At 48.4% G+C, this 72,089-nt stretch overlaps 2 protein-coding genes across 6 annotated transcripts; both read left to right on the top strand.

Annotated features, from left to right (window-relative positions):
- Nucleotides 1-203: 203 nt before the first annotated feature.
- Nucleotides 204-8,380, top strand: GJA9 (gap junction protein alpha 9). Of its 5 annotated transcripts, none has more exons than XR_012802105.1 (4): nt 204-348; nt 2,422-2,476; nt 2,894-5,119; nt 7,958-8,380. XR_012802105.1 is itself a non-coding variant. In XM_075603681.1 (4 exons), the coding sequence occupies exon 3, from the start codon at nt 2,914-2,916 to the stop codon at nt 4,495-4,497; it is 1,584 nt and encodes a 527-aa protein (XP_075459796.1). In that variant the 5' UTR covers nt 204-348; nt 2,422-2,476; nt 2,894-2,913; the 3' UTR covers nt 4,498-4,499; nt 7,958-8,380. The 5 variants fall into 5 exon arrangements, 4 of the variants coding, with proteins under 4 accessions (XP_075459796.1, XP_075459798.1, XP_075459799.1 ...); XM_075603681.1 differs by having other exon boundaries at nt 2,894-4,499; XM_075603683.1 differs by having other exon boundaries at nt 2,422-2,482; nt 2,894-4,499.
- Nucleotides 8,381-52,594: 44,214 nt separating this feature from the next.
- MYCBP (MYC binding protein) lies at nt 52,595-62,130 on the top strand. Its single transcript, XM_075603680.1, has 5 exons — nt 52,595-52,745; nt 54,650-54,722; nt 60,388-60,436; nt 60,957-61,086; nt 61,918-62,130. The coding sequence occupies exons 1-5, from the start codon at nt 52,731-52,733 to the stop codon at nt 61,960-61,962; spliced, it is 312 nt and encodes a 103-aa protein (XP_075459795.1). The 5' UTR covers nt 52,595-52,730; the 3' UTR covers nt 61,963-62,130.
- The last annotated feature ends 9,959 nt before the right edge of the window (nt 62,131-72,089 follow it).

Below are 72,089 nucleotides of genomic sequence, written 5' to 3'. Positions count from 1 at the left end.
AGGGTTTTTGTCACTTTTTTTACTCACCATAACTTAACTCAGTATTATGGTATATATATATATATATATATATATATATATATATATATATATATATATATATATATATAACATGGTTCTAACAAGTTTCTGGCAGTAGGTCTTTGGAAGCGAGGGGGTTATTTAAACCAGTTATATTTTGCTGGAAGCAACGGCAGGCACAGATTGATTTTTCTTTGCTGACTATAAGTTGAACGCACAGCACTGTGTTTCTTTCGTGTGATTACTGCGATGACGCCTTCATGGGTAGACCACAAAGTGAGACGTTAACCTGATGGATTCTCATCTGATGCACTGCAACCTAAAAAGGTATTTTTTTTATTTTAAATATCCCTATTAATCTTTTTGATGCACGGTAAAATCCTACATGATCTTATGCTTTCTTTTGGCACTGGGATATCATTTGAATATTATCATTTTGTTTCCATACTACTTTCTGTTAGCGTTTCAGATACTTTCATTGTATAAAAAGCATAATATTACCAAACAAATATGAAATAAGCTTAACAAATAAAAAATAAAAAAATCTAAACACAAGGAAATTAAAGTAAATTCAGACGAAAATATATCATGGAAAAAACAATAATAATGTTGTAAATAATGTAATATTGTAACATGCTGTAACATAATTGAATATATAGGATCCATGCATTAGACAGAGTACATGTATATCAGGTCACTTTGTGTACAATATATCATTACTTTTGCTCGTAAAGAAAAACCTGTCACGTCAAAGTCTTATACAGACTATTAATGTCATTATCTATACTTTGCAACCTTCATCTTGACTGCTAAATCCCTTCAATTTAGGTAGGACAGGGTTATATTAAGGATGTACAGGACTGCAGACATTTCAGCCTTTCCATCTCTCCTGTATATAACAGGGATCGGGCAGACTATAGGAACAGTCATTTTGAAAAAGAGCAAATGGGACAAATAGGACAGTGACTGAAAACTATACTGCAGGTACATAGAATTTGATGACAGAAAAGACCCACTTGCCTCACCTAGTTTGCCCATTTTCCCTTCTGTTGGAAAATCTCCAACCCTGTCCGATGCTGGGATTTCTGTAATATGAGGATAGCCTTGTGTCTATCCCAATCATGTTTGAATTCCCTTACTGCATACACCTCTACCCCCTCTGCTAGGGTCTATTCCACAAACCCGCCCCCCTTGCGTGAAGAAGCACTTCCTCACACTTCCCTGAAGTCTCCCGACCTCCAGCTTAAGCGCGTGGCTTCTTGTCCGGGCACTTCTCTTTCTCTGAAATATACCACCCTTCTACACCTTGTTGAAACCCTTTTTATACTTGAAAGTTTCTGTTATATCCCCTGGTCCTTTAGTCTTTCCTGAAAGAAAACCATGCACCATTTTAAGTAGCCCTTTTGGGGGGGGGGGGAGGGGTAATCTAATGTATTTACATCCTTTTAGAGATATGGTCTCCAGAATTGAAGGTGAAGTCTGGCCAATGTCCTATAAAGTGGCAGCACTACCTCTTCCTATACATGCTTGCATTAGCTTTCCATAATGCTTTGTTACATTGTTCGCCTCCTTTAAATATAGCAGAAATAATGACTCCCAAGTTCTTTTCCGTTATAGTAGTTGACTTATAGTGCCAATAATCCGGTATTCAGCCTGTAGATGTTCATGACCCAAGTGCATTATTTAGCACATTTTGGCATTAAATTGTAGTTGCCAGCACTCTTGACCATTTCTCTTAATCTGCCTAACAAAAGGGACAGTGACTAATGGGACAAATTAGGGTGGAGACAGTAACTGTGAGGAGGCATATACAGGACAGACAGAATGACAGAGACAAGTGACTGCCATAGAAAACAGACCGTCTCGTGGAGATTGTGTGTACGGGACACAGATAGAAGGCTCCAGGTACATATGCCTCAGAGATAATTAGGATATTTCAGGTAACTCATTCATTAGCAGATTTGCTGCAAAGCTTTACTGGCACTGAACGGGTTAAACCAAAGCTCGTGGTAATGCTACTGCCTTTGAAGTGGTGAACCAGGTTTGAAGACCAGCTCCTTGTGACCTTGAGCAAGTTATTAAATGATAGGATCTTGAAGGCAATGACTCTTGATGACTCACATTGCCATGTGCTGCGTTGCGCACGTTGTGCTGTATAAGAAACAAATACTATTATTATTTATATAGGTTTCAGTCAAATATTTTGTATTTTGTCCAAAGCTGGATTGTCGTTGTAATGCACCTATCCAAACCTGCTCCTTCTGTATCACCCTTCACTCCCTAAAGTAAATTGTATAAGAAATAGGCAGCGGGGACACTAATAGCCTGTCCATTATTGTGCAATGTGCACTTCTTAAACAAGTACAAAGTTAAGAATAATTGGTATGTTTTATGTTACAGGTATGTTGGGAAAATGCAAGACATCTTCAGGAGTGGTGGCTGGTGACATGTTAAGGTACAGGTAAACAGAAAAAGAATGTAACTTAAAGACCCAGACACAAAATAAATATGCATATACTCCATTTACAAACAACCTTTACTCTTCAACCTTGAGCACATACATCACAGAGAGATTATCCAGTGCTGCATTCATTTGGAGTATGGGTGCTCAACTCCAGTCCTCAAGGCCCACCAACAGGTCAAGTTTTCAGGATATCCCCGCTTCACACAGGTGGCTCAATCAGTGTGCTGAAGCAGGGATATCCTTAAGACCTGACATTTTGGTGCCCTGGAGGACTGGAGTTGCCCGCCCCTGTAATAGTGTGTACTGAACATTTTTGTTCACATATAGTGATTTGAGCTTTTCGTTTCTTAGCATTGGCATGTATGAACAACACCTGCAATGACATGTATTTTTCCCTATGCTTTGCAGTGTTGAGATGGTGGACTAAGATGGGAGACTGGAATTTCCTTGGGGTCATACTGGAGGAGGTCCACATGCACTCAACCATTGTTGGGAAGATCTGGCTTACCATCCTATTCATATTCCGCATGCTTGTCCTTGGGGTGGCAGCCGAAGAAGTCTGGAATGATGAGCAGTCACAGTTCATATGCAACACAGACCAGCCCGGCTGCAGAAATGTCTGCTATGACCAGGCATTCCCTATATCTCTGATCAGATACTGGGTGCTGCAGGTCATCTTTGTGTCCTCCCCTTCTCTGGTTTATATGGGCCATGCTATCTACCGGTTGAGAGCCCTGGAGAAAGAAAGGCAGAAGAAGAAAGCTCAGCTAAAAGGAGAGCTTGAGGGGGTGGAGTATGAGATGATCGAGGACCGCAGGAGGTTGGAGCGTGAACTCAGACATCTGGAGCAAAGAAAGCTCAACAAGGCACCTCTTCGAGGCTCTCTACTCTGCACGTATGTGATACATATATTCACCAGATCTGCCGTTGAAGTTGGTTTTATGGTTGGGCAGCATCTCCTTTATGGAGTTCAGCTGGATCCTCTTTACAAGTGCCAACGAGACCCTTGTCCTAACGTAGTTGACTGTTTTATATCCAGACCTACTGAGAAGACCGTGTTTATGCTATTCATGCAATGCATAGCAGCTGTCTCCCTGTTTCTTAACATACTGGAAATTGGACATCTAGGGGTGAAAAAGGTTAAAAAAGGATATTTGGTGCGATATAAAATAAAGGATGAATTTGATGATTTTTATGTAATCGAACCCAAGAAAAACTCTGTAGTTGCCCATACGTGTATGGGTACATCTTCTAGTCCGCAAAAGACCCTCCCTTCAGCACCAAGTAACTACACATTGTTGATGGAAAAGCAAAGCGGTGATACAGCTGTGTATCCCATTTTAAATCCTCCGTGTGCTTTCCACCCTATTGAAGATGAGCACGCAGAGAACAGTAATACTTGCGTTCACGAACAAGAATCCGAATCTGCCAATGAGGTTAACTCCGCAAACACAACAGAAAGCCACCTCCATAACACCAGCTCCAACAACAACGAGCGGATAAGCAAAATATTCATCCCTGACTTTAAGACTGCACAGAACCAGAGAGAAAGGAAAATCCGCTGCATTAGAAGTACCCGTTCAGGTATACAAAGTGTCCCTGGTCTGCAGATGGGAACTAAGGCTGACATGCAGTATGGCGACACTGTGGATGGTTCCTTACAAAATATTGCTTGCACGATGTACAATAATGCAGTCCGTAAACCCCGGAGAATCAGCACACCCTGGAATTGCTCCAAAGTAGTAGAGAGCTGTGAATTTGCTCAGGATTCTGGGTTCATGAGCAGCAACAGAGGGCGCTACAGCTTCAGTGCTAATAGATCATGGGCGCTTTCCAAGACTGACGAGAAACGAGTCAGCAGGCCAGCTACCCCGGACTCTATAGGAGAGTTAAGCTCAGGATCCAAGCAGAACAAGACATGTGACGGCTCTGTGACCTTCTCTCCGTCTCGACGGATGTCATTGGCAAGCAACGCCAGCACCCGACGTGTCCCCCCGGATCTTCAGATCTAAGCGTTAGTTGCCTTACTTGTACATTACATTGATAAGACCTCTGGGCTAAGATAATGATAAGCATCATCTCTCATGCATTGCAAGGCTTCCAAATAAACCCTTCTCCTTATGATGCTGGCATCCAAGGGGTTCATCTAAGGCAATCTGTTCAACCTTCTCCACCCAAAGGCATTTGTTTCATCCTTTGTATCCCTTATTCTATATTCAGTAAACAAAGAAAGATGATCAATGTTTGGGGGTTGGATGCCCAAAAGTCCTATTTAAAAGAATACGGATTCTACATAGTGTGAAATATTATTTGAATGATTGATGCCACGAAAACTGCCATTCTTCCGTCTGTCACTCTGTCTTTGTCCCTTCTTGTAAGTCTTCTTGGCCCGTCTCACTAACAATAGAGAGCCTTTTAGAAATTTGACTTCTAGTGCTTGGTTATATGAAAAATTAGATCTGGGAATTGCATGGCTGTTTTGTGGGTGAAACTCACAGGGGCACAGACACTGGTAATGTCACTGGTAACGTCACTGGTAAGTATCTCTGTGTCACCGGAGCTTAAAATACAGTTCAGCAGCTGCAGCCCTTGTCGATCCACTGCTGGATGAAATCCTTCCCAATGATATACCAGGTGCTGCGGTTACACGCTGTTTTTTTCTCTGTCGCTCTCTGCCAGACCTGTGTTATTTGTTTCCTTCGACAATCTCTTGTAGAAGTCTTTAACTCGCGCTATGATAAGTGCTCTGTCATTTATTGTTGATCCATCATCTTGTTTGAGTGTAATGATTTTCCAATCGTAAATTGTTCTTTTGTCTTATTTAAATTTTTGTTGTCTTCAATAATCTTCGGCCCCATATGGCACTTGAATGTTCGGATATACACTCGGTTATACACTTGTCTATCATCTTTTACAGCGCTGTAAATTCCATTGTTGTTCTTGCATCTTGGGATTGCTTTAATTCTCACTGTTTCCTCAGTAACTGCTTCCTCGTCTGCTATTTTCTTATCCTGTTGTTTATTAGCGATTCTTTGTATTTTTCCCTGTGCTTTCAGCTATAATGTATGTATGTATGTATATCTCTATTTATATAGCGCCCAGTGTACTCACCGCTTTACAATAGAGATAACACAACACAGGGAATTATTATACAATAAGTGCAACAAACAAAATATAGGTACGGTGACCATATTTTTCCCGGGACAAACCAGGGCATTCACGCATGCGCAGTCGGCACGGGGCCGTTCGCACGTGCGCAGTCATTGTGGGGCCATTTGAGCCTGCGTTGTCAGCGCGGTCCATTCATATATGAGCGGCCGGCGATTTTTTATAAAATGGGGCGTTTACTCCAATTTCAGGCCACGGGCACAAAACAAAAAATATTCCCGGCTAAACCGGGACATCTGGTCACCCCATCCTAACCTGTCCTGGAGAGCTTACAATCAGAGAACTTGTCAGAATTGTTTACCAAAGAATCCCAACACTTCTCACAGAAACAGAAAGTGTTTTTTTCAGCACTGGTTGCTACTATTCTTAAGGTTCCTGAAGTTGACTATTTTATTTTTTAAATAGCTTTTTTCTTTCTATTTTCGCATTACCATGTTATTTGCAGTGAACCAAAATCGTTGATCACTTGTGTCAAAATGGTTAAGGATGTTGCATATACGTACATCTATGTGTGTATATATAAAACTATATGTAAACCATGGTTACTATTATTACTGCCGACAGTATACATGTTTAGGAGACTGAGAAGCCCTTTATCATGAGTCTGTGATAATTATGAGTAAGTAAATCTGCAAAACGGTATTAAATTACATTTTCAGTTGATTTCACTTTTTAACAGATTTTTGGGTGCACACAAACAGACTATAAACCAAAAAAAAAAAGGGGGGTTTATACTTAACAGAGATCGAGGTGCACGCAGACGGACAGGGAACACCAACCAGTCCAGTAGATACACAGCCAGCAAAAAAGGGGTTCCACAGCACACTCAAATGAAGAATAGTAATTTAATACAACATCAGGCAACCAACATGCTCCAGAGCAACGTATGTTTTGGACAAACACGGTCCTTTCTCAAGCTCCCTTGAGTCCTTGAGAAAGGACCTGGTTGGTCCGAAACTTACATTGCTCTGGAGCATGTTGGTTGCCTGATGTTTTATTAAATTACTATTCTTTATGAGTGTGCTGCGGACCCCCTTTTTTGTTTTTATATATATATATATATATATACCATCACATTTTAAGTTATGGTGGATGAAAAAGGCAACAAGAAACCTCCACCGTGTTGCATACAGCAAATAAAAAGATCACTTGTGAGCACATTCACATGTCTTAGACAGGTCTGCAACCCTGCCTTTCACCATTTTATTTTTGGAGATTTGAAGAGACAAGGAGCTGCTGGCGGGCTTCTCAAAGGTGCTCCTGGGTGACAGAGCTATAAATACCCCCATAGAAGCATGGAGAGGCCCAGCCAGCAGGCTGGAACCAACTGCAGCGGACAGGGTAATAACACCTTTTGCTGAAGTAGGCGCCCTGCAACTAGGAAAGGGCTAGACTTCAACTCCTAGGCCCCAGTAAGTGTGTATATTCTCTGTATTTTGTGTTCTTGTGTGTTTCCGAGGTCTTATCCAAATACGCCTCATTTTATTTAACTGCCTTGTTTTGCCTTGTGACTGATCCCTTAAATATAAATGTGTTAAAAGACCTGGGATACCGTGACAGGTTTTTTTTTTAAATATCACACATTATATATATATATATATTTAATATAAAATATTAATTATTATATTTATATATATATATTAATATAATAATTAATATTTTCAAGGCTGGGTAGGTTTACCATATACATTTTAAGTTATGGTGGGTGAAAAAGGCAACAAAAAAACTTTATTCTTTATTGGCTATATGCTAACGGTAGAGGTTTTTTGTTGCCTTTTTCCCCCACCATAACTTAAAATGTATATGGCAAACCTACCCCGCCTTGAAATTACAAAGCCAGTATGACAAACCTCACACTGATGAGACCCATCAAGGTTGAAACATGTCTGTGAGTGGTTTGACTTGCTTTGCATCTAATCCCATGCTGTGCTTAAAAGCTGTGTGAACAGCATTGCATTTGCTTATATGGGTTCCCTGTAAATGGTTTTTCAGGCAAAACGTGACACATTGTGTGCTCATTTTCATGTCGTTTCCCAGAATCCCTTGCTGCAGTGTAAGCACTGTATGCTAGGTGATGATGGTTGAAAGGCAGGGGTGCAGACCTGTCTAAGACATGTGAATGCGCTCACAAGTGGAGGAGGTTTTTTGTTGCCTTTTTCACCCACCATAACTTAAAATGTATATATATATACACACACACACACACACACACACACACAAAATTTGTTGCCTGGCTATGTAGAACTGATGCTCTGAATGATGCAAATGAAAAGTCTTTCAGTTTGCGCTTCTTCTTTTTTACAGATCTCTGATGAAGAAGCACTGAGCAAAAGACAGACAGAGAGTTACTGTACCCTATGAGATTCTGCATTCAAAATCACATTGGCCTATCACAACCAGCGACAGCCTCTGAAACATTCCACAAAGGCCTGCAGAGTTGCTTCAAAAGGGCATTCGGTGATAACTTTTGACCTCTTCAGAGTTAATGGGTTTTTCAACGCATTGCAAAGCCCTTCGCTGCTTCAACAATTTAGGGGTTAACGCACAATTTAACTTTTTCCGCACTGATCATTTCCCCTTCTTTTTTTATAATAAAGTACTCGGGGGGGGATATTTGCTTGCATTTTCGGTGGAGGTAAAAAAAATAATTGCGGCTCTCATAGAAATCAATGGTTTGGATGCCTATGGATGCATAGTGTAGGATTGTAATGGAGAATACATTAAAAAAAAAAAGCTGAATATTTTGGCATTAATGTGTATTTTTCTCTTTTTTTTCTAACACGTTATTTGAAATAATACAATGTTCCTATCCTCCTACAAAACGTCTCATAAGACACACTGGCTCCTATTTACTATGTGCTGTGCAGAGAAGCTGTGAGTTTGCGAGAGGTGTGTGGGGGGGAGAGGTGTGGGGGGGGGGGGGAGAGGGAGGGGGACAGGGGGGGAGAGGGGGGATTAGCTGGGGAGGATCTGCAGTCTGGGCCGGGATGTCAGCTGTCTCTGCGAGGCCAGGAACCAGCTCCCTTCTCTCCTCTCCCCAGCGGAAGTACAGGGACGGAGGGAGAGGTATGTGTATGTGCGTGTGCGTGTGCGTGTGCGTGTGCGTGTGTGTGATGAATGTGGAAGTGATTGATGTCAGTGAATGGCAGCTTTTTTTCTTGTGCAAGATGACTTCCAATATTGAGCTCCTTACATTGACTCCCTGGGGCCTGTCATTCTTGTAATTGATGATGTTTTCAAGGCAAGGTGTAGGTTTGGGGCACATTAGGTCTCAATAAAAACTGAAGTGAGTGATTTGACTCAGCTATGCCTTTTATCCACGACTTCCAATAAGCTTAAACTCATTACTGCCTAATGCTGCTCAAAATTACACAGACAGTGAAGAATTCCCGACTAGAATGTGCTGCTAAATGAATCCATGTTATTGTAAACTTTAAATGATGTCTGATGAGACAATGTTAATTTAACTCATCTTAGCCCCCACATTAAAATGTGTTTAGAAAGTTGCACATATGACAGCACAGATCCCCACTTGCACTTAAAACCCCGCAAAAATCACTGTACACTTGCCGTCAGATTTTCCACGGTTGCCAGCTATTTTTCTTAACGCATGTGAAAATGCATTTATGTGTACATATTTACATTGTCATTCTGAGAGCAGTTGCTCCATTAGTTATCAATGCAAACTGGAAGTAAAGAAAGGCTATATAGCTATATATATATATCTATCTATCTCTATCTCTCTATATATATATATATATATATATGTATATATGTATGTACGTACGTACGTACGTACGTACGTACGTACGTACGTACGTGTGTGTGTGTAGCCGGACAGTCCTCTCGGCAAATCCTTGAAGTTTGCCCCCCCAAAAAATAAATTAAATTTAAAAAAAAGTTAACATTTTTTTAAAACGAGAGCCACGCTCACACCGCTTTATATGCGGATCCACGTTGTAGCGGATCACGCTATAACGGAGTTGAGCTGTGTATATATATATATATATATATATATATATATATATATATAATATGTACAATAGAGGACTGCGCTATTCTGTGAATTGCCAGAAACTAATGGTATAACTAAATGTTAAATGAATATAAATTAATGAAAATATGTAATAGATAAATTATAATATTAAAAAATGGATATATACCAAAAATGCATATAAATCAATGTCTAATAAGCAAACAACTCAAAAATGAAAATAAAATACGTAGTGCTGTGAACCTTCCTTTGTCTGCTCAATGCAGATAGTCCTATAGAGTCCAAACAATTGTGTCCAATATTTGGGGAGTAAATGTAGCACTAACAGGAAAAACAGGCAGCTTCTTTAAAAGGGAACAACGACCTCCCTCTCCACCTGCATAGAAAAATAGAAGAAAAAGAAGCGCCAGATCCTAGTGCATTACTGTGCAAAATCGATATATTTAATTCCCAAAAATCTCAATAAAAATGAACTCACAAACATAGAACAAATAAAAGCATGTTATGAGATATACTCATGCTCCTAGGACCAGGAAACACTGCTTCGCTGCTGTGATGAGTCCGTGACACCACTGGACGTAATATAATACACGGGTTAAAAACACATAGTCTGTCCAGACAATACGAATTGAAGCACAATAAAGATCCGTCTTCTTTAGTAGCCATGGGTATTGAGGCAATCAGTTCGACACTTTTGAGTGGAGATAAGCACAAACTCCTTAATCTTAGAGAGACATACTGGATCTACGAATTGAATACACTTAGTCCAGAAGGCCTGAATGATTGTATCGATGTCAGCACAGTCATTTGAATCTCAATCTGCCTATATTGTGATTCTTCCTCCTTTTTTCCTTTTCCTTTCTATTATTTGAACCTCACCCCTCACAGGTTGGGCGATCGCGGAGGTCTGGGTTGAACATGCTTGACTTGTTCCCTATTCACATATATATTTGAGCACAGTGCCCTTTGGGCTCATTTATAAATGATTGATATCACACTTTAGTCTCAATCAATATTCACATATACTGTATATATACATATATATTCACACACATAATCATTCCCAACACTACACCATCCTTCCCTCCCCCCCCCCCCCCCAATTAGTATTGGGGAGTGTCGAGAGATTGGCTGAACCATGCAATCTTGCTAGGCTGGTTATACATGTGACCTAGGATACATGTCCGGTCTAAACTTCCAAATTTATTTCTAAACTCCGTACTAAATTTAGTTTGGACTATCATGTTGCTCTCTTCCACGCTGTTTCTACTATATAGGGAGATCCATATATCTAGAAGATTTCCCTTGTTGGAGGAATTCATGCAAATTAGCAAACACATAAACCTCTAATCTATGGGGTATTAGATAAGCATGCCTAGTTATTATACTCATTACCCAATATTGCTATATAAATTTAATTGGTAACATAAGAATAATTTGTAATGGACTATTGCTTAATTCAATGATGGATTTTTTGATCCACAAACAGCCCAATTAAGATATATTCAGTTTATTTATTTATTATACCAATATAAGTTAACCAATTGTTCAGAAACTATTCAACTCTTCATCATTAATGTTTGTTATTAGATCTACCCTCCTCAAGCCATACCTATTAAGTGTTAACTAGTATTAATATCATCTCTGTATAATCAGTTCGATTGGGGTATTTTGATATCCCTAGATACACCCTGTGGTCCGTATAATCAAGTAAGGACATCAATTGTAAGTTTGTTTTAATATTTTAATATACAAATACAAATATGAATGTCATTAATTTTATATTATGTCATTGTGTGTTGGCAAATATCTATTTGTGGAGATATATTATTAGGTGTTCACATATGTACACAATTTGATTATTTAGTTATGCAGATTGCCTACACACTGTTTGCCTGTTAATCAATCCTGCTAATTGGACTCGTGGGTGTATATATATGCCATACTACACACCCAGAGCCCATCCCCTGAAGAAGTCAGTCCATCTGATGAAACGCGTAGGGAAGGTGTGCAGTGTATCTTCCTAGACACTTGCTTCAGAACTGCTCAGACATTATACCGATCCGGTATCATCTACCATCTATGTGACGTCATCCGCTGGTGTGCCGCATCTACCATCCCCGGTGGGAACCAAAAGATCATCGTTGGTGTTGTACCCTGGGAGAGATCATTTGCGGAGTGCCTATGACGTTAGTTCCTGCAGGCGGTGAGCAACAAAGGCAGCATTGGATCCAGTGGTGTCACGGACTCATCACAGCAGCGAAGCAGTGTTTCCTGGTCCTAGGAGCATGAGTATATCTCATAACATGCTTTTATTTGTTCTATGTTTGTGAGTTCATTTTTATTGAGATTTTTGGGAATTAAATATATCGATTTTGCACAGTAATGCACTAGGATACGGCGCTTCTTTTTCTTCTATTTTTCTATTTTTCTTCTATTTTTATATATATATATATATATATTTATATATATTTATTACACACACAGACAGCATCCCTACAGCACAAGTGACATCACCTGTCCTTAGAGGCAAGTAGTTTTCATTCAGCACACCACCCTCCTGCACGGTGATTGACTGCTTCTCGTTTCCTGGGACATGGTTGCCTGGAGATTTGAAGTGTTCTTAACAACCCAGACCGGGGGAGGCGGGATGTACATGGACTGAGCATGCCCAATAGCAGCTACTGAGGCCACATTCCCTTATGTTGCTCTCACTAGCTGTGATTGTTCACTACCACTTTAAATAATATTGTTCCCATGAGGTATTTATTTCAGGTTATAAGAAGCAGGTGGTGTTGTGCAATGGGGTACACTACATTTATATCCAGCTAAAACACGGGAGGAGGAGGAGTATACTTGTTAATAAGGAAAACAGTAGGGGACTTATTCTAGTAGCTCCGAAGTTGTCATTGCCAAACCACACATTTTGCCATGTTCACAAGAAGCAAAATTAAATGTGTGAAAAAAAAATGTTCTAATTTTTGGTGTGCTTAACTACATTTTTTCATGATCTCTACTTCCTGACCGGAGTTTTTTTGTCTAAGCACCCACTTTTGATACTTTTTAATTCATGGATGCCCATGTAGGGGCATCCCAAGTGGCTGGACCTGATTCTTTTATTTTTCATATCACTGATACATTTGAAGCCATTAGTCCAATTGCAAATTAAAACCAATATGGACTGCTGCTCGACTGGTGATTGTCTACTGTTTCCATTAGTCAACGGAATTGATTTGATAATGGAGGGCTGGTCTAAGAGAAGAAGGTGAGGTGAGACTGGGGTTTAATGCAATAGGTGGAAGTGAGCAGGAGCCTCATTCAAACTGCCACCAGAGTATAGGATTGGCATTAGGCGATTCATGCCTGAATGGCTAGTTCTTTGTATATAGGATACATGTTCACATAACCCTTTTCTGAGCAATGGTCCAGGTTGTTGCCACCTGGACAACTTCTTCCAGGCCCAGTGCTCCTGTTCTATGCACACAAGCACACAATTTACACCTTTGTTCAATGTCTACAAATACCTATTTCTGTCTTCAGTACCGATATATGTTCCTGTAAGAGATCTGTGCAGAGGTACATTTAATGGAGACCGATTAGGGTGAAATTATATCTTGGCTTTATTGCGCCTGCTCCTTTAACAAGGAAAAACAAACAAAATAAAGGCCTACTACACTTTGGAGAATAACTAAACCTTTACTCCAGCCCTTTCTAACTGGGTGGGTAGCTTTCCTTACTCCGTGTAGGGACTCCTTTTTTTACTGTTACTTTTATGTCTGAAGCGCTTATTCCCATTACTGTATGCGTTATTTGTATTTGTTATTTATATTATGTCGCGTATTTACGGCTGTGAAGCGCTATGTACATCAATGGCGCTATATAAATAAAGATATATATACATACTTACTTAAAAGCACATAAACGTCCCTAATGTATACATGTCAACAAGAGTGTAATGTCCCAAAGTCTACCTACAAATAGGGTTTGACTGTAATTGCTTGTGTTTATCATAAATGTATGGTTGCATCTCCAATCATTTTGGTGCTTTAATACAGGTGTGCCCAATCTTTCTTCCCTGCGCCCCCTTGCCATGGCAACGCAGCGTCACGTGACCCAACGTGGCATCATTTGACACCACGTTGCCCCGTCTCCAGAAGCCGTCTGAGCCAAGGTAAGCAAAGTTTACAGAGGCCTTTGCCCCTCCCCCGGCATTTAATTTAAATGTCTTCGGGAGGCGCGCTGGGCCTCTGTAACCCCCCCCACCCCCCGCAGAGAGTCTCGCGCCCCCACCTTAATACATGAGGTGTTAACGGAGTCTCCTGGGCGCACAACGAGTGCAAAAAGCAGCAACAGATTTATCAAAGGAAAGGAATCCCATAGAAAGCAATGGAAGCTTTTACTTTCATAAATCTGGTGCTCTGTTTTTTGTCGCTAGGAGACTTTAGTAAATAACCCCCTCAATCTTACAGATACGTTGCTTTGCATGTGAGAGATGGATGCACAGAAGTTGTTAGCGACACACACAAAAAAAACCTTTATAGGAAGGAGGAGTTACATGACCTTGCATAGGACTGTGTAACATGTGGGTGACTGATGTGCGTGCAGACTCAGATACTGCCTCAGTGAACCCTTCTGCTGGCTAATCGGCAGCAACCAATGCGTGCTTCTGCTGTTCAAGAAGGGAACAGTGATCGTGCAGTGGCAATGCAATGAATGTTGATCATAAACTTAATAAAACATGAATAAGTTAATAAAATATTTAACCCTGTTGTTGTTGTTGTTCCTGTTAGGTGTTCCTCATGTTTACCTGTGGGTAAAGGATTCAGGTAGATGTGATTGAAGGCTTTCAGAGGGATGAGCCACAGAAGATAAGCTAGGCTCTGTAGCAGGGACGCACAGGATAATCTTTAAAATTATAAACTCTTCAGGGCAGGGTTTATAATGTTCCCTTGTTTGTATATTGCAGGAATGCTCAACTCCAGTCCTCAAGTCCCCCCAACAGGTCCGGTTTTCAGATTATCCCTGGATCAGTACAGGTGGCTCAATCAGAGGCTCAGTCGAAGTCTTTAACTGAGCCACTGATTGAGCCACCTGTGCTGAAGCTGGGATATCCTGAAAACCTGACCTGTTGGGGGCTTGAGGACTGGAGTTGAGTGCCCCTGGTATGTTGTATTAGAACATATTCTAAAATGGTTAAAGTGTCCAATAAATATATACGCACATTTATCCTACAAACCAAACACAGACCCGTGTGAGTGATTTCTGAGAATACTGAATGCGCCAGCAACATGATGCTCTGCATATAAATATATACGTATTGTTCTGCAATATGTAGCTAGCAAAAAATTACTGTAAAAACTGACTTAAAAGAGAAGGAGTGCATTAAAGTCTATGGCACCTGTTTAATATGCTGTAAGGTCAATCTGGAAAAGATTTTAGTTTAATTCATTTGAATGAAGCAGGTCTGTTTTCAAACACTGGGAGGGGCTTTACAGCATGATGAATAGGGGGGGAGGGGGTCTGCGAGTCCGCAGGTGCTGAAAATTAGCAGATCAGGGTTGCTGAAGATAAACTCTGTGTGAGAGAAGAGGTGATATGTCTCTATATTAGGAGGTGTGGCAGGAGGGCCTCGCGGCAGGGTCAGTAAGACGCAAACAGTGGGTTAAGCGGTAACTGCAGTGGTTTATTCTGTACTATAACAACCAAACATTAGGCACACTGTCCTTTTAAAAAAACAAAACCATAAAATAAAACCCTACTCTTACTAAACACCTCAGGCCATATCTACCTGGCTGGCCAGCTAAGCCAGTTACAAGCCCCAACACACACAACAACAACAACAGTGAACAAAATCAAAGTCCTTATCTGTTAGATGCAACAATAGTGAACAATATCAAAGTCGTTATCTGTTAGATGCAACATAAGTGAACAATATCAAAGTTCTTATCTGTTAGATGGGGAACTATGTCCCATGTGAGTCCAGCCAATCACTCTAGTCAAATCAGAGCTCCGCTTCCTCCCTAGGTCTGGAACACTGGTTCTTTGGAGCAGGGCTGTGTTCAGCAGTTTTTTTCACGCCCGTAGCAAATCAGTTTCCTGGGTGTGATTCCCAGGTGGTCCAAAGAGCCTGCTCCCTGCAGCACTGGGCCAGACCAACCAGTATCCTCCTGGTTGGGGAAAAGTCTCTCTCTCTGGGAAAAACAAGCTATCTATGTAAGCTCACTGACTGCCTTTTAAAACTCCTGTTCATTCAGCAGTTCAGGTTGCACATGTAGCAAGCCTCTCCAGAAGGAATTTAACTGCCTGTATGCTGGAAAGCACATGCTGCACTACACTCCAGCATACAGAGACAGTGACTCTGTCACAGAGGGGATAAGAGTGATGTATCCCTGATATCTCTGTATTGGTAGGAGATATGTGTCCTTGATGTCTATGTTTTAGGAGGCGGTAAGAGGTACAGTATGTGTCCCTGATGTCTCTGTATAACAAGGAGGTGAGGTATGTGTCCCTGAGATCTCTTACATCCCTTACCCTAACAGACATCATCTTTCTCTTCTCAGGTAATAAACATCTTTGAATCCTGTCTCTCAAAATCACCCTTCGAGCACCTGGGTAGGACAACTGTGTAATTAGAAATACCGTTTGTTTTAATGTGCCTCACATGTGTGCTAATTGAGCCGCCTGGGTTGAACTTAATTCAGTCAGGTGACTTGTTAGACCTATACAACTAGAGGCACACTGGGGGAGCTGCCTCTGCTGGGGACCAGCCTACATGCAAAGCAGCCCATTTTAAGTGGAGTTTAACAGGGAGTTCAACAGGAGTAAACAAGTGGACAACACAACAACTACTGGCCCTGAATCCTGGATTTGAACTACGCTGGAAAGGAGGACATTATCTATCCCAGACTGCACATTTAAGCACTAAACTATTGCTGCCATGCCGCTGCTACTATTTATATTTGCTCTGACCTCGCTTCTTTTCAAAATACGTGTTTCTTTCTACCTGCCTCGTTATGTCTCGAACTTCATTCACATATCTCCATCTCTCCTTCCTTCGCCACTTCTCAGTTCACATGAACTCCTTTCTTACCTGCGCCCTCTGACACTACACAGCTATACCCTCTGCACCCAAACACACCCCTACAAATCCTCACACATTCTCTTTCTATCCATACTTCTCCTCCCTGCTTCTTGGGATATCTCTCCGAATCCTGGTCCCTGCCTTATTTCTACTTGTTTTAGTCCTCTCCTCCCACATACTTCTACTACGTCTGGTGTCAACGCTTCTAACCTCATACTTATCCCGTGTCACCCTCCCTCCTCTCCCTTTCTCCTGTGCCCTTTGGAATGCTCGCTCCCTTTCTAACAAGTTCCACTCTGTGCATGACTTCTTTCTCTCTCACTCTCTGCTCCTCTTTGCTATAACTGAGACCTGGCTCACTCAGTCTGACTCTGCACTGGAAGCTGCCCTCTTATGGTGGCCTTTCTTTCTCCCACACTCCGCGTCCTGATGGCAGGGGTGGAGGTGTGGGGCCCCTGCGCTCCTCTATCTGCCGTTACCGAACCCTTCCTATTCCTCCCTCTCTTGCTTTCCCCTCCTTTGAGGCTCACACTGTACATATTTTCTCTCCCCTCCATGTCTATGTGGCAGTCATCTATTGCACACCTACCCCTACTCACCCCCCTTCTGTCTTTCTCTCACTTTGAATACTGGCTCTTTTTCCTTTCTCTCCTCCGACTACCCTGTTCTTCTCCTTGTGGACTTCAAATTACCATATAGATGACCCCTCTCTCCCTTGGGCTTCCTGCTTTCTCTCTCTAACCTCTTCTTTTGGCCTTCAACAGTGAACTGCAGCCAGCACCCACAAGGATGGCCACTACCTAGACCTAGTTTTCACTAAACTTCTCTCTCTCTGATGTCTTCATTTCCCCCCTTCCTCTCTCTCTGACCATCACCTCATCTCATTTTCTTTCTTTCTATCACTTCTCCTCTTCTTACACCTGCTGTACAGACCAAAGTTTATGAATGTCTGTCTGCTATAACACCATGGATGGCCCTCCGCCGACTTAAACTTAACATGACGAAAACGGAGCTCCTCATACTTCCTCCCAAACCTGGCCCTATTTCCTCCTTCCACCTTACTGTTGTAAGTACTATCATACACCCAGTAGCACAAGCACGCTGCGTTCGCAATATAACAAAGATACGCCCTTTCCTCTGTTGCTCAACTGCTAAAACTCTGGCTCAGGCCCTCATTCTCTCCCGTCTCGATTACTGTAACCTCCTGCTGTCCGGTCTTCCGGCCTCTCATCTGCCTCCCCTACAATGTATCCCAAAAGCTGCTGCCAGAATCACTCTACTCTTTCCTAAATCTGTCTCAGCATCTCCCCTCCTGAAATCCCTCTACTGGCTTCCTATCAAATCCCATATCACACACTCAATTATCCTCCTCACTTTTAAAGCTTTACACTCTTCTGCTCCTCCTTAAATCTCAGCCCTAATTTCTCGCTATCCACCATCCCGACACTTGCGTTCTGCTCAAGGATGTCTTCTGTATCTAAAGCCCTCTCCCGCCTTAAACCTTTCTCGCTGACTGCCCCACACCTCTGGAATTACCTTCCCCTCAGTACCCGACTAGCACCCTCTCTATCCACCTTTAAGACCCACCTAAAGGCACACTTGCTTAAAGAAGCATATGAGTAGCTCCGTGGCTGATACTTCACTCCTCATACATAAACCTTGGCCCCTTGCAGACGCACTTACCAGAACACCCTCCTACTGTCTCTGTACGTTCATCCTACTTACCAATTAGATTGTAAGCTCTTCGGAGCAGAGACTCCTTTTCCTAAATGTTACTTTTATGTCTGAAGCACTTCTCCCATTATGTGTTATTTGTATTATTTGTTATTTATATGAATGTCATGTGTATTACTGCTGTGAAGTGCTATGTACATTAATGGCGCTATATAAATAAAAACATACATACATATTTGTGGAATAGGAAGTGAGGTTTGTGTCCCTGTTGTCTGTGGAATAGGAGCAGATGAGAGGTATGTGTCCCTGATGTCTGTGGAATAGGAGGAGGTGAAAGTTATGTGTCCCTGTTGTCTGTGGAATAGGTGCAGATGAGAGGTGTGTCCCTGATGTCTGTGGAATAGGAGCAGATGAGAGGTATGTGTCCCTGATGTCTGTGGAATAGGAGCAGATGAGAGGTATGTGTCTCTGATGTCTGTGGAATAGGAGCAGATGAGAGGTATGTGTCTCTGATGTCTGTGGAATAGGAGCAGATGAGAGGTATGTGTCTCTGATGTCTGTGGAATAGGAGCAGATGAGAGGTTTGTGTCCCTGATGTCTATGGAATAGGAGCAGATGAGAGGTATGTGTCGCTGATGTCTGTGGAATAAGAGGAGATGAGAGGTTTGTGTCCCTGATGTCTGTGGAATAGGAGCAGATGAGAGGTATGTATCTCTGATGTCTGTGGAATAGGAGCAGGTGAGAGGTATGTGTCCCTGATGTCTGTGGAATCTTAGCAGATGAGAGGTATGTGTCCCTGATGTCTGTGGAATAGGAGCAGATGAGAGGTATGTGTCCCTGATGTCTGTGGAATAGGAGCAGATGAGAGGTATGTATCTCTGATGTCTGTGGAATAGGAGGAGATGAGAGGTATGTGTCCCTGATGTCTGTGGAATAGGAGCAGATGAGAGGTATGTGTCCCTGATGTCTGTGGAATAGGAGGAGATGAGAGGTATGTGTCCCTGATGTCTGTGGAATAGGAGCAGATGAGAGGTATGTGTCCCTGATGTCTGTGGAATAGGAGCAGATGAGAGGTATGTGTCCCTGATGTCTGTGGAATAGGAGGAGATGAGAGGTATGTGTCCCTGATGTCTGTGGAATAGGAGGAGATGAGAGGTATGTATCTCTGATGTCTGTGGAATAGGAGCAGATGAGAGGTATGTGTCCCTGATGTCTGTGGAATAGGAGGAGGTGAAAGGTATGTGTCCCTGATGTCTGTGGAATAGGAGCAGATAAAAGGTATGTGTCCCTGATGTCTGTGGAATAGGAGGAGGTGAAAGGTATGTGTCCCTGATGTCTGTGGAATGGGAGCAGATGAGAGGTATGTGTCCCTGATGTCTGTGGAATAGAAGGAGGTGAAATGTATGTGTCCCTGTTGTCTGTGGATTAGGAGCAGATGAGAGGTATGTGTCCCTGATGTCTGTGGAATAGGAGGAGGTGATAGGTACGGTATGTGTCCCTGTTGTCTGTGGAATAGGAGTAGATGATAGGTACGGTATGTGTCCCTGTTGTCTGTGGAATAGGAGTAAATGATAGGTACGGTATGTGTCCCTGTTGTCTGTGGAATAGGAGGAGGTGATAGGTACGGTATGTGTCCCTGTTGTCTGTCGAATAGGAGTAGATGATAGGTACGGTATGTGTCCCTGTTGTCTGTCGAATAGGAGTAGATGATAGGTACGGTATGTGTCCCTGTTGTCTGTGGAATAGGAGTAGATGATAGGTACGGTATTTGTCCCTGTTGTCTGTGGAATAGGAGTAGATGATAGGTACGGTATGTGTCCCTGTTGTCTGTGGAATAGGAGTAGATGATAGGTACGGTATGTGTCCCTGTTGTCTGTGGATTAGGAGCAGATGAGAGGTATGTGTCCCTGATGTCTGTGGAATAGGAGGAGGTGATAGGTACGGTATGTGTCCCTGTTGTCTGTGGAATAGGAGTAGATGATAGGTACGGTATGTGTCCCTGTTGTCTGTGGAATAGGAGTAGATGATAGGTACGGTATGTGTCCCTGTTGTCTGTGGAATAGGAGTAGATGATAGGTACGGTATTTGTCCCTGATGTCTGTGGAATAGGAGTAGATGATAGGTATGGTATTTGTCCCTGATGTCTGTGGAATAGGAGTAGATGATAGGTACGGTATGTGTCCCTGTTGTCTGTGGAATAGGAGTAGATGATAGGTACGGTATTTGTCCCTGATGTCTGTGGAATAGGAGTAGATGATAGGTACGGTATTTGTCCCTGATGTCTGTGGAATAGGAGTAGATGATAGGTACGGTATTTGTCCCTGATGTCTGTGGAATAGGAGTAGATGATAGGTACGGTATGTGTCCCTGTTGTCTGTAGAATAGGAGTAGATGATAGGTACGGTATGTGTCCCTGTTGTCTGTGGAATAGGAGTAGATGATAGGTACGGTATGTGTCCCTGTTGTCTGTGGAATAGGGGTAGATGATAGGTATGGTATGTGTCCCTGTTGTCTGTGGAATAGGAGTAGATGATAGGTACGGTATTTGTCCCTGATGTCTGTGGAATAGGGGTAGATGATAGGTACGGTATGTGTCCCTGTCTGTGGAATAGGAGTAGATGATAGGTATGTGTCCCTGTCTGTCAAATAGGAGTAGATGATAGGTACGGTATGTGTCCCTGTCTGTGGAATAGGAGTAGATGATAGGTATGTGTCCCTGTCTGTGGAATAGGAGTAGATGATAGGTACGGTATGTGTCCCTGTCTGTGGAATAGGAGTAGATGATAGGTACGGTATGTGTCCCTGATGTCTGGAATATGAGGAGGTGAGCGTCACGGGAGACAATTTCCATCAGGATCACATATACCAGACAGACAGAACCAAGGAGTTAAATAATCAGCGCCAGAGTGTTCGCAAGCATTGTAACATTGATTATAACTTGGACACGTCTAAAATCTTCCATTTCAGTTCTTGTAGCCACGTCACGTCTCTGGGACACTCGATTTATGAAGCAGATATCTGAAATAGAAAGGACATACTTTGAAAATGTTTTACTACAATGATTCTGTAATCATGAGTGAGCTGTAATATTCTGCAAATGAGTGTAGATGTTTACATATAAGGAACACATATGCTTCAAGTAAAAGGTCTGTAATTTTTAACAAAATGCGTTTTGCCTTTATCTTGCTGTGAGAGTTTCTTTGTATGCGTACATAATAGTGTCCGCACGCAAGATAGTTTGCACGCGCACACCTGATGGTGACGCCTTCATGTAGCTTATCATAGTTGTGAGTCCACGTCACATGATCTGTCATGGTCACAGATTGACGCAACGTTCATATTTGTCGATGGTGAATAGTAAACAATTAATTGTAGATGAGAGAGTGTGTGTGTGTGTGTGTATATATGTAACGGGTATTCCCCCACCCAACCGCATATAGAGTATGTGTGAGGGGGAACCTATGTGTTACCAGGTGTGGTGCGTATACCTGCAGGTTCACCAGGGGCCTGAGCCTCCGCTTGCTGGGAACCTGGGGTGCTCTCTGGAACGTCTCTTGATCAGCGCCTCCACATGTGCAGGATTCTAGGAGTATAGAATGTCCCCTACACAGGACCCGCATACAGTAATCACATACACTGGAGTATAGGTATAACCATTTACTATATGCAGCATCAATAACACAACACATTAACTATATATCAACCGGTGTCCCTCTCTAGAGAAGACACTTCTACAGCGTCTCGCAGGACGAGACCCGCTTCCAGCTCTCTCTCTGCAGGATGTCCCTGCACACCCTCACTGCCTCACAGTGCCAGCTCCATGCAGCTCTCTCTGCAGGATGTCCCTGCACAACCTCACTGCCTCACAGTGCCAGCTCCATGCAGCTCTCTCTCTGCAGGATGTCCCCGCACACCCTCACAGCCTCACAGTGCCAGCTCCATGCAGCTCTCTCTCTGCAGGATGTCCCTGCACAACCTCACTGCCTCACAGTCCCAGCTCCATGCAGCTCTCTCTCTGCAGGATGTCCCTGCACACCCTCACTGCCTCACAGTGCCAGCTCCATGCAGCTCTCTCTCTGCAGGATGTCCCTGCACAACCTCACTGCCTCACAGTCCCAGCTCCATGCAGCTCTCTCTCTGCAGGATGTCCCTGCACACCCTCACTGCCTCACAGTGCCAGCTCCATGCAGCTCTCTCTCTGCAGGATGTCCCTGCACACCCTCACTGCCTCACAGTGCCAGCTCCATGCAGCTCTCTCTCTGCAGGATGTCCCTGCACACCCTCACTGCCTCACAGTCCCAGCTCCATGCAGCTCTCTCTCTGCAGGATGTCCCCGCACACCCTCACTGCCTCACAGTGCCAGCTCCATGCAGCTCTCTCTCTGCAGGATGTCCCCGCACACCCTCACTGCCTCACAGTCCCAGCTCCATGCAGCTCTCTCTCTGCAGGATGTCCCCGCACACCCTCACTGCCTCACAGTGCCAGCTCCATGCAGCTCTCTCTCTACAGGATGTCCCTGCACACCCTCACTGCCTCACAGTCCCAGCTCCATGCAGCTCTCTCTCTGCAGGATGTCCCTGCACACCCTCACACCCTCACAGTGCCAGCTCCATGCAGTTCTCTCTCTGCAGGATGTCCCTGCACACCCTCACTGCCTCACAGTGCCAGCTCCATGCAGCTCTCTCTCTGCAGGATGTCCCTGCACACCCTCACACCCTCACAGTCCCAGCTCCATGCAGCTCTCTCTCTGCAGGATGTCCCTGCACACCCTCACTGCCTCACAGTCCCAGATCCATGCAGCTCTCTCTCTGCAGGATGTCCCTGCACACCCTCACTGCCTCACAGTCCCAGCTCCATGCAGCTCTCTCTCTGCAGGATGTCCCTGCACAACCTCACTGCCTCACAGTCCCAGCTCCATGCAGCTCTCTCTCTGCAGGATGTCCCTGCACACCCTCACTGCCTCACAGTGCCAGCTCCATGCAGCTCTCTCTCTGCAGGATGTCCCTGCACACCCTCACTGCCTCACAGTGCCAGCTCCATGCAGATCTCTCTCTGCAGGATGTCCCTGCACACCCTCACTGCCTCACAGTCCCAGCTCCATGCAGCTCTCTCTCTGCAGGATGTCCCTGCACACCCTCACTGCCTCACAGTGCCAGCTCCATGCAGCTCTCTCTCTGCAGGATGGGCCTGCACACCCTCACTGCCTCACAGTCCTAGCTCCATGCAGCTCTCTCTGCAGGATGTCCCTGCACACCCTCACAGCCTCACAGTGCCAGCTCCATGCAGCTCTCTCTCTGCAGGATGTCCCTGCACAACCTCACTGCCTCACAGTGCCAGCTCCATGCAGCTCTCTCTCTGCAGGATGTCCCTGCACACCCTCACTGCCTCACAGTGCCAGCTCCATGCAGCTCTCTCTCTGCAGGATGGGCCTGCACACCCTCACTGCCTCACAGTGCCAGCTCCATGCAGCTCTCTCTCTGCAGGATGTCCCTGCACACCCTCACTGCCTCACAGTGCCAGCTCCATGCATCTCTCTCTCTGCAGGATGTCCCTGCACACCCTCACTGCCTCACAGTCCCAGCTCCATGCAGCTCTCTCTCTGCAGGATGTCCCTGCACAACCTCACTGCCTCACAGTCCCAGCTCCATGCAGCTCTCTCTCTGCAGGATGTCCCTGCACACCCTCACTGCCTCACAGTCCCAGCTCCATGCAGCTCTCTCTCTACAGGATGTCCCTGCACACCCTCACTGCCTCACAGTCCCAGCTCCATGCAGCTCTCTCTCTGCAGGATGTCCCTGCACACCCTCACACCCTCACAGTGCCAGCTCCATGCAGTTCTCTCTCTGCAGGATGTCCCTGCACACCCTCACTGCCTCACAGTGCCAGCTCCATGCAGCTCTCTCTCTGCAGGATGTCCCTGCACACCCTCACACCCTCACAGTCCCAGCTCCATGCAGCTCTCTCTCTGCAGGATGTCCCTGCACACCCTCACTGCCTCACAGTCCCAGATCCATGCAGCTCTCTCTCTGCAGGATGTCCCTGCACACCCTCACTGCCTCACAGTCCCAGCTCCATGCAGCTCTCTCTCTGCAGGATGTCCCTGCACAACCTCACTGCCTCACAGTCCCAGCTCCATGCAGCTCTCTCTCTGCAGGATGTCCCTGCACACCCTCACTGCCTCACAGTGCCAGCTCCATGCAGCTCTCTCTCTGCAGGATGTCCCTGCACACCCTCACTGCCTCACAGTGCCAGCTCCATGCAGATCTCTCTCTGCAGGATGTCCCTGCACACCCTCACTGCCTCACAGTCCCAGCTCCATGCAGCTCTCTCTCTGCAGGATGTCCCTGCACACCCTCACTGCCTCACAGTGCCAGCTCCATGCAGCTCTCTCTCTGCAGGATGGGCCTGCACACCCTCACTGCCTCACAGTCCTAGCTCCATGCAGCTCTCTCTGCAGGATGTCCCTGCACACCCTCACAGCCTCACAGTGCCAGCTCCATGCAGCTCTCTCTCTGCAGGATGTCCCTGCACAACCTCACTGCCTCACAGTGCCAGCTCCATGCAGCTCTCTCTCTGCAGGATGTCCCTGCACACCCTCACTGCCTCACAGTGCCAGCTCCATGCAGCTCTCTCTCTGCAGGATGGGCCTGCACACCCTCACTGCCTCACAGTGCCAGCTCCATGCAGCTCTCTCTCTGCAGGATGTCCCTGCACACCCTCACTGCCTCACAGTGCCAGCTCCATGCATCTCTCTCTCTGCAGGATGTCCCTGCACACCCTCACTGCCTCACAGTCCCAGCTCCATGCAGCTCTCTCTCTGCAGGATGTCCCTGCACAACCTCACTGCCTCACAGTCCCAGCTCCATGCAGCTCTCTCTCTGCAGGATGTCCCTGCACACCCTCACTGCCTCACAGTCCCAGCTCCATGCAGCTCTCTCTCTGCAGGATGTCCCTGCACACCCTCACTGCCTCACAGTCCCAGCTCCATGCAGCTCTCTCTCTGCAGGATGTCCCTGCACACCCTCACTGCCTCACAGTCCCAGCTCCATGCAGCTCTCTCTCTGCAGGATGTCCCTGCACACCCTCACTGCCTCACAGTCCCAGCTCCATGCAGCTCTCTCTCTGCAGGATGGGCCTGCACACCCTCACTGCCTCACAGTGCCAGCTCCATGCAGCTCTCTCTCTGCAGGATGTCCCTGCACAACCTCACTGCCTCACAGTCCCAGCTCCATGCAGCTCTCTCTCTGCAGGATGTCCCTGCACACCCTCACTGCCTCACATTGCCAGCTCCATGCAGCTCTCTCTGCAGGATGTCCCCGCACACCCTCACTGCCTCACAGTGCCAGCTCCATGCAGATCTCTCTCTGCAGGATGTCCCTGCACACCCTCACTGCCTCACATTGCCAGCTCCATGCAGCTCTCTCTGCAGGATGGCCCTGCACACCCTCACTGCCTCACAGTGCCAGCTCCATGCATCTCTCTCTCTGCAGGATGTCCCTGCACACCCTCACTGCCTCACAGTCCCAGCTCCATGCAGCTCTCTCTCTGCAGGATGTCCCTGCACACCCTCACTGCCTCACAGTCCCAGCTCCATGCAGCTCTCTCTCTGCAGGATGTCCCTGCACACCCTCACTGCCTCACAGTCCCAGCTCCATGCAGCTCTCTCTCTGCAGGATGTCCCTGCACACCCTCACTGCCTCACAGTCCCAGCTCCATGCAGCTCTCTCTCTGCAGGATGGGCCTGCACACCCTCACTGCCTCACAGTGCCAGCTCCATGCAGCTCTCTCTCTGCAGGATGTCCCTGCACAACCTCACTGCCTCACAGTCCCAGCTCCATGCAGCTCTCTCTCTGCAGGATGTCCCTGCACACCCTCACTGCCTCACAGTCCCAGCTCCATGCAGATCTCTCTCTGCAGGATGTCCCTGCACACCCTCACTGCCTCACAGTCCCAGCTCCATGCAGCTCTCTCTCTGCAGGATGTCCCTGCACACCCTCACTGCCTCACAGTCCCAGCTCCATGCAGCTCTCTCTCTGCAGGATGTCCCTGCACACCCTCACTGCCTCACAGTGCCAGCTCCATGCAGCTCTCTCTCTGCAGGATGTCCCTGCACACCCTCACTGCCTCACAGTGCCAGCTCCATGCAGCTCTCTCTCTGCAGGATGGGCCTGCACACCCTCACTGCCTCACAGTGCCAGCTCCATGCAGCTCTCTCTCTGCAGGATGTCCCTGCACACCCTCACTGCCTCACAGTGCCAGCTCCATGCAGCTCTCTCTCTCTGCAGGATGTCCCTGCACAACCTCACTGCCTCACAGTCCCAGCTCCATGCAGCTCTCTCTCTGCAGGATGTCCCTGCACACCCTCACTGCCTCACAGTCCCAGCTCCATGCAGCTCTCTCTCTGCAGGATGTCCCTGCACACCCTCACTGCCTCACAGTGCCAGCTCCATGCAGCTCTCTCTCTGCAGGATGTCCCTGCACACCCTCACTGCCTCACAGTCCCAGCTCCATGCAGCTCTCTCTCTGCAGGATGTCCCTGCACAACCTCACTGCCTCACAGTCCCAGCTCCATGCAGCTCTCTCTCTGCAGGATGTCCCTGCACACCCTCACTGCCTCACAGTGCCAGCTCCATGCAGCTCTCTCTCTGCAGGATGTCCCTGCACACCCTCACTGCCTCACAGTGCCAGCTCCATGCAGCTCTCTCTCTGCAGGATGTCCCTGCACACCCTCACTGCCTCACAGTGCCAGCTCCATGCAGCTCTCTCTCTGCAGGATGTCCCTGCACAACCTCACTGCCTCACAGTCCCAGCTCCATGCAGCTCTCTCTCTGCAGGATGTCCCTGCACACCCTCACTGCCTCACAGTGCCAGCTCCATGCAGCTCTCTCTCTGCAGGATGCCCCTGCACACCCTCACTGCCTCACAGTGCCAGCTCCATGCAGCTCTCTCTCTGCAGGATGTCCCTGCACACCCTCACTGCCTCACAGTCCCAGCTCCATACAGCTCTCTCTCTGCAGGATGTCCCTGCACACCCTCACTGCCTCACAGTGCCAGCTCCATGCAGCTCTCTCTCTGCAGGATGTCCCTGCACACCCTCACTGCCTCACAGTCCCAGCTCCATGCAGCTCTCTCTCTGCAGGATGTCCCTGCACACCCTCACTGCCTCACATTGCCAGCTCCATGCAGCTCTCTCTGCAGGATGTCCCTGCACACCCTCACTGCCTCACATTGCCAGCTCCATGCAGCTCTCTCTGCAGGATGTCCCTGCACACCCTCACTGCCTCACAGTGCCAGCTCCATGCAGATCTCTCTCTGCAGGATGTCCCTGCACACCCTCACTGCCTCACAGTGCCAGCTCCATGCAGCTCTCTCTCTGCAGGATGGGCCCTGCACACCCTCACTGCCTCACAGTGCCAGCTCCATGCAGATCTCTCTCTGCAGGATGTCCCTGCACAACCTCACTGCCTCACAGTGCCAGCTCCATGCAGCTCTCTCTCTGCAGGATGTCCCTGCACACCCTCACTGCCTCACAGTCCCAGCTCCATGCAGCTCTCTCTCTGCAGGATGTCCCTGCACACCCTCACTGCCTCACAGTGCCAGCTCCATGCAGCTCTCTCTCTGCAGGATGTCCCTGCACACCCTCACTGCCTCACAGTGCCAGCTCCATGCAGCTCTCTCTCTGCAGGATGGGCCTGCACACCCTCACTGCCTCACAGTCCCAGCTCCATGCAGCTCTCTCTCTGCAGGATGGGCCTGCACACCCTCACTGCCTCACAGTCCCAGCTCCATGCAGCTCTCTCTCTCTGCAGGATGTCCCTGCACACCCTCACTGCCTCACAGTCCCAGCTCCATGCAGCTCTCTCTCTGCAGGATGTCCCTGCACACCCTCACTGCCTCACAGTGCCAGCTCCATGCAGCTCTCTCTCTCTGCAGGATGTCCCTGCACACCCTCACTGCCTCACAGTGCCAGCTCCATGCAGCTCTCTCTCTGCAGGATGTCCCTGCACACCCTCACTGCCTCACAGTCCCAGCTCCATGCAGCTCTCTCTCTGCAGGATGTCCCTGCACACCCTCACTGCCTCACAGTCCCAGCTCCATGCAGCTCTCTCTCTGCAGGATGTCCCTGCACACCCTCACAGTGCCAGCTCCATGCAGCTCTCTCTCTGCAGGATGTCCCTGCACACCCTCACTGCCTCACAGTGCCAGCTCCATGCAGCTCTCTCTCTGCAGGATGTCCCTGCACACCCTCACTGCCTCACAGTCCCAGCTCCATGCAGCTCTCTCTCTGCAGGATGTCCCTGCACACCCTCACTGCCTCACAGTCCCAGCTCCATGCAGCTCTCTCTCTGCAGGATGTCCCTGCACACCCTCACTGCCTCACAGTCCCAGCTCCATGCAGCTCTCTCTCTGCAGGATGTCCCTGCACACCCTCACTGCCTCACATTGCCAGCTCCATGCAGCTCTCTCTGCAGGATGTCCCCGCACACCCTCACTGCCTCACAGTGCCAGCTCCATGCAGCTCTCTCTCTGCAGGATGTCCCTGCACACCCTCACTGCCTCACAGTCCCAGCTCCATGCAGCTCTCTCTCTGCAGGATGTCCCTGCACACCCTCACTGCCTCACAGTCCCAGCTCCATGCAGCTCTCTCTCTGCAGGATGTCCCTGCACACCCTCACTGCCTCACAGTGCCAGCTCCATGCAGCTCTCTCTCTGCAGGATGTCCCTGCACACCCTCACTGCCTCACAGTCCCAGCTCCATGCAGCTCTCTCTCTGCAGGATGGGCCTGCACACCCTCACTGCCTCACAGTGCCAGCTCCATGCAGCTCTCTCTCTGCAGGATGTCCCTGCACACCCTCACTGCCTCACATTGCCAGCTCCATGCAGCTCTCTCTCTGCAGGATGTCCCTGCACACCCTCACTGCCTCACATTGCCAGCTCCATGCAGTTCTCTCTCTGCAGGATGTCCCCGCACACCCTCACTGCCTCACATTGCCAGCTCCATGCAGCTCTCTCTCTGCAGGATGTCCCTGCACACCCTCACTGCCTCACATTGCCAGCTCCATGCAGCTCTCTCTCTGCAGGATGTCCCTGCACACCCTCACTGCCTCACAGTGCCAGCTCCATGCAGCTCTCTCTCTGCAGGATGTCCCTGCACACCCTCACTGCCTCACAGTGCCAGCTCCATGCAGTTCTCTCTCTGCAGGATGTCCCTGCACACCCTCACTGCCTCACAGTCCCAGCTCCATGCAGCTCTCTCTCTGCAGGATGTCCCTGCACACCCTCACTGCCTCACAGTCCCAGCTCCATGCAGCTCTCTCTCTGCAGGATGTCCCTGCACACCCTCACTGCCTCACAGTGCCAGCTCCATGCAGCTCTCTCTCTGCAGGATGTCCCTGCACACCCTCACTGCCTCACAGTGCCAGCTCCATGCAGCTCTCTCTCTGCAGGATGTCCCTGCACACCCTCACTGCCTCACAGTGCCAGCTCCATGCAGCTCTCTCTCTGCAGGATGTCCCTGCACACCCTCACTGCCTCACAGTGCCAGCTCCATGCAGCTCTCTCTCTGCAGGATGTCCCTGCACACCCTCACTGCCTCACAGTACCAGCTCCATGCAGCTCTCTCTCTGCAGGATGTCCCTGCACACCCTCACTGCCTCACAGTGCCAGCTCCACGCAGCTCTCTCTCTCTCTGCAGGATGTCCCTGCACACCCTCACTGCCTCACAGTGCCAGCTCCATGCAGCTCTCTCTCTGCAGGATGTCCCTGCACACCCTCACTGCCTCACAGTGCCAGCTCCATGCAGCTCTCTCTCTGCAGGATGGGCCTGCACACCCTCACTGCCTCACAGTCCTAGCTCCATGCAGCTCTCTCTCTGCAGGATGTCCCTGCACACCCTCACTGCCTCACAGTGCCAGCTCCATGCAGCTCTCTCTCTCTGCAGGATGTCCCTGCACACCCTCACTGCCTCACAGTCCCAGCTCCATGCAGCTCTCTCTCTGCAGGATGTCCCTGCACAACCTCACTGCCTCACAGTGCCAGCTCCATGCAGCTCTCTCTCTGCAGGATGTCCCTGCACACCCTCACTGCCTCACAGTGCCAGCTCCATGCAGCTCTCTCTCTGCAGGATGTCCCTGCACAACCTCACTGCCTCACAGTGCCTGCTCCATGCAGCTCTCTCTGCAGGATGTCCCTGCACACCCTCACTGCCTCACAGTGCCAGCTCCATGCAGCTCTCTCTCTGCAGGATGTCCCTGCACACCCTCACTGCCTCACAGTGCCAGCTCCATGCAGCTCTCTCTCTGCAGGATGTCCCTGCACACCCTCACACCCTCACAGTGCCAGCTCCATGCAGCTCTCTCTCTCTGCAGGATGTCCCTGCACACCCTCACTGCCTCACAGTCCCAGCTCCATGCAGATCTCTCTCTGCAGGATGTCCCTGCACACCCTCACTGCCTCACAGTGCCAGCTCCATGCAGCTCTCTCTCTGCAGGATGTCCCTGCACACCCTCATTGCCTCACAGTCCCAGCTCCATGCAGCTCTCTCTCTGCAGGATGTCCCTGCACACCCTCACTGCCTCACAGTGCCAGCTCCATGCAGCTCTCTCTCTGCAGGATGTCCCTGCACACCCTCACTGCCTCACAGTGCCAGCTCCATGCAGCTCTCTCTCTGCAGGATGGGCCTGCACACCCTCACTGCCTCACAGTGCCAGCTCCATGCAGCTCTCTCTCTACAGGATGTCCCTGCACACCCTCACTGCCTCACATTGCCAGCTCCATGCAGCTCTCTCTCTGCAGGATGGGCCTGCACACCCTCACTGCCTCACAGTGCCAGCTCCATGCAGCTCTCTCTCTGCAGGATGTCCCTGCACACCCTCACTGCCTCACAGTGCCAGCTCCATGCAGCTCTCTCTCTACAGGATGTCCCTGCACACCCTCACTGCCTCACATTGCCAGCTCCATGCAGCTCTCTCTCTGCAGGATGTCCCTGCACACCCTCACTGCCTCACAGTGCCAGCTCCATGCAGCTCTCTCTCTGCAGGATGGGCCTGCACACCCTCACTGCCTCACAGTCCCAGCTCCATGCAGCTCTCTCTCTGCAGGATGTCCCTGCACACCCTCACTGCCTCACAGTGCCAGCTCCATGCAGCTCTCTCTCTGCAGGATGTCCCCGCACACCCTCACTGCCTCACAGTGCCAGCTCCATGCAGCTCTCTCTCTGCAGGATGTCCCTGCACACCCTCACTGCCTCACAGTGCCAGCTCCATGCAGCTCTCTCTCTGCAGGATGTCCCTGCACACCCTCACTGCCTCACAGTGCCAGCTCCATGCAGCTCTCTCTCTGCAGGATGTCCCCGCACACCCTCACTGCCTCACAGTGCCAGCTCCATGCAGCTCTCTCTCTGCAGGATGGGCCTGCACACCCTCACTGCCTCACAGTGCCAGCTCCATGCAGCTCTCTCTCTGCAGGATGTCCCTGCACACCCTCACTGCCTCACAGTGCCAGCTCCATGCAGCTCTCTCTCTGCAGGATGTCCCTGCACACCCTCACTGCCTCACAGTGCCAGCTCCATGCAGATCTCTCTCTCTGCAGGATGTCCCTGCACACCCTCACTGCCTCACAGTGGCAGCTCCATTCAGCTCTCTCTCTGCAGGATGTCCCTGCACACCCTCACTGCCTCACAGTGCCAGCTCCATGCAGCCCTCTCTGCAGGATGTCCCTGCACACCCTCACTGCCTCACAGTGCCAGCTCCATGCAGCTCTCTCTCTGCAGGATGTCCCTGCACACCCTCACTGCCTCACAGTGCCAGCTCCATGCAGCTCTCTCTCTGCAGGATGTCCCTGCACACCCTCACTGCCTCACAGCCCCAGCTCCATGCAGCTCTCTCTGCAGGATGTCCCTGCACACCCTCACTGCCTCACAGTGCCAGCTCCATGCAGATCTCTCTCTGCAGGATGGGCCTGCACACCCTCACTGCCTCACAGTGCCAGCTCCATGCAGCTCTCTCTCTGCAGGATGTCCCTGCACACCCTCACTGCCTCACAGTCCCAGCTCCATGCAGATCTCTCTCTGCAGGATGTCCCTGCACACCCTCACACCCTCACAGTCCCAGCTCCATGCAGATCTCTCTCTGCAGGATGTCCCTGCACACCCTCACACCCTCACAGTGCCAGCTCCATGCAGCTCTCTCTCTGCAGGATGGGCCTGCACACCCTCACTGCCTCACAGTCCCAGCTCCATGCAGATCTCTCTCTGCAGGATGTCCCTGCACACCCTCACACCCTCACAGTGCCAGCTCCATGCAGCTCTCTCTCTGCAGGATGGGCCTGCACACCCTCACTGCCTCACAGTGCCAGCTCCATGCAGATCTCTCTCTGCAGGATGTCCCTGCACACCCTCACTGCCTCACAGTCCCAGCTCCATGCAGATCTCTCTCTGCAGGATGTCCCCGCACACCCTCACTGCCTCACAGTCCCAGCTGCATGCAGCTCTCTCTCTGCAGGATGTCCCCGCACACCCTCACTGCCTCACAGTGCCAGCTCCATGCAGCTCTCTCTCTGCAGGATGTCCCTGCACAACCTCACTGCCTCACAGTCCCAGCTCCATGCAGCTCTCTCTCTGCAGGATGTCCCTGCACAACCTCACTGCCTCACAGTCCCAGCTCCATGCAGCTCTCTCTCTGCAGGATGTCCCTGCACACCCTCATTGCCTCACAGTGCCAGCTCCATGCAGCTCTCTCTCTCTGCAGGATGTCCCTGCACACCCTCACTGCCTCACAGTGCCAGCTCCATGCAGCTCTCTCTGCAGAATGTCCCTGCACACCCTCACTGCCTCACAGTCCCAGCTCCATGCAGCTCTCTCTCTGCAGGATGTCCCTGCACACCCTCACTGCCTCACAGTGCCAGCTCCATGCAGCTCTCTCTCTGCAGGATGGGCCTGCACACCCTCACTGCCTCACAGTCCTAGCTCCATGCAGCTCTCTCTCTGCAGGATGTCCCTGCACACCCTCACTGCCTCACAGTGCCAGCTCCATGCAGCTCTCTCTCTGCAGGATGTCCCTGCACAACCTCACTGCCTCACAGTCCCAGCTCCATGCAGCTCTCTCTCTGCAGGATGTTCCTGCACACCCTCACTGCCTCACAGTGCCAGCTCCATGCAGCTCTCTCTCTGCAGGATGTCCCTGCACACCCTCACTGCCTCACAGTGCCAGCTCCATGCAGCTCTCTCTCTGCAGGATGTCCCTGCACAACCTCACTGCCTCACAGTCCCAGCTCCATGCAGCTCTCTCTCTGCAGGATGTCCCTGCACACCCTCACAGCCTCACAGTGCCAGCTCCATGCAGCTCTCTCTCTGCAGGATGTCCCCGCACTCCCTCACTGCCTCCCAGCTCCATGCAGCTCTCTCTCTGCAGGATGGGCCTGCACACCCTCACTGCCTCACAGTCCCAGCTCCATGCAGCTCTCTCTCTGCAGGATGTCCCTGCACACCCTCACTGCCTCACAGTGCCAGCTCCATGCAGCTCTCTCTCTCTGCAGGATGTCCCTGCACACCCTCACTGCCTCACAGTCCCAGCTCCATGCAGCTCTCTCTCTGCAGGATGTCCCTGCACACCCTCACTGCCTCACAGTGCCAGCTCCATGCAGCTCTCTCTCTCTGCAGGATGTCCCTGCACAACCTCACTGCCTCACAGTCCCAGCTCCATGCAGCTCTCTCTCTGCAGGATGTCCCTGCACACCCTCACTGCCTCACAGTCCCAGCTCCATGCAGCTCTCTCTCTGCAGGATGTCCCTGCACAACCTCACTGCCTCACAGTGCCAGCTCCATGCAGCTCTCTCTCTGCAGGATGTCCCTGCACAACCTCACTGCCTCACAGTGCCAGCTCCATGCAGCTCTCTCTCTGCAGGATGTCCCTGCACACCCTCACTGCCTCACAGTGCCAGCTCCATGCAGCTCTCTCTCTGCAGGATGTCCCCGCACACCCTCACTGCCTCACAGTGCCAGCTCCATGCAGCTCTCTCTCTGCAGGATGTCCCTGCACACCCTCACTGCCTCACAGTGCCAGCTCCATGCAGCTCTCTCTCTCTCTGCAGGATGTCCCTGCACAACCTCACTGCCTCACAGTGCCAGCTCCATGCAGCTCTCTCTCTGCAGGATGTCCCTGCACACCCTCATTGCCTCACAGTGCCAGCTCCATGCAGCTCTCTCTCTGCAGGATGTCCCTGCACACCCTCACTGCCTCACAGTCCCAGCTCCATGCAGCTCTCTCTCTCTGCAGGATGTCCCTGCACACCCTCACTGCCTCACAGTGCCAGCTCCATGCAGCTCTCTCTCTCTCTGCAGGATGTCCCTGCACACCCTCACTGCCTCACAGTGCCAGCTCCATGCAGCTCTCTCTCTGCAGGATGTCCCTGCACACCCTCACAGTGCCAGCTCCATACAGCTCTCTCTCTGCAGGATGTCCCTGCACACCCTCACAGTGCCAGCTCCATACAGCTCTCTCTCTGCAGGATGTCCCTGCCTCACAGTGCCAGCTCCATGCAGCTCTCTCTCTGCAGGATGTCCCTGCACACCCTCACTGCCTCACAGTGCCAGCTCCATGCAGCTCTCTCTCTGCAGGATGTCCCTGCACAACCTCACTGCCTCACAGTCCCAGCTCCATGCAGCTCTCTCTCTGCAGGATGTCCCTGCACACCCTCACTGCCTCACAGTGCCAGCTCCATGCAGCTCTCTCCCTGCAGGATGTCCCTGCACACCCTCACTGCCTCACAGTGCCAGCTCCATGCAGCTCTCTCTCTGCAGGATGTCCCTGCACACCCTCACTGCTTCACAGTCCCAGCTCCATGCAGCTCTCTCTGCAGGATGTCCCCGCACACCCTCACTGCCTCACAGTGCCAGCTCCATGCAGCTCTCTCTCTGCAGGATGTCCCTGCACACCCTCACTGCCTCACAGTGCCAGCTCCATGCAGCTCTCTCTCTCTCTGCAGGATGTCCCTGCACACCCTCACTGCCTCACAGTGCCAGCTCCATGCAGCTCTCTCTCTGCAGGATGTCCCTGCACACCCTCACTGCCTCACAGTGCCAGCTCCATGCAGCTCTCTCTCTGCAGGATGTCCCTGCACACCCTCACTGCCTCACAGTGCCAGCTCCATGCAGCTCTCTCTCTGCAGGATGTCCCTGCACACCCTCACTGCCTCACAGTCCCAGCTCCATGCAGCTCTCTCTCTGCAGGATGTCCCTGCACACCCTCACTGCCTCACAGTCCCAGCTCCATGCAGCTCTCTCTCTGCAGGATGTCCCTGCACACCCTCACTGCCTCACAGTCCCAGCTCCATGCAGATCTCTCTCTGCAGGATGGGCCTGCACACCCTCACTGCCTCACATTGCCAGCTCCATGCAGATCTCTCTCTGCAGGATGTCCCCGCACTCCCTCACTGCCTCACAGCCCCAGCTCCATGCAGCTCTCTCTGCAGGATGTCCCTGCACACCCTCACTGCCTCACAGTGCCAGCTCCATGCAGCTCTCTCTCTGCAGGATGTCCCCGCACACCCTCACTGCCTCACAGTCCCAGCTCCATGCAGCTCTCTCTCTGCAGGATGTCCCTGCACACCCTCACTGCCTCACAGTCCCAGCTCCATGCAGCTCTCTCTCTGCAGGATGTCCCTGCACACCCTCACTGCCTCACAGTCCCAGCTCCATGCAGCTCTCTCTGCAGGATGTCCCTGCACACCCTCACTGCCTCACAGTGCCAGCTCCATGCAGATCTCTCTCTGCAGGATGGGCCTGCACACCCTCACTGCCTCACAGTGCCAGCTCCATGCAGCTCTCTCTCTGCAGGATGTCCCTGCACACCCTCACTGCCTCACAGTGCCAGCTCCATGCAGCTCTCTCTCTGCAGGATGTCCCTGCACACCCTCACTGCCTCACAGTGCCAGCTCCATGCAGCTCTCTCTCTGCAGGATGTCCCTGCACACCCTCACTGTCTCACAGTCCCAGCTCCATGCAGATCTCTCTCTGCAGGATGTCCCTGCACACCCTCACTGCCTCACAGTGCCAGCTCCATGCAGCTCTCTCTCTCTGCAGGATGTCCCTGCACACCCTCACTGCCTCACAGTCCCAGCTCCATGCAGCTCTCTCTGCAGGATGTCCCTGCACACCCTCACTGCCTCACAGTGCCAGCTCCATGCAGCTCTCTCTCTGCAGGATGTCCCTGCACACCCTCACTGCCTCACAGTGCCAGCTCCATGCAGCTCTCTCTCTCTGCAGGATGTCCCTGCACACCCTCACTGCCTCACAGTGTCAGCTCCATGCAGCTCTCTCTCTGCAGGATGTCCCTGCACACCCTCACTGCCTCACAGTGCCAGCTCCATGCAGCTCTCTCCCTGCAGGATGTCCCTGCACACCCTCACTGCCTCACAGTCCCAGCTCCATGCAGCTCTCTCTGCAGGATGTCCCTGCACACCCTCACTGCCTCACAGTGCCAGCTCCATGCAGCTCTCTCTCTGCAGGATGTCCCTGCACACCCTCACTGCCTCACAGTGCCAGCTCCATGCAGCTCTCTCTCTGCAGGATGTCCCCGCACACCCTCACTGCCTCACAGTCCCAGCTCCATGCAGATCTCTCTCTGCAGGATATCCCCGCACTCCCTCACTGCCTCACAGTCCCAGCTCCATGCAGATCTCTCTCTGCAGGATGTCCCTGCACACCCTCACTGCCTCACAGTGCCAGCTCCATGCAGCTCTCTCTGCAGGATGTCCCTGCACACCCTCACTGCCTCACAGTGCCAGCTCCATGCAGCTCTCTCTGCAGGATGTCCCTGCACACCCTCACTGCCTCACAGTCCCAGCTCCATGCAGATCTCTCTCTGCAGGATGTCCCTGCACACCCTCACTGCCTCACAGTCCCAGCTCCATGCAGCTCTCTCTCTGCAGGATGTCCCTGCACACCCTCACTGCCTCACAGTGCCAGCTCCATGCAGCTCTCTCTGCAGGATGTCCCTGCACACCCTCACTGTCTCACAGTCCCAGCTCCATGCAGCTCTCTCTCTGCAGGATGTCCCTGCACACCCTCACTGCCTCACAGTGCCAGCTCCATGCAGATCTCTCTCTGCAGGATGGGCCTGCACACCCTCACTGCCTCACAGTGCCAGCTCCATGCAGCTCTCTCTCTGCAGGATGTCCCTGCACACCCTCACTGCCTCACAGTCCCAGCTCCATGCAGATCTCTCTCTGCAGGATGTCCCTGCACACCCTCACACCCTCACAGTCCCAGCTCCATGCAGATCTCTCTCTGCAGGATGTCCCTGCACACCCTCACACCCTCACATTGCCAGCTCCATGCAGCTCTCTCTCTGCAGGATGGGCCTGCACACCCTCACTGCCTCACAGTGCCAGCTCCATGCAGATCTCTCTCTGCAGGATGTCCCTGCACACCCTCACTGCCTCACAGTCCCAGCTCCATGCAGATCTCTCTCTGCAGGATGTCCCCGCACACCCTCACTGCCTCACAGTCCCAGCTCCATGCAGCTCTCTCTCTGCAGGATGTCCCCGCACACCCTCACTGCCTCACAGTGCCAGCTCCATGCAGCTCTCTCTCTGCAGGATGTCCCTGCACAACCTCACTGCCTCACAGTCCCAGCTCCATGCAGCTCTCTCTCTGCAGGATGTCCCTGCACAACCTCACTGCCTCACAGTCCCAGCTCCATGCAGCTCTCTCTCTGCAGGATGTCCCTGCACAACCTCACTGCCTCACAGTCCCAGCTCCATGCAGCTCTCTCTCTGCAGGATGTCCCTGCACACCCTCATTGCCTCACAGTGCCAGCTCCATGCAGCTCTCTCTCTCTGCAGGATGTCCCTGCACACCCTCACTGCCTCACAGTGCCAGCTCCATGCAGCTCTCTCTGCAGAATGTCCCTGCACACCCTCACAGTGCCAGCTCCATGCAGCTCTCTCTCTGCAGGATGTCCCTGCACACCCTCACTGCCTCACAGCCCCAGCTCCATGCAGCTCTCTCTCTGCAGGATGTCCCTGCACACCCTCACTGCCTCACAGTGCCAGCTCCACGCAGCTCTCTCTCTCTCTGCAGGATGTCCCTGCACACCCTCACTGCCTCACAGTGCCAGCTCCATGCAGCTCTCTCTCTGCAGGATGTCCCTGCACACCCTCACTGCCTCACAGTCCCAGCTCCATGCAGCTCTCTCTCTGCAGGATGTCCCTGCACACCCTCACTGCCTCACAGTGCCAGCTCCATGCAGCTCTCTCTCTGCAGGATGGGCCTGCACACCCTCACTGCCTCACAGTCCTAGCTCCATGCAGCTCTCTCTCTGCAGGATGTCCCTGCACACCCTCACTGCCTCACAGTGCCAGCTCCATGCAGCTCTCTCTCTGCAGGATGTCCCTGCACAACCTCACTGCCTCACAGTCCCAGCTCCATGCAGCTCTCTCTCTGCAGGATGTCCCTGCACACCCTCACAGCCTCACAGTGCCAGCTCCATGCAGCTCTCTCTCTGCAGGATGTCCCCGCACTCCCTCACTGCCTCCCAGCTCCATGCAGCTCTCTCTCTGCAGGATGTCCCTGCACACCCTCACTGCCTCACAGTGCCAGCTCCATGCAGCTCTCTCTCTCTGCAGGATGTCCCTGCACAACCTCACTGCCTCACAGTCCCAGCTCCATGCAGCTCTCTCTCTGCAGGATGTCCCTGCACACCCTCACTGCCTCACAGTCCCAGCTCCATGCAGCTCTCTCTCTGCAGGATGTCCCTGCACAACCTCACTGCCTCACAGTGCCAGCTCCATGCAGCTCTCTCTCTGCAGGATGTCCCTGCACAACCTCACTGCCTCACAGTGCCAGCTCCATGCAGCTCTCTCTCTGCAGGATGTCCCTGCACACCCTCACTGCCTCACAGTGCCAGCTCCATGCAGCTCTCTCTCTGCAGGATGTCCCCGCACACCCTCACTGCCTCACAGTGCCAGCTCCATGCAGCTCTCTCTCTGCAGGATGTCCCTGCACACCCTCACTGCCTCACAGTGCCAGCTCCATGCAGCTCTCTCTCTGCAGGATGTCCCTGCACACCCTCATTGCCTCACAGTGCCAGCTCCATGCAGCTCTCTCTCTGCAGGATGTCCCTGCACACCCTCACTGCCTCACAGTCCCAGCTCCATGCAGCTCTCTCTCTCTGCAGGATGTCCCTGCACACCCTCACTGCCTCACAGTGCCAGCTCCATGCAGCTCTCTCTCTCTGCAGGATGTCCCTGCACACCCTCACTGCCTCACAGTGCCAGCTCCATGCAGCTCTCTCTCTGCAGGATGTCCCTGCACACCCTCACAGTGCCAGCTCCATACAGCTCTCTCTCTGCAGGATGTCCCTGCACACCCTCACAGTGCCAGCTCCATACATCTCTCTCTCTGCAGGATGTCCCTGCACACCCTCACTGCCTCACAGTGCCAGCTCCATGCAGCTCTCTCTCTGCAGGATGTCCCTGCACACCCTCACTGCCTCACAGTGCCAGCTCCATGCAGCTCTGTCTCTGCAGGATGTCCCTGCACACTCTCACTGCCTCACAGTCCCAGCTCCATGCAGCTCTCTCTCTGCAGGATGTCCCTGCACACCCTCACTGCCTCACAGTGCCAGCTCCATGCAGCTCTCTCTCTGCAGGATGTCCCTGCACACCCTCACTGCCTCACAGTGCCAGCTCCATGCAGCTCTCTCTCTGCAGGATGTCCCTGCACACCCTCACTGCCTCACAGTGCCAGCTCCATGCAGCTCTCTCTCTGCAGGATGTCCCTGCACAACCTCACTGCCTCACAGTCCCAGCTCCATGCAGCTCTCTCTCTGCAGGATGTCCCTGCACACCCTCACTGCCTCACAGTGCCAGCTCCATGCAGCTCTCTCTCTCTCTGCAGGATGTCCCTGCACACCCTCACTGCCTCACAGTGCCAGCTCCATGCAGCTCTCTCTCTGCAGGATGTCCCTGCACACCCTCACTGCCTCACAGTGCCAGCTCCATGCAGCTCTCTCTCTGCAGGATGTCCCTGCACACCCTCACTGCCTCACAGTCCCAGCTCCATGCAGCTCTCTCTCTGCAGGATGTCCCTGCACACCCTCACTGCCTCACAGTCCCAGCTCCATGCAGCTCTCTCTCTGCAGGATGTCCCTGCACACCCTCACTGCCTCACAGTCCCAGCTCCATGCAGATCTCTCTCTGCAGGATGGGCCTGCACACCCTCACTGCCTCACAGCCCCAGCTCCATGCAGCTCTCTCTGCAGGATGTCCCTGCACACCCTCACTGCCTCACAGTGCCAGCTCCATGCAGCTCTCTCTCTGCAGGATGTCCCCGCACACCCTCACTGCCTCACAGTCCCAGCTCCATGCAGCTCTCTCTCTGCAGGATGTCCCTGCACACCCTCACTGCCTCACAGTCCCAGCTCCATGCAGCTCTCTCTCTGCAGGATGTCCCTGCACACCCTCACTGCCTCACAGTCCCAGCTCCATGCAGCTCTCTCTGCAGGATGTCCCTGCACACCCTCACTGCCTCACAGTGCCAGCTCCATGCAGATCTCTCTCTGCAGGATGGGCCTGCACACCCTCACTGCCTCACAGTGCCAGCTCCATGCAGCTCTCTCTCTGCAGGATGTCCCTGCACACCCTCACTGCCTCACAGTCCCAGCTCCATGCAGCTCTCTCTCTGCAGGATGTCCCTGCACACCCTCACTGCCTCACAGTGCCAGCTCCATGCAGCTCTCTCTCTGCAGGATGTCCCTGCACACCCTCACTGCCTCACAGTGCCAGCTCCATGCAGATCTCTCTCTGCAGGATGTCCCTGCACACCCTCACTGCCTCACAGTGCCAGCTCCATGCAGCTCTCTCTCTGCAGGATGTCCCTGCACACCCTCACTGCCTCACAGTGCCAGCTCCATGCAGCTCTCTCTCTGCAGGATGTCCCTGCACACCCTCACTGCCTCACAGTGCCAGCTCCATGCAGCTCTCTCTCTGCAGGATGTCCCTGCACACCCTCACTGTCTCACAGTCCCAGCTCCATGCAGATCTCTCTCTGCAGGATGTCCCTGCACACCCTCACTGCCTCACAGTGCCAGCTCCATGCAGATCTCTCTCTGCAGGATGTCCCTGCACACCCTCACTGCCTCACAGTCCCAGCTCCATGCAGCTCTCTCTCTGCAGGATGTCCCCGCACTCCCTCACTGCCTCACAGTGCCAGCTCCATGCAGCTCTCTCTCTCTGCAGGATGTCCCTGCACACCCTCACTGCCTCACAGTCCCAGCTCCATGCAGCTCTCTCTGCAGGATGTCCCTGCACACCCTCACTGCCTCACAGTGCCAGCTCCATGCAGCTCTCTCTCTGCAGGATGTCCCTGCACACCCTCACTGCCTCACAGTGCCAGCTCCATGCAGCTCTCTCTCTCTGCAGGATGTCCCTGCACACCCTCACTGCCTCACAGTGTCAGCTCCATGCAGCTCTCTCTCTGCAGGATGTCCCTGCACACCCTCACTGCCTCACAGTGCCAGCTCCATGCAGCTCTCTCCCTGCAGGATGTCCCTGCACACCCTCACTGCCTCACAGTCCCAGCTCCATGCAGCTCTCTCTGCAGGATGTCCCTGCACACCCTCACTGCCTCACAGTGCCAGCTCCATGCAGCTCTCTCTCTGCAGGATGTCCCTGCACACCCTCACTGCCTCACAGTGCCAGCTCCATGCAGCTCTCTCTCTGCAGGATGTCCCCGCACACCCTCACTGCCTCACAGTCCCAGCTCCATGCAGATCTCTCTCTGCAGGATGTCCCCGCACTCCCTCACTGCCTCACAGTCCCAGCTCCATGCAGATCTCTCTCTGCAGGATGTCCCTGCACACCCTCACTGCCTCACAGTGCCAGCTCCATGCAGCTCTCTCTGCAGGATGTCCCTGCACACCCTCACTGCCTCACAGTGCCAGCTCCATGCAGCTCTCTCTGCAGGATGTCCCTGCACACCCTCACTGCCTCACAGTCCCAGCTCCATGCAGATCTCTCTCTGCAGGATGTCCCTGCACACCCTCACTGCCTCACAGTCCCAGCTCCATGCAGCTCTCTCTCTGCAGGATGTCCCTGCACACCCTCACTGCCTCACAGTGCCAGCTCCATGCAGCTCTCTCTGCAGGATGTCCCTGCACACCCTCACTGTCTCACAGTCCCAGCTCCATGCAGCTCTCTCTCTGCAGGATGTCCCTGCACACCCTCACTGCCTCACAGTCCCAGCTCCATGCAGCTCTCTCTCTGCAGGATGTCCCTGCACACCCTCACTGCCTCACAGTGCCAGCTCCATGCAGCTCTCTCTGCAGGATGTCCCTGCACACCCTCACTGCCTCACAGTGCCAGCTCCATGCAGCTCTCTCTCTGCAGGATGTCCCTGCACACCCTCACTGCCTCACAGTGCCAGCTCCATGCAGCTCTCTCTCTGCAGGATGTCCCTGCACACCCTCACTGCCTCACAGTGCCAGCTCCATGCAGCTCTCTCTCTGCAGGATGTCCCTGCACACCCTCACTGCCTCACAGTGCCAGCTCCATGCAGCTCTCTCTCTGCAGGATGTCCCTGCACACCCTCACTGCCTCACAGTCCCAGCTCCATGCAGCTCTCTCTCTGCAGGATGTCCCCGCACACCCTCACTGCCTCACAGCCCCAGCTCCATGCAGCTCTCCCTCTGCAGGATGTCCCTGCACAACCTCACTGCCTCACAGTCCCAGCTCCATGCAGCTCTCTCTCTGCAGGATGTCCCCGCACACCCTCACTGCCTCACAGTCCCAGCTCCATGCAGCTCTCCCTCTGCAGGATGTCCCTGCACAACCTCACTGCCTCACAGTCCCAGCTCCATGCAGCTCTCCCTCTGCAGGATGTCCCCGCACACCCTCACTGCCTCACAGTGCCAGCTCCATGCAGCTCTCTCTCTGCAGGATGTCCCTGCACACCCTCACTGCCTCACAGTCCCAGCTCCATGCAGATCTCTCTCTCTGCAGGATGTCCCTGCACACCCTCACACCCTCACAGTGCCAGCTCCATGCAGCTCTCTCTCTGCAGGATGTCCCTGCACACCCTCACTGCCTCACAGTCCCAGCTCCATGCAGATCTCTCTCTCTGCAGGATGTCCCTGCACACCCTCACTGCCTCACAGTGCCAGCTCCATGCAGCTCTCTCTCTCTGCAGGATGTCCCTGCACACCCTCACTGCCTCACAGTGCCAGCTCCATGCAGCTCTCTCTCTGCAGGATGTCCCCGCACTCCCTCACTGCCTCACAGTCCTAGCTCCATGCAGCTCTCTCTCTGCAGGATGTCCCCGCACACCCTCACTGCCTCACAGTCCTAGCTCCATGCAGCTCTCTCTCTGCAGGATGTCCCCGCACACCCTCACTGCCTCACAGTCCCAGCTCCATGCAGCTCTCTCTCTGCAGGATGTCCCCGCACACCCTCACTGCCTCACAGTCCTAGCTCCATGCAGCTCTCTCTCTGCAGGATGTCCCCGCACACCCTCACTGCCTCACAGTCCCAGCTCCATGCAGCTCTCCCTCTGCAGGATGTCCCCGCACACCCTCACTGCCTCACAGTCCCAGCTCCATGCAGCTCTCCCTCTGCAGGATGTCCCTGCACACCCTCACTGCCTCACAGTCCCAGCTCCATGCAGATCTCTCTCTGCAGGATGTCCCTGCACACCCTCACTGCCTCACAGTGCCAGCTCCATGCAGCTCTCTCTCTGCAGGATGTCCCTGCACACCCTCACTGCCTCACAGTCCCAGCTCCATGCAGCTCTCTCTCTGCAGGATGTCCCTGCACACCCTCACTGTCTCACAGTCCCAGCTCCATGCAGATCTCTCTCTGCAGGATGTCCCCGCACTCCCTCACTGCCTCACAGTCCTAGCTCCATGCAGCTCTCTCTCTGCAGGATGGGCCTGCACACCCTCACTGCCTCACAGTCCCAGCTCCATGCAGGTCTCTCCCTGCAGGATGTCCCCGCACTCCCTCACTGCCTCACAGTCCTAGCTCCATGCAGCTCTCTCTCTGCAGGATGGGCCTGCACACCCTCACTGCCTCACAGTCCCAGCTCCATGCAGCTCTCTCTCTGCAGGATGTCCCTGCACACCCTCACTGCCTCACAGTCCCAGCTCCATGCAGCTCTCTCTCTGCAGGATGTCCCTGCACACCCTCACTGCCTCACAGTCCTAGCTCCATGCAGCTCTCTCTCTGCAGGATGTCCCTGCACACCCTCACTGCCTCACAGTCCTAGCTCCATGCAGCTCTCTCTCTGCAGGATGGGCCTGCACACCCTCACTGCCTCACAGTGCCAGCTCCATGCAGCTCTCTCTCTGCAGGATGTCCCTGCACACCCTCACTGCCTCACAGTCCTAGCTCCATGCAGCTCTCTCTCTGCAGGATGGGCCTGCACAACCTCACTGCCTCACAGTCCCAGCTCCATGCAGCTCTCTCTCTCTGCAGGATGTCCCTGCACACCCTCACTGCCTCACAGTCCTAGCTCCATGCAGCTCTCTCTCTGCAGGATGTCCCTGCACACCCTCACTGCCTCACAGTCCTAGCTCCATGCAGCTCTCTCTCTGCAGGATGGGCCTGCACACCCTCACTGCCTCACAGTCCCAGCTCCATGCAGCTCTCTCTCTCTGCAGGATGTCCCTGCACACCCTCACTGCCTCACAGTCCTAGCTCCATGCAGCTCTCTCTCTGCAGGATGGGCCTGCACACCCTCACTGCCTCACAGTTTTATTATATACACACCTGGGAATTTGTGCACCCAGTTTACCTGCATAGTAAAGGTAAGTATGATACTGGCTTTAGCCAGATTTTAATTGCACTACCCACATAAGCTCATGCTTTATTTAACCCCTTCAGGGCTTTTACACTTTTTTCACCAGTCCACGGGACAACTATTTCCCTGAAGAAGTAACTGTATGTTCCGAAACGCGTTGGAGTGTGTTTCAGCTCATTTTTAACTATATTTTATAGTTTATTATTTTTATTATCTTCCACTCTTCCCTCCCTGTCCCTCGCGCCAGTTCTCCCTGCTGACCGTTCCCTGTCACTTCCCGGTTGCCATACAGCGCCTTGTTCTATCACTGTGTACACCACAGACACTGCTTTGAACTTTGCACTCAGCCAGTGACGTCATCAGCGGGCGTCCCGCGAGACACAGAGGCGTGCTGCCGGCGTGTGGCAGTGGAGAACTACAGCAGAGTATACTACACGTGCTGCAGGGACTTGTGTGTGCATCCACACGGCGGATTTTCCATCTCAGCATACAGGAACGGAGTGAGTGCCCTCCACGGATCCAGAGGGCCCCCCCTTTCCCTATCCGGCCAGATGATCGTGGGTCTCCAGTTCCTATCTCCACAGCGGATGAAGACTGATGAGCCCTGCTGTTCCCTTGTGTGGTAACCCCACTTAACAAACGATTGTTCTTATATTTATTGATGTACGCAGAACTTATTATCTTTTAGTAAAACTGACAATTTAAACTGTATTTCACTATGTGCGTTGTGCGCCTTGTCTTTCCTCTGTTCTTTACTGCAGCTGTCTTCAGTTGTTGTTTGTTCGTGGGTCTTTCTGCCTTAAGTTTTGTCTTCAGCAAGTGAAATTCATGCTCGATCCGGTTGAGATCAGGTGATGAACTCGGACATTGCAGAATATTCCACTTCTTTGCCTTAAAAAACTCCTGGGTTGCTTTCGCAGTATGTTTTTGGGTAATTGGCCATCTGTAAAGTGAAGCGTCATCCAATCAACTTCGCTGAATGTGGCTGAATCTGAGCAGACAATAAATCCCTCCATACTTCAAAATTCATCCGGCTGCTCCTGTCTTCTGTCACATCATCAATAAACACTAGCGACCCAGTGCCATTGTAAGCCATGCATGCCCATGCCATCACACTGCCTCCACCGTGTTTTACAGATGATGTGGTATGCTTCCGATCATGAGCCGTCCAAGCCTTCTCAATACTTTTTTCTTCCCATCATTCTGGTACAGGTTGATCTTAGTTTCATCTGTCCAAAGTATGCTGTTCCAGAACTGGGCTGGCTTTTTTAGATATTGTTTGGCAAAGTCTAATCTGGCCTTTCTATTCTTGAGGCTTATGAATGGTTTGCACCTTGTGGTGAACCCTCTGTATTTGCTCTCGTGAAGTCTTCTCTTTATGGTAAACTTGGATAATGATATGTCTACCTCCTGGAAAGTGTTCTTCACTTGGCTGGATGTTGTGAAGGGGTTTTTCTTTACTATGGAAAGGAACCTATGAACATCCACCACTGTTGTCTTCCATGGACGTCCAGGCCTTTTTGTGTTGCAGAGCTCACCAGTGCATTCTTTTTTTCTCAGAATGTACCAAACTGTTGATTTGGCCGCTCCTAATGTTCCTGCTATCTCTCTGATGAATTTTCTTTTTTTTTGCAGCCTAAGGATGCCCTGTTTCACTTGCATTGAGAGCTCCTTTGACTGCATGTTGCGGGTTCACAGCAACAGCTTCCAAATGTGAATGCCACACCTGGAATCAACTCCAGACCTTTTACCTGCTTAATTGATGATGAAATAACAAAGGAATAGCCCACACCTGTCTATGAAACAGCTTTTGAGTCAATTGTCCAATTACTTTTGGTCCCTTGAAAAAGAGGGGGCTACATATTAAAGAGATGTAATTCCTGAACCCTTCCTCCAATTTGGATGTGAATACCCTCAAATTAAAGCTGATAGACTGCACTTTAAGCCCATGTTCATTATGTAACTGTAACTTGAATTTATTTTGGTACACAGCCGAAGTAACAAAACTTGTATCAGTGTCCAATTATTTCCGGACCTAACTGTATATAAGATATCCAAATCTTCCCTGGATCAGTGTGATGGGACCTTAGTAAGATGAAAGAGTGGCACAGGACATAGTGCAGACTGTTCCAACATTTATATAAAAGAATCAATATAAAAATTTGCACTCACAATTTGGCAAATATAAACATGCAGATTGGGATAGTATCCCCGCCACGGATGTATGAAACCTTTACGGTGAAACGCGTAGAGTGGCAGCAGAAGGATCCACTGGAATACTCCAGCCCGCCTACCTTTCTGCTTCCGGTGACGCTGACGCGAAACGTGAGAACCCAGAGTTAGGCAGAAGGAAGACGCCTTTACGACAAAGCGTGCTCCACAGCCTTAGGGGAATCCGTCCGTATCCACGGTACCATCGGCGGTGTTCATTCACTAATCCGCGGTAGCAGTTACTATCCGTGGCGGGGATACTATCCCAATCTGCATGTTTATATTTGCCAAATTGTGAGTGCAAATTTTTATATTGATTCTTTTATATAAATGTTGGAACAGTCTGCACTATGTCCTGTGCCTCTCTTTCATCTTACTAAGGTCCCATCACACTGATCCAGGGAAGATTTGGATATCCTATATATCTTCCAAAGATACCTTTACACACACAAGTCCTGTGAGAAATCTGTAAGTAGAAATCTCATATGGACATTTATGGCTCTAAAATAACCACACCACCTGAACAGACACATCTACACTATATGCTTGTGTTTGCTGTCTACCGGGCAGCCAGCTAAGCCAGTTCCCACCCCAAAACATGCCCTGGCATAGGCAACAAAGAAACAGCACAGTCTTTGGTCATATTGTAGGAATAAAGGGTTTTCTTATATTAATCCATCTGGCGATGTCCCTGCATCAGCATGGCTCTCTCAGCAGTGTCTCTCCCTCTCTTCCAGCTTCTTTACACTGCTTCAGCACGGCTCTCTCAGCAGTGTCTCCCACTTTTTACCAACTTCTTTAACCAGCCTCTGGTAGCTGGGGAGCCCCTTCGGCCTCCCTCCTCTGAGGGAAAATCGGTCAGCCTCTCTCACTGGCTCTCTGGCTCTCTGGCTTTCTGGGTCTGGCTCTCAGTCTCACAGTTTCCTGTATCTTTTGAGCCTGCAGTCTTTCAGGAATCCTGCTTAATTAGGCTGCAGATGCAGGCAGGTTAACTGGTTGAGTGCTGGAAGGTACACATATCCTCCATTTCAGCCTCCTGAGGCAGTGACTGTCACATATCCTTCCCTCCAGCTCATTCCTACTGGGGTGAGCGACCAGTGCACAATTATCGTGCACCCACACCAAAGACATCCTCTCTTTCCATTTCCTAGTCTTCCAGTTGAAAAATATTCCCTTTGGGACAATTACCAGGCCTTCTAGGCCTGCAGACTGGTCCTTCGCTACCTCTTTCTCTTGTGCTGGCCTGATTCTAAAGTTGAAGCTCCGCCTTTGTTGTGTCCCCTTTTTCAAATGTTCCCGAGCATCCTGCCGTCTATCAGCTATCTCTGCCTTCTTCCTCTTGGGCTCCGAGTCTCCCTTACCCTGTAGAAGAGCCTTGACCTCAGTTAGCTCATGGCGTTCACTCGTCAGTGCCTGTTTGGCCTGTTCTTGTGAAGACACGCAACTCCTCTTTAGCGGTGATGGCTTTTGGACCTTTTTCCATCAGCGTACCTTCAGTGTTGGGTTTCACATCATTTATCTTCAGAACTTCAATTTGGGTGGGGGTCTTATTAACCCCAAGTGCACCCCATGATGCCTCTCTACTTACTCCATTGGGAGTGTTGCTGGACAACCTGTGAGGTCATTCTCATCTTACAAACATGGACACACTTCAGTCCCATTCTCAACTGTCTCTTCACAGCGGCTGCCTTGCAAGGAATCCACTATGGGTCCCATGGGCACTGCAGTACAACTGGCTTCTTACTGTGCTACTACATCGCACCTTGGTCTTCCCATTCCGTGCCTTGTGGACAGTAGACTGTAGCACTGCAACAGTATTGCAGTCACGCTTCCTGGTGCGCCTCACTTGCTTTATCTCTACCGCCCTCTTTTCCATGGACTGCTTCTGTGACCCAAGTATCTGTCTTAGGGTTGTAACCTCTGTCTCCAACTTCAGCTGAGTTACCTCCTGCTGGGCAGCCTTAGAGTCCAATGTAGCGTCCTGCTCAGTCTTCAGAGCCGCAAGCTCCTCCCCCAGGTCGCGCTTTTATTTCTCTGCCAACTTGCGGCCAACACACTCAGACTCCAGGTCCTTCCTCGAGTTTCGAAGCAGTCCTTCTGTATGTCTTTTCCCACTCAGTGTGGCTGCTAGTTCAGCTTCTTTGAAGTGGAGTCGTGATTCCACATCTGTCAGCTGATTCAGAGCAAGGTTTAACTCTGTTTCCTTTTCTCTATTCTTGACCTGCAGCTGCTGGTGCTCCTCCCGGACCTTATCCAGCTCCAGCTGCAGCCTGGCCCTCTCATTGTCCGTATGATCCAGCCGCTTGTAAATATCGGCCATCTCGGTTTCATAGCGCAATGTCAGGCAGGCCACTTGATGGACAGACACCTCCTCCCTCTTGGTGCACTGTATCTCGCTCTCATTCATCTGCTTCTGAAGCTCTTCCGTTTGTTCCTGCAAGTCCCCTCTCAGGGCCTTCACCTCTTCCCGGTGTTTGCTCTGGGCTTGCATCAGCGCCTCCATCTTTTGGAGCTCTCCAGTTTTTGTTCTAGGATCGCCGCTGCTTCCGTTTCCAGGCTTCTTTCTCCTTGGCATACTGACTCATGGACATGGAGTTGCTGCTCTGCTTCTCCAGTTCTTGCTCCAGTCTCTGGACCTTCTCGTGCTCCCTCTCATACAGAGTCACCTTGCTTCTAAGCTCCACCCCCAGCGATGCTTGTGGCTTTCAGTTCCTCATGCTGCTCTGTGGGGACATACTGGGTACTCAGCCGTTCCTGTAGCACTTGCTGCTTCTCCTTGGCCACTTGCACGTAGCTCTTGCAGCTGGCTCTGCCATAGGTACGCTGCGTGTGTGTGCTGCTCCAGGGAGACACGTTGCACCCTCTCTGCATTCTGCAGTGCTTCCTGCACCTCTAACATTTCCTGGACCAATTGCTTCTCCACCTTTCCTGCTTGGTGAAGCTTCTTATCACCTTTACTGACAGCTGAAGCAGCGTCACAGGGACCAAGGCAGCCAATGAAATCATTCTTCAGAATGATTTCATGACTGCAACTTGGATACTTACCCTGCCGTCTGTAGCCCCGCCCCCTCCCCAACGCTGAAAAGTCTGCTGGGGGATAATCACATGTCGCCCAGCAAACTGCAGCACTGCCTCCCTCACGCCCTCCCTCAGAGTCCTCAGCTGGCACCCTGAACGAGCCCTTGCAGTCGCTTTCCTTTCTTGCACACACAGGCCTGCGGTGCTGTGCCAGTCCGCAGCTCCCTCCTCCTGTCAGACGGAAGTTGAACGTGACTTCTGGCACCGACAGGAGCAGTGAGAGTAAGGATCACAGTGACTGGGTGGCTGCTGCTGCTGCTGAGCTCCGGAGCCGCCTGCTCACTGCAGCCTGGGACAGCTGGGAGTTTTCCCAGCATTCCCCACCTGGTGGCCCGCGGAACTCGGGTTAAAAATGACTGCTCTAGAGTGTAAGCTCTCACGAGCAGGGCCCTCATTACCTTTATGTATCTGTTTGTGCATGTCCATCCTCACTTTATGTAATATACATACCTCCATTGTACCACGCTACTGAATATGTTGGCGCTTCACAAATAAACGATAATAAAAATAATCCTGCTCTTTATAAAAAATAAAAAAAAACACAATTTTGTTAAAAATATAAGGATTTCCGTAATGTCCGCAGCTGCCATGGTAACCTTTACACTGGAATCTGGGCAGAGCTCCATTTTAACCTCCCAGGCACATAACATTTCAAAACAGAACATCAGATTTCTTAAATTAAAACGGTTACAAAAGGACAAGAAGAGATCTCTCGAGGTAAATACAAAATTGGCAATCAGTGCACACTTCTGCTTTAACCCTTTGAGTGTTACGTCATGGGGTCTGGCACTCCAGGGATCCCGTTATATAGTGGCTATGGCATGAGACCAATGAAAGCCTTTTTATCTTTCAGCTGTGCTTGCGTCCTGCGTTCTAGTGAAGCGCAGGACGCAGTCTGCAGTGAAGGGTTAAGGGCCGTCGGGATTACGCTTTCAAAAGGGTTAAGGCTTTATTTATTTTCTTCATTGCATCTTTACACTCCTTGCTCCATCCACCATGACACAGGGGTTCTATGAACTTTTAACCTTTTTTTTTTTTTTTTTTACTGGAATAGTTTCAGGTGCCACTTTAATTAATGTATTAGTAATTAGTTACATTTTCACATGATTCTTCCACATCATCTGTAATGACAGACTCAATTTTCTCTTCACGTCTCATTTTAACTCATTCCAATTTGCTTTCTTTAAATTCCATCATTTGACTACGTTCCTTTTCTAATTCACGTTCATAACTTCCATTTTGACATATAATTATTAAGTGGTCACTTTTATTATGAGTATATTTATCCACTTCCCGGTCACATGTTGTTCCTATTGGACTATTTGACTCATTTCCCCTGCATACACATCAACGCTGGTCTTTTCTCCTGTATATACACCGCTTAATTATTGATTTTTTATTATTTTCTCAATCAACCCACCATTTTTATATTTTCTTTCATTTCCCCCAACAAACATTACGGGCGCTCCAATCTCTATATCTTACCAACTCACCATGTTTTCCTACTTTAATTAGGCTACGCTTATAGTGCCGGCGACATCAAGCTACGATCGCTGGAAAAATCAAATTGAGATGACTTCCAGCGATCGTGACTAAGCCGTCGCTCCGTCGCGCTGCGCTTACTATAAGCGCACGCGATGGCAATGCATTCGTTTTCATGCGACGACGCATCGCTTTCACTGTAAGAGCAGCCTTAGTTGTTCAAACGAAGTGCTAATGTTACAGGGATTCATAAGTATTAACTATTCAACTTCCCTTTTTATGCCATTACAACCACTATAATATTTATTGGAAAAAAATAATATGATACATTAATTACAAAAAAGTTATATTTAAATGTTACAAAAAACTGATGCTGGATATCAGTGGGGGTTTTTTTTTGCCGGTTATTGATCCCATCAACTTTTAATATGAAACCTATATTTCCGCTCTTGAAATGTTTGTGTCTATTACCATGGCAACAGCTGCACCGGTTAAAGCTACATCTGCACATGCGCAACAGTTCCCTGGGAGCACTACAGTTCCGGAGTATCACACGGCGCATGCACCCCACGTGACCCTACCAGGGCCAGCCGTCTTGAGCATGCGTGTTCCATGCTGCGAGACGGACAGCGAGAGACGCGCGCATGCGTACAGCAATCCAGCGCCGGGTAAGTTTCGCAGTGCGCATGTGCAGCAGCCTGAGACATTGTTACTGAGGAGATCTGTGAGTAACAAACCAGAGGCGGCTGGGACCCCGAGAGGATGGCGAACTTTAAGGTGAGCTCCGGGGGCTGCACCGGGGTCTCAGGGACATGCCCTATACTGTACTTATTAAGCTTTCCACATTGCTTAATGTTTCTGTTAACCTTTCTTATGGTTTTATTTAAAAAAATAATAATCTGAAATTCACCAACTAAATATGTATATTAATCTATCACTTATTATACAATGTGTATGTGTGTATGTATGTGTGTATGTGTATATATAATATATATATTTCACTACCATTATTTTATGCTACAACCTACAGCGATATATAATGTAAGTTTGTGTGTATATATATATATATATATATATATATATATATATATATATATTGTACATGATATATTATGTAAGTGTACAATACGTATATGTCTAGTTAGAAAAATAAAAGTAGTTCCTGATTTTTAGGAGCCTCTTTTTTTATTTGCAAAGAGAAAATGTGTTTTTAAATTCTTCTATATTAGTGAGCCCAAATGAAATGTACCTATGCACCTCCATAACCTGCTAAACTGAGTATTCTCACAAGACACCAGATTTTTGACGGTTTTATGTTTTTAATGTTCTAAGATATTCTGGCACCTAAAACACTTACATTTCATTAACGAACGAGATCACTGATTAACTGACCACAAGCAACTTTATACAGTACTTGTTGCTTCTTTCTAGCAAATTGTGATGTTTTGACGATGCACTCTGGTAAAAAAAAAAAAGTGACTTATTTTTTTCCTCCCCTTCATAGGTATCACAACATCAATATTGTATTTTTATAGTGCCAACCTAGATAATCATGTATGCTAGAAGACATTGTACATTGCAAATTCCTTCGGGTGGAAACCTCCTTTCTGTTGTCTCAATTTGTCTTCACATACATGTACTCTTCTCCTACTGTGTTATCTTTCCTCCCACGTGCTGCGGAATATGCTAGCACCAGCACCATACAAATAAGAGAGAACCTAATACTGTATAGGGAATATTACAGTTTTATGGATAAGTGCATAAAATAAACATTATGGAAGCGTGGGGTCCCTGCTCTGAAAGCATAAAAGTGTTTTAGCAGATAAAACGGTTATATGGAAGTGAAAATGTTATAGGGCAAATAGTTGTAATGGAGGAAGCACACGGGTCTGGTATTTAAGCAAAAACTTAAGTCTGTATTTATTACATCAGCAGAGCAGGTACAAAAGTGATGTTCCAGGAGACCATGGCCCTTTCCTCAGACAATATGGACATATTTTCCAGGTGTATGGTGTGAGGACAGGGCCATGGTGTCCTGAAACGTCGCATTTGTACCTGCTCTGCAGAGTAAGGCGGCGCTTATAGTGACTGCGACGCGATGTCGCATCAAAACAGATGCATTGCTGCCATCACATGCGCTTATAGTAAGCGCTCCACGACGACTTGGTCGCGATCGCTGGAAGTCATCTCAATTTGATTTTTCCAGTGACCCCAGCCTGACGTTGCCGGCACTATATGCGTAGCCTAAGTTTTTGCTTGCATACCAGACTCCTGTGTGCTTCCTCCATTACAACTATTTGCAAAATTCTGGATCTAGCTTTGAGACACCGGGATCAACAGAGGGTGAGCAGAACAATTTACCAATTTTCTATGAGTAGCGGTGGTGACACGTTTTCTATACTTTTCACTACATTTTATAGGGCATGGTTAAGAGGGTAAGAAGTATGTATGCACCATATGTTTTAGTAAATGGCCTTTGATCCGTTTGTTTTTAATATTATTTGTGTGTGTATAAAATACGCTTGATCCCAAACAGTAGCTTTTAAATGATTTTTAAAAGCATTGCACTGATATTACCAGCAAATGATATTCCAGACCTGCTTCATTAGTAGCATGGCAATCGATATTACATTTCAAAGGTCTGTTTTATTTTTAAAAAAAAAAGGTGTTTTTGTTTTTAGGCTGCAGACTCAAAAAGGGAACAATTTAGAAGATACTTGGAGAAAGCGGGAGTGCTTGATACCCTTACAAAAGGTAACCAGTATATGGGTTTAAATATGGAAAAGTATATTTTTAACAAATTAAAAGATGTAAGTGACGATAATTGTAGAAAATCTGCATCTAAAATGGAATTGAATACGTTGTGAAGTATCTTCCCCATGTCAGGAAAGATCTCTGCTCCATGCATTTGACTAGGAACCTACTGAAAAGGTAGAATAAGCAAAAAAAAAAAAAAAGTGTATTAGGATCCTATACTTGGGCTCTTCCTTGCCTCCAGTGGCATTGCAGAAGGTTCCAAAGGGGAAATATAACTTTTTAGCTATGATACAGATCTATCTAACACATGGGGGGTGCAAACTTGATTTTTTTTTTCCCTGCGCCCCCCTGCCGGCGGTCCCCTTACCTCCGTGCTGGCTCCGGCGTCATGACATCACGTTGCCATAGCAACGTGCTGTCGCATGACCTCGCGGTGTCATGAGAAGCCGCCGGAGCCAAGGTAAGTAGGTTTAGAGGCACTTAATTTAAGTGCCTTCGGGAAGCGTGCAGGGCCTCTGTAAACGCACTCGGTCTCGTGCCCCCCAGTTTGTGCACCGCTGATCTAACACACACCTTGCAGTAAGCGGCAGTGTGGATGCATTGGGGAAGGATCTGACAACACAAGAGGTGAACTAGTGTGATAGTTAAAATTGGCCACAGAAACCCAGGGTTGGCAAACGTAAAGAGCTCAGACTACAACCAAAGAGCAAAAGGAATTGAGGTGTTATTACATCTGAAGATATTCTAAAGACGACGCAAAGAATCTGAAATGGTAACAGTCACTTATGGCACATCTGTGAGCACGGGACCTGCATACGGGACAAGGGTTAATATACAGCTCGCAAGCTGTCCCATTGTTCACCTTTGCAAAGGTCCCTCAAGTGAGGCATATCTCCCCTCAATCCGTCCCCATATACCATCTGTCATGAACAGCACACAAGTGAGCACGTGATTTAGAAATGCAACCAGGGTTAATCCACACTCTACTCTAGCCAACTCGCCTTTCTCCTCCGCAAGGTACTTTCAATTCATTGATATTAACCCCTTACTCAATTGCAATCATCTATATGCTTCCACCACCCAAGAATTATGCAAATAAAAATATGTAAAATGAATATCTGCCAGGGTCTTAGGCCCTATTATTTATAATAGAAAAAACCATGCACTTAATACACACATGTTGTAGCAAAATGTGTCCGAAAATGTAAATGCTCTCTCCAGAGCGTGCAACAGTTCATTCAGAGCCCCAAAGCATCACAATAAATATCTATATATCTATCTTGGATTAAAAGAACATACAATTGGAGTAAATGCAGGACAGTTTCTTTATAACAGGATAAAACCGAAATCTCTATACATTACACTACGATTTGTCAGGATTTTCTCCCAGAGAGGTCACTGGTGTAGAAAATATGAGAAATCACGTGTTTGGTCCAAAACACACCTCTGTTAAACTGATTTTCATAATACCTTACTAAGTCTTATGTACTAGTTTTCCCCATTGAAACAACATATGCCCACCCCTGTCGTAAATCGGCTGCGAGATTGACGTTTTTTCAACCGAGGGGAAAAAAAGTTATACCGAACGACTTTAAAGCTTTTTGTCTCAATATATAAACGCACTCATAACTTCCCTTCTCTAATACCTAGATATACGTGACTTGCATCAATAGATTCAGGGCGTCATGACGGACACAACAAGACTAATCACGACCGTCTTGATCCTAAATTTGAGTGTCAACTGGATATCTGTCATTGGCACCTCTCTCACCCATGCTGTGTGTCCTCATTTCATCCCACAATTGCACACATGTAACTCTTGGTGTGTACAGTAGATAACGTCACATGATATTCTCATTTTTAAATAAAGTCCCCCAGCGAAAGCAGAACCTGTCACCTCTATGGAATGCACCAGTAATTATTGACAAATGTTTAGTTTTCTTTGAGGCTGACAGAATAGTCTCTGCTTATCATTCATGATCTAAACAACCCGTGTCCCTTTTAGTGGGCCATCCGTGAGAGGTCCTCCCCCATTAAGTCCTCCTTTGAAGATCAGCACAGACCCAGGAAAAGTCTTGACCTGTCAAACACAATATATTGTACTTTTAAATCCAAACTGTACCTACATTAACCCCTGAAGCACCAGATTGATTAAAATACATATCTCATGATATGAGTGACTACACCATTAGATTGCACAATGAAAGGTATTAGTAGATACATTTAGACTGTCATAACACTTTACAAATGTATGTATGTATATCCTTGTGAAGTGAAAGCAGTGTTATTAACTATGTGCATTAAACTAATAGTGAATCCTTTAAAATAGTGATTCAATTATAAGTGCAACAATGTGCAGATAGTGCAAAAAAAAAAGTGTAAATATACAATACTATATAAAGTACAGCTTCAACACTCCACAGAATTGCTTCTCCAATCCTCAGAAGATATGTTGTCCAATCGGTGGGGAGCGCAGATATGTGAATAAAGATATAAAAACATAAAATAGTGCAATATGTCTAATAAAAGTGTGGTGCTTTTATCTTTGTAACCTATAGATTGCATACTCACTCTGTCAGGTTTTTTTTTTTTTCCAGGCATTTTCAAATTTCCAATAATGGTAATACAGCCAGTACGTCTTGATATGTGGAGACCTTTACTAATGTAAAAACAAGACAAGCCCTAATAGCGTAGACTGATATAAAATGTATCAGGGTGTTAAGTAGAAGCATTTATGCACTCACATGGTATAAAATAATAACAGGCACATCAAAGGTTTTCGTGACTGGAATAGGCGCCGTCTGTGGTATCCTGCTTACAGCGTTCACCTTCCGCCAGCGTGTACAGGTGTTCCTGCGTCTCTCCTCTCGTCAACCTTGCAGCCAGCTGGCTTCCACACCTCTCGGCTTGAATACCCGGCTGTTGATTCTGAGAACCGGCAGCGCCGTGATCATCGATCTCTCACTGCTGCGATTTGCAAATTCAGGGACTCTGCGCGTTTCACTGGATTGCCCAGTTTCATCAGGAGTGCTGTTTGAATGTCAACATGACTATTTTATACCCAAAGATTCAACTCTATTGAATACAAATCGTTCAAGAGACCACTATTATATATTACTATGTATACATAATAATTACAATGAAACATCATAGGTTTATAATTGGAGAAAAATAGAGGTGTAAGACCCCCTAAGTTAACCAGTGCTCAGAGTATATATCAGTCCCTTCATGCAATCACTGGGAGATCCTGCAAACACTGGTTGAGTGATGTCACGTCCGGGTTTCAGTAGGTATATCAGGAAGTGGGGCAGCAAGTAATGGTTACTCTTTGAGAGCCCCAGGGTGGGAGAAACGCGTTAGAGGCGCGGGGGGTGCCATCCCTCCACTTTTATCCATGCATCAATAAAGAATTTCACAGCACAGTCCGGCCTTCGCTTTATTGCTGCACGGCAGTGCCCGCTGCTCTACCTCCTCCCCGGTGAGGAGATTGTTCCTGTATCATAGGTTTATAAATGTTACCTAGAATGCAATGCCTTAGTATCACATACAAAGGCCCAAATAATAATTAATATTATATTTATTCAATAAAAACATTAAAAATAAATAAGTGCTCAAATAACTACAAACTTAAAATATATAATCGGATATGAACTGAATCAGAGAATAGGAACTGAAAAATAGACAGACCAGTAATGGATATAAAAATAAATACAAAACATATTTATGACACATTTTCCCGTGGGACAGAGGTGCGGATTTGGGGGGAAAGATCATATAAACACACTTAAATCTATGTCTATATTGATTCCTTTTGGAATCAGGGTATTTAAATTGTAAATCAAAAAACACTCCCTTTTAATCAAATCCGCATCTGTCACGACCTCTCCAATGGGATGAAACCATCTCTATACCTTGATATTTTAACCCTCTTGGGTCCGCATTATGTACCAAGGCAAAATGTTTTGAGACACTGTGTTATCATCTTACGCTTAATATTGCCTATATGTTCAAGAATACGGGTTTTTAAAGGGGATATTGTTTTACCAATATATTGGAGGCCGCAAGGGCACTCCATAAGGTAAATGACACATTTTTCAGTTCCTATTCTCTGATTCAGTTCATATTCGATTTGATATATTTTAAGTTTGTAGTTATTTGAGCATTCTTTTTAAAAAAAAAAAAATGTTTTTATTGAATAAATATAATATTAATATTATTTGGGCCTTTGTATATGTATGTGATACTAAGGCATTGCATTTTAGGTTAAATTTATAAACCTATGATGTCTCATTGTAATTATGTATACATAGTAATATATAATAGCGGTCTCTTGAACGATTTGTGTTCAATCGAGTTGAATCTTTGGGTATAAAATAGTCATGAGGACATTCAAACAGCACTCCTGATGAAACTGGGCAATCCAGTGAAACGCGTAGAGTGCCTGAATTTGCAAACCGCAGCGGTGAGAGATTGATCACGGTGCTGCCGCTTCCCAGAATCAACAGCCGGGTATTCAAGCCGAGAGGTGTGGAAGCCAGCTGGCTGCAAGGTTGACGAGAGGAGAGACGCAGGAACACCTGTACACGCTGGCGGAAGGTGAACGCTGTAAGCAGGATACCACAGACGGCGCCTATTCCAGTCACGACAACCTTTGATGTGCCTGTTATTATTTTATACCATGTGAGTGCATATATGCTTCTACTTATCACCCTGATAAATTTTATATCAGTCTACGCTATTAGGGCTTGTCTTGTTTTTACATTAGTAAAGGTCTCCACATATCAAGAAGTACTGGCTGTATTACCACTATTGGAAATTTGAAAATGTCTGAAAAAAAGATTGTGAGCACACAATCTATAGGTTAAAGATAAAGCATCACACTTTTTTTTTATTAGACATATTGCACTATTTTGTGTTTTTATCTTTATTCACATATCTACGCTGCCCACCGATTGGACAACATGTATAGCCTTGTGTCTATCACTATTAATTAACATGGCGCGTCACAGCAGTAATACACGTGACGTAATATAAATAACACATAATTGGAATAAGCACTTCACATAAAAGTGCGAGTCCCTGCCCCGAAGAGCTACAAGCGAAGTGGTAAGTAGGAAGAACGTACAGAGGCGGTAGGAAGGTGTTCTGGTAAGTGTGTCTGCAGGGGGCCAAGTTCGATGTATGAAGTGTATAGTATCAATCACGGAGCTACTCATATGCTTAGTGCGAATCCTTGAGGCCCCATCTCTAAAATAACACAAGCTCACCAGAGAGGGTCCAAAAAAGACTGACAGGCACTTTAAAGCTGTAATCCGTAGCCACCTTCCCTTTCCCCTTACTTCTTGTGAACCAAGGGTACCCCTGAGCCAAACAAGATCCCCATTACCCCTGAGGGGATCCCCACACGTCTCCCACAATATGACACTTTTTTTTTTTATAGAGACAGGAATATTTTCCCTTGAGAACAATATGGTTATTGGGGGTAAGGCATGGTGATACCGGGAATATCTACGATAAACTGTAGTTTGGATATTTAATAATGGTCTCAGATATTGTTAATATTGTTGTTTTTATGAAGGAAAGAAGGCAAACTTGGTGAGCCAATTGGCCCGTATCTGCCTTCAGCTTCTATCTATGACAAATGTTGTTTTTGGTTTTACAGTGCTGGTGGCGCTGTATGAAGAGCCGGAAAAGCCAAACAATGCATTGGAGTATCCTTTCCTCGTTGCAAATGTGTGGTGCTTTGCATAATGATGCGGAGTATCTTTGTACACTACCATCCTCACACAGCTACTTAAGGAGTCAAAGTGCATCACTCTGATTAAATCCACAGTAAAATCTACCAATAGTCATTGCCACATTGTTCTTAAACACCAATGGGGGCTGACAGGAGGTTGGAAAGAGGCTTCACATGAATAAGTGGAGTTGGCCACCGCTTGCTCCAGGGGTGGCCAACTCCAGACCTCAAGGGCCATCAACTGGTCAGGTTTTCTGGATATCTCTGCTTCAGCATAGGTGGGTCAGTCATTGACTGAGCCACTTGTGCTGAAGCAGGGATATCCTGAAAACCTGACCTGTCGGTGGCCCTTGAGGACTGGAGTTGGCCACCCCTGCTCTAAACAATCGCCAACTTAATTTTCCCAGCGTGGAAATTGTGTTGCATTGTAATGTCTATAAACTGATGTGAAATATGCCAAGATAGACCGAGACATCCTTAACTTGCAAATGCAGCTTTTTAAAACAGTACATGGGAGCTGCGGGTCCAGAAACCCCAGATGTGGAAGCTCTTCGCTTAGAGGTGGCAGAACTGAAACAGAAGTATGAGGTTGTGCTTGAAGAAAACAAAGATCTGAAAGCCAAGGTTGGCGTTTAATATTTTTGGTATACTGTACTTCCAGAGTAGTGCAGAAGTTCTCTAACCAGTTATGGAGTTGAAGACTCCTTTGTACTGTAAATACTGTGAGTAATGGGGTTTTCTTGAACATGAAGCTATACATAAATATTAGACATTCTATTTTTCTTTCAATTCTCATTAGAAATGTCAAATCCAAGTACTTGCTAATTATAAAAGGAAACCGTGGTCATGTTTTCAGGCAATTTCATGACATATTTGGTGTCCCAGAGAGATCTAGAGACATGTTTACTAGAATGGGCCATAATGTATATTTTGGCTTGGTAAATGACACAGGGTTTGGCCGCTCATAGCTGTAGTAAGACCTTATAGATGCACAGAGGTCCTATAGCAAATACAGACCATTTGTCGGTTTTATTACAGTTCTATTTATTTGCTTAATTGGTCAAAAGATCCACGCATATATAAACAGATGCATATGCATACAGTACATATATAATCTCGTGCTCCAGTGTGAAATTAATCTTAATTTGACATTAAACACTTATTTTTAGGCTTTTAACGATCACCATTTTTAAAAAAAAATGTCAAAACATGTGGGGTTTTTTCCATTGATAACGCTCTGCACACACTTTGATGTAAGAGAACCTTTTTCGTTCGCCATCAAAACCAGCGGTAAATCTGGAAAACTATTAAGCATTTAGCGTAATCTCTAAAATAAAACTAAAAACAGGATGTGATGCTAGAACAAAAACAAACACATTTGCTTTAATTTTTAATAAATGTTCATGCTAATAAGAACACTTATTACTGTATCTAACTCCTTTTTTATTCTGACAGCTTGCGCATTATGAATCATCTCCAGAAGAAAAGCATCCGGAATAAGAAGTTCATTGTCTTCCTACCTAGATAAACGCTGCACTGGAAATACTATATTATATTGGCTTATTTTTGTTATATTTTGGGCACAGAGGCACGGTTTGTGTCATATTTGTAAAATTATTTTCTATGTTCTCACTCTCAAATAATTAATAAAGTAGTTATTTAAAACAGCGTTGTTGTTTAGCTGTCATTTTCCTCCAACCGATTGAGAAAAGGTTTCTAACGCACATACTTTAATCAGTCACAACTTGCACATACAGGCTCCCCGTACTTGGCACAGTTTCTCGTTTTGCATTTGCTTGGCAGATTTTTTTTTGGGGGGGGGGGGGGTGTCTGGTTTCTTAACCCTTTGAGTGCCAGGGAGGTCAAAAGAGTAATATGCTGAAAGGTTAATGTCATTTTACAAGTTGTCTGATCTTTAAATAACTGAAACCATTTTATTAAAGGCTTTCAAAAAGTAGTTTTGATTCTTGTGTATTCTACCTTTTACAATACGGTGCAGTATGTGTGTAAATATCAGTCTTCAGCCCCTGTCGATCCACTGCTAGACGAAGCCTCCCCAATGATCTTCTTCTAGGCTCTAGGTACTGTGGTTGCAAACCTTTTCTGCATGTTGCTCCAACAAATTTTCAGATTTCATCCTCCCATCTTCCTTTTGGTCTTGGTCTTTTAATGTCTCATGGAATCCAGTAGAGTACCATATTTTGTTCAACGGTGATCATTTCTTCTTGCGATATGTCTGGCCCACTGACCTTTTATTTCACCCTTGTGATGTCAGACTTTGTTTTGAATCCAGTAATTATTTTTCCGGTCCCAGCATGCATCTCTCCATACTTCTTTGCGTTGTCTGAAGCTTCTGAATTATCTTTGCATTTTATGGCCCAACTTTCACATCCATACATGAGCACAAGCAGAGTACACTGGTTTAAAAACTTTCTTCTTGGGGCACAGAAGGTGGGTTCCATTGAAAAGATGGTATTGTTTCTTCCAAATGCGTTTCACCCCATCTTCTACTGATTTTCATTGAAAAGGTTCCCACCAATATAGAAAGTCTTCAACGTCCATTTATTTCTATCTTTGCAGAGTTGACATTTGTTGAACGTGTAGGTGTGTATATTACATGTACAATTTTGAAAAAGAAATGTACCTTGTCAGATTTTTCTACAGTAATGTACTACTGCATTAACATCCCAATAACTTTTTGAAAAGTGATTCGAAAATACTTTTAGATCTCAGATATTGGCGAGAAGGCATAAATATCACCCAGATGTAATCCCGTGCATATCCTACTGCCATTTGTACACTTTGGTCCTAGGAGGGAGGGACTGGCCCTTTAAATTACGCTGTGTATGCAGGATATTAAAGGACTGGTTCATTTTATAAGGCTATTTCATAGACTCTAAATGAATATTGGAAAAAGTTTGTAAACTTGGAATTAAAACAGCATTTTTTTTTTTTTTTTTTAAACACTTCCCATTTCAGAGAAGGTCCCCTTGAGTTGAACCGTGCTATTTTAAGTTCCAGGGATGCCATGGTTCAAGATATTTTGCTTCTCCAGGGGGAAAAAATGGCTGTCAAAGAAAATACTGTAATAGGGAGCTGCAACGTCATTGATTGCAGCCTACTATTGGACGGTTGGTTAAATCCCATTTAACAAACCAGGAGTACTATCAGAACATTAGAGGGATACAAAAGACAGGGGATGCTAGGAGTCAGGGTCTAACCCCTCTGGAGCAACGATGAGACCCAGTAGTGAGAATATATAGTTGTTCATAAGTAAGTGGCCAACAAATTGAGCTTCCTTGCTAGATGGACCAGCACCGCGCAATGTTGTCAGTCTCCTACTTGGAGCTGTTTTAATGTAGTGTCTGTAGTCTCCTGGTTCTAACTTTGCAGACCCTAGCAGCTAGTCGTTTATTCATTTATTTCCACTGTTTGTGTGCCTGCTTTCCTTGCACTCTATGTGAGGTGTTTTCCCAGTTATTTCTGTGCTATTCACCCCAGCACTGCTGTGTCTGGTGGATGTATGTTGCAGTGTCTGTATAATCACTACACTGTATGTGCTAGCTTTACTGCCCAGGCACTTGTACTTTAACACACTAAAGCCTTCTTTGCAGTGCGCAGTGCTGGTCCATCTAGCAAGGAAGCTCAATTTGTTGGCCACTTACTTATGAACAACTATATATTCTCACTACTGGGTCTCATCGTTGCTCCAGAGGGGTTAACACCCTGACTCCTAGCATCCCCTGTCTTTTGTATCCCTCTAATATTAAGTGGACATCTGGGACAGCACGATTCAATAATCAAAGACATGGATGCCAGATATTTCTGATTTAATACATTTTTAATCCACATTACACATTACTTTGGTAATATATGTTTTAAGGAATTTATTAAAAGTTAATTTTTAAACTAGTTTGGTGTGCATATAAGTGAATTCTTTTAGGGTACACATTCATTTTGTGTTTCCCTTCCCCCCTTTTCTGATTCACTTTTCAGTTCACAGTTTGCACCCATCTTTTTGATTACCTCACTTAAATATTTGACTACATTATTCAATTGGTATGGTCCTGTGATCACTCCCTATCCCTCTGTTGTTTCTAGGAGTACTATCAGTAAGAATCTCTGGAATGGGAGGGGAGGGGGGGGGGGGGTAGGGGCTTAGCTCAGGAAGACCTCATGCCCCTCCTGCCTGCAAAACTGCTTTAAAGGAGTGGGTGAGCCGAAAGGTCTGTTTGTGTTTGAAGCAGATGGTGTTGATTCCACTCAGTTCACTAGGCACTTTCATAGCTGCAATATGCACATTTTAACCCCTTCACACTGTTGCAAGCATCACTAACAGGTTTACGTTTAGAGCACAACATCTAAATAAGCATGACGAGGTTGCCTTTTATCACTGACTTATCTGTAACTTTTGTATTGAGCCTCATGTTAATAATTCCACAGGCATGGTACAATGTTTGCAATAAAGCTTAGGGCATTCGCAGTGTCAGTCTTCAAAACCAAAACATTTTGAAGTGAAACTTCTTTGGTGGCACCTAGTCCATCTCGTCTATGGTAATGGAAGTGACGTCATGCGCAGAAATATCCATTGCAGCCCGCGCATACGCAGAGGTGGCAGTCACCGGCTGCGCATACCGCTCCTATATAACGTGTATCTAACACAGCCTGTCCCCTATTTTATACGTGTGTGTGTGTGTGTGTGTGTGTCATAGTCTGTCACACACACACACACCCCTGTATAACAGGGGACAGGCTGTGTCAGACACAGAGTTCCCAGTGAGTATAAATATAGAAGGGCAAACAGCAAAAATGTTAATCTATCATCAAAAAAACAAACCAGGTATACCTTTTATATAGCACCATTAATGTACATGGCGCTTCACAACAGTGATAAACGTGCCAATCATATAAATAACACAAAGGGGAGAAATGCTTCAGACAAAAGTACCATTTAGGAAGTGGAGCCCCTGCTCTGAAGAGCTAACAATCTAATTGGTTGGCAGGAAGAACGTACAGAGACCGTAGGAGGGCGTTCTGGTAAGTGTGTCTGCAAGGAGCCATGGTTTATGTATGAGGTGTTAATTATCAGTTATGGAGCTACTCGTATGCTTCCTTAAGCAGGTGTTTTAAGGTGGGTCTTTAAAGTGAATAGAGAGGGTGCTAGTCGGATATTGAGGGGAAGGGCATTCCAGAGGTGTGGGACAGTCAGTAAGAAATGTTTAAGGCGGGAGAGGGCTTTAGATTCAAAAGAGGTACGGAGAAGACATCCTTGAGCAGAACGCAAGAGTCGGGATGGTGCACAGCGAGAAATTAGGGCTGAGATGTAAGGAGGAGCAGAAGAGTGTAAAACTTTAGAAGAGCGGAGAATCGTGTCTGATACGGGATTTGATAGGAAGCCAGGAGAGAGATTTCCCTCTCCCTCTACCACCTGCCCTCTTTACCCCATTCCCTCCCATCTCCTAAAACCTATTGCTGCTACTCTAATCCATACGCTCACACATTGTTAACTCCTCCCTCTGCTCTGGTACCTTTCCCTCTTCCTTCAAAACATGCAACAGTTATACCATTACTCAAAAACAGCAAGCTGGACCCTACCTATCGACCTGTCTTCCTCTAATCTCCTTCAACGTCTTGTATTCTCTCACATGCTCCTTTTTCTCAACACCTATTCTCTCCTAGACCCTCCACAATTTGGCTTCAGCACTGCTCACTCCACTGAAAAAGCCCTCACTAAAATAACTAATGACCTCCATGCTGCCAAAAAGACAGAGGCCATTACACTCTGCTGATCTTACTCGACCTCTGCTGTCAAGGAATTCAGGAGGAGTTAAAAAGAGGTGTAGGATGGGAGGATACAGAGGGGATGTCCTGACATGGATTCCACCATTTCCTTGAAATAGTCGGCAAAGTCCTGGTGAGATGGAGGAAGAACAGGCAGCAGAGGGTGGTCTGAGTAGGGCAGGCGTGGGGAACGTCCGGCCCGCGGGCGAAATCATTTGCTCCGGCCCCTGGGAAGCAAGCCTGCAAAATTGTTTAAAAAAAAAAAAAAAAAACTCCCCCTCTCCTGATTGGCTGCCCGTGCTGTCACTCTGCCAAGATTTTATTTTTGGCCCGCCTCTTCCTACATGGAGCAAGTGTAGGGTGCAAGCCGGGCCTCCCCTTCCCTCAGCACTACCCCCCTCCCTTCTCTCCTCCAGTAATGCCGGGCTCCTTAGGCTCCGCCCCTCTGTCCCTCCATTTAGGCTCCGCGGGCCTGCCAGTCTCTCAGCTGCACTGGCTACCTATGCAGCTCCAGCAGCCCAACCACGGGCCCCAGGTAACCCACATGCCCCCTTATACTCCCTCCCAGGCACCTTACCCACCCCAAGGAGGGAGAGGCCTTATTTTTGTGTGTGTTTGCAGAGGTGGGCTTTGTGTGTGTGTGTGTGTGTGTGTGTGTGTGTGTGTGTGTCACTGTGTGTGTGTGTCTGTTTCTGTGTGTGTGTGTCTGGCACTGTCACTGTGTGTGTGTGTGTGTGTGTGTCACTGTCTCTGTGTGTATGTGTATGTGTCTCACTGTCTGTGTGTGTGTGTGTGTGTGTGTGTGTGTGTGTGTGTGTCACTGTGTGCGTCACTGTCAATGTGTGTGTGTGTGTGTGTCTAACTGTCACTGTCTGTGTCTCTGTGTGTGTGTCATGGTCACTGTGTCACTGTGTTTGTGTGTCACTGTCTGTGTGTGACAGCAGCCGCCTGAGGTGATTAAGGACCTGAGTATCACCAGCGCGGCGCGGGTAAGCAGCGCTCCGGGGGGGAGAGGGTATAAGAGGCTTGGGGGATAGAAGAACGTGTCTGCGGAGGGAGAGACACCTCACTACCGTCTCTCCTCCTCCCCACACCGGGCAGCAGCTGCAGAGGAGGGCACCGCAGTGTAAGATGAGAGGGAGCTATGCAGGGCCCTGACAGGAGGAGGGCCCTAGGACTCCACCAAGCCTGACGCCTAATCCCAGCATCATTGGTCTCCTTGACTTCAATACATGTTGTATGATTAACTTTTGCAGACACCCCCCCCCTCCCCAATGATGTGCCCCATAAAATGACTCAGTGTGATCTAAGCTGTCAGACCGTCCCTCATGCATCTCAAATTGCCACTTCTTGCAGCTGATTGTCATTCTTGTTTAGAGAGTGTCAAAAAGTGAGTGTATGAGTGAGAGGGTCTGAGAGTGTGTGATTTCCCCCCCAGCTCCGATGTGTGTGTGTGTGTATACAGACACCAACCCACAGTCAGTCATAGTCACCCACCACCCAAGTGTCAGTCAGTCACCCACCCAAGTGTCAGTCAGTCACCCACCCAAGTGTCAGTCAGTCAGTCACCCAAGTGTCAGTCAGTCAGTCACCCAAGTGTCAGTCAGTCAGTCACCCAAGTGTCAGTCAGTCAGTCACCCAAGTGTCAGTCAGTCAGTCACCCAAGTGTCAGTCACCCACCCAAGTGTCAGTCAGTCACCCACCCAAGTGTCAGTCAGTCAGTCACCCACTCAAGTGTCAGTCAGTCAGTCACCCACCCAAGTGTCAGTCAGTCACCCACCCAAGTGTCAGTCAGTCAGTCACCCACCCAAGTGTCAGTCAGTCAGTCACCCACCCAAGTGTCAGTCAGTCAGTCACCCACCCAAGTGTCAGTCAGTCAGTCAGTCACCCACCCAAGTGTCAGTCAGTCACACAAGTGTCAGTCAGTCACACAAGTGTCAGTCAGTCAGTCAGTCACACAAGTGTCAGTCAGTCACACAACTGTCAGTCAGTCAGTCACCCACCCAAGTGTCAGTCAGTCACACAAGTGTCAGTCAGTCAGTCAGTCACACAAGTGTCAGTCAGTCACACAAGTGTCAGTCAGTCAGTCACACAAGTGTCAGTCAGTCAGTCACACAAGTGTCAGTCAGTCAGTCACACAAGTGTCAGTCAGTCAGTCACACAAGTGTCAGTCAGTCAGTCACCCACCCAAACCTGGAAAACCAGTTGCGAGTAGCAACATCATCAATACCAGCTAACATCACACGCCTCACCAAAGAGAAGCAGTTCCAGTTAATTAAATGTTTGACCAAATATAGCAGGCTAATTTTTAAATTGATAATTTTGTATGGCCCGCGAATGATGTTATAAATATCCAAATGGCCCTTGGCAGAAAAAAGGTTCCCCACCCCTGCAGTAGGGAGTCAAAGACAGAGAAGAGTCTGCGTGGATTAGACTTGTGGTGTTCCTTAGTGAAGAAAATTAGGTTTGTTTAGCTTGAAAGAGGGCAGAGTTGAAACAGGATAGCATACATTTGTAGTGAAGGAAGTCTGCGAGTGTGTGTGTTTCCTCCAGAGGCAGAGAGAAAGCGGGGCATGTAGATCAGGAGAGGAGGATAAGGCAGAGTTGTAGTTCCTAACCAGGTTGTCAGGGTCTGGAGCAGAATTGAGAGAGGAGAGGGAGGAGCGTAAAGTGGAAACAAAAGCTGGTAAGTTTATAGTGCGCGGGTCTCTGCAGAAGCAAGGAGGAGGTGGAGAAGTGAGAGAGAAAATTAGATGAGGTGATGTCAGAGAGAGGAAAGGGAGAAATGGAGAAGTCAGAAAGAGAAAAGTTTTTAGTGAAAACCAGATCTGTATAGTGGCCATCCTTGTGGGTGCTGGCTGCAGTCCACTGTTGAAGACCAAAAGAGGAGGTTAGAGAGAGAAAGTGGGAAGCCCAAGGGAGAGAGGGGTCATCAATGTGGCAGTTGAAGTCCCCAAGGAGAAGAACAGGGGAGTCAGAGGAGAGAAAGAAAGAGAGCCAGGATTCAAAGTGAGAGACAGAAGGGGGTTGAGTAGAGATAGGTGGGCGATAGATGACTGCCAAACGGACAGGGAGAGAAAAGCTGGACAGTGTGAGCCTCAAAAAGGAGGGAAACGCAAGAGAAGGAGGAATAGGAAGGGTACGGTAGCGGCAGATAGAGAGCAGGAGCCCCACGCCTCCACCCCTGCCATCAGGGCGTGGGAGAAAGGTCACTATAAGAGAGGGCAGAGTCAGACTGAGTGAGCCAGGTCTCAGCCAGGAGCAGAGAGTGAGAAAAAAAGAAGTCCTGCACAGAGAGGAACTTGTTAGAAAGGGCACAAGAGAAAAGGAGAGAGGAGGGAGGGATGCGTATGAGGTTTGAGGGGTTGATACCAGCAGGAGTAGAAGTTGCATGTGGAAGGCGAGGATGAGAGCATGTAGAAATAAGACAGGTATCCCCAGAAGCAAGGAGGAGAAGCATGGATAGAAAGAGAATGTGTGAGGTTGATTTGTAGGGGTGTGTTTTAGTGCAGGGGATATAGCTGTGTAGTGACAGAGGGCGCAGGTAAGAAAGGAGCTTCATGTGAACTGAGAAGTGGTGAAGGAAGGAGAGATGGAGATATGTGAATAAAGTTGGAAACATAATGAGACTGGTAGAAAGAAGCACATATTTTGAAAAGAAGTGAGGTCAAAGCAAATAGAAACAACAATATCGGCGCCATGGCAGCAATAGTTTAGAGCTGAGATGTGCAGTCTGGGATATAAAATATCCTCCTTTCCTGCGTAGTTCAAATCCAGGATTCAGGGCTAGTAGGCGTTGTATTGTCCACTTGTTTCACTCCTGTTCAACTCCCCACTGCATACTACTTAAAGAGCTACTTTAAAGATAGGCTTCTTTAAATGCAGGCTGCTACATTATGCAAATGCTGCTATATCTGCAGTTATATAGGTCTAAGAAGTGACCTGACTGAATTAAGTTCAGCCCAGCCAGCTCAATTAGCATGTGAGGCACAGTAAAACAAATGGTATTTCTAAACAGGCTGTTGTCCTGCCTAGGTGTTACAAGTTGAATTTAATTAAGAGTCACATCAAGGGGTGATTTGGAGACGGACAATTCAAATAGGTCTGTGAAAAAGATGCAAGGTGTGTAAACATAGAACACATGAATTGTATATTGTTTAATATAACTGTAATGATTATAAAAATAAAAACAGGGTGTGTGTGCTGAGCACGTGTGTTCTAAGTCAAACTCCTTTAACTTTTGTGACTCAAATTGTGTTTTGGTTTTTATAATTTACATTGAATTAAAGACTTTAGTGTAACGGCATTTAGATACTTTACAATCCAAAATATATGTATCTTACTTTATTTACCATAAGTCTATTATATTATTTACTAGCTGAGAGCCCCGGCGTTGCCCGGGATGTTTGTGGTGTGGGTGTGGCATTTGGGTGGGGAGTGGTCCACGCGGCCCATGTGCGGTGGTAGTGCTGCTGTGGCTGTACTGATGGTGATTGTATTGGTGTGCTGATTTGGGAGGGTTTGGTGCTGATGTGGGGGTGCGGATGTGGGTGTGCCGATGGGGGAGGTGCAAAGGTGGCGATGTGTGGGTGCTGATGGTGTTGATGGGGGCTGGGAATGGTGGGGAGCCGAGAATGCCAGTGTGCTGGGGGGGCATGGGATACCGGTGTGCTGATGTGGTGGTGCTGGGGTGTGTGTGTGTATACACATGTGTGTGTATGTGTATACACGTGTGTGTGTGTATACACGTGTGTGTGTGTATACACGTGTGTGTGTGTATACACGTGTGTGTATACACGTGTGTGTGTGTATACACGTGTGTGTGTGTATACACGTGTGTGTATACACGTGTGTGTGTGTATACACGTGTGTGTGTGTGTATACACGTGTGTGTGTGTATACACGTGTGTGTGTATACACGTGTGTGTGTGTGTATACACGTGTGTGTGTATACACGTGTGTGTGTATACATTGTGTGTGTGTATACGTGTGTGTGTATACACATGTGTGTATACACGTGTATACATGTTTGTGTGTGTGTATACATGTTTGTGTGTATACATTGTATGTGTGTGTGTGTATAAGTGTGTGTGTGTGTGTGTGTGTGTACACATGTTTGTGTGTGTATACACATGTGTGTGTGTATACGTGTGTGTGTGTGTGTATACGTGTGTGTGTGTGTATACATGTGTGTGTGTATACATGTGTGTGTATACACATGTGTGTGTATACACATGTGTGTGTATACACATGTGTGTGTGTACACATGTGTGTGTGTGTACACATGTGTGTGTGTGTACACATGTGTGTGTGTGTACACATGTGTGTGTGTGTACACATGTGTGTGTGTGTGTGTGTACACATGTGTGTGTGTGTGTACACATGTGTGTGTGTACACATGTATGTGTGTGTGTACACATGTGTGTGTGTATACACGTGTGTGTGTGTATACACGTGTGTGTGTATACACATGTGTGTGTGTGTATACACGTGTGTGTATACACGTGTGTGTGTATACACGTGTGTGTGTGTGTGTGTGTGTATACATGTGTGTGTGTATACATGTGTGTGTGTGTATACATGTGTGTGTATACATGTGTGTGTGTGTATACATTATGTGTATGTATACCTGTGTGTATACGTGTGTGAGTGTATACGTGTGTGTGTGTATGTGTACATGTGTGTGTGTGTATGTCTCCACGTATGTGTTTGTATGTCTCCATGTGTGTGTGTGTATGTCTCCATGTGTGTGTGTACGCGTACATGTGTGTGAGTATACGTGTACATGTGTGTGTGTGTACGTGTCTACGTGTACATGTGTGTGTGTGTGTGTGTGTGTGTGTGTA

The sequence above is a fragment of the Ascaphus truei genome, chromosome 6 (assembly GCF_040206685.1).
Source record: "Ascaphus truei isolate aAscTru1 chromosome 6, aAscTru1.hap1, whole genome shotgun sequence".
Classification (NCBI taxonomy): Eukaryota; Metazoa; Chordata; class Amphibia; order Anura; family Ascaphidae; genus Ascaphus; species Ascaphus truei.
Note: the sequence above shows the minus strand (reverse complement) of the source record. Positions and strands in the feature narration are given on the sequence as shown.

Excerpts from the sequence above, each read along its gene's own strand:
- GJA9 (XM_075603684.1), top strand. The coding sequence starts at position 2,914 with ATGGGAGACTGGAATTTCCTTGGGGTCATACTGGAGGAGGTCCACATG.
- MYCBP (XM_075603680.1), top strand. Across the intron at positions 54,723-60,387 it reads GCTTGATACCCTTACAAAAG|TGCTGGTGGCGCTGTATGAA; the intron begins GTAACCAGTATA and ends TTGGTTTTACAG. Across the intron at positions 60,437-60,956 it reads AAGCCAAACAATGCATTGGA|CTTTTTAAAACAGTACATGG; the intron begins GTATCCTTTCCT and ends TTGCAAATGCAG.